Below are 55,856 nucleotides of genomic sequence, written 5' to 3'. Positions count from 1 at the left end.
GCTGGAAAACCTGTTCGGCTCGCTTTTCCGTTGGGCTACAAACCTGAAATTAAAACTGTAACCCAACACAACCTGCCCGGGGCAAGGCCCCAAAGCTGGTAGCCCTTGGGTCTGCAGAGACTAAGTGCGCATCAGCAGAGCACGGACGCGCTTGGGGAGGCCCTCCCTCCCGTCTCCGCAGCAGCGCCTAGACCCCACCCCTCGGCCTAAGGCTCTCGGGACCCAGTTGGTTCTCGGCTTCCTTCCCAGCTTTTCCTCAAAACCTAGCCAACCCCTCAGCCCACCTCAGCGCACTCGGCCTCTATGAGGCCCGCCATCGCCGCCTTTTCCCGCCCCTCCCTTTCGGCCGCGCCCTTCACAGCGCTCAAGTCCCGTCCTCCCCTGAGATGCCGCCACCACGACCCCCCACCACCTTCCACTCCCCTCCACGTCTGATTCTCCCAAAATCCGCTTGCGGAGGCTCTGCTGGAACGTCCCTGCCTGTCGTGGCTTCAAAGTGGCCGTCCCAACTCGCTCTAGGAACCCTCTCCCCCACCGCCACCGGGAGGACCTTACGTTCCACGCATTTCTGGTCCGCGGAGGGGGTGGGGTGACTCTTTGGAGCCCGTTTTACGACAATGTGCGGCTGCGCGGCGTGGCTGACGGCAACGCCGCGCTGCTCTCGGAGAGGTCACTCCGGAGACGGCGTTGGTTCTTGGGGTGTGGGGTCCGCGGCGCTATGTGGCGCGTCTGTGCGCGACGGGCCCGGAATGCGGCCCCAAGGGCAGGATTCGGAACTCCGTGGACGGCCTTGCGGGAGGAGCCCGGAGCTCCGTGCGTGACCCCGCGGGCTGGCTTGGCTCCGGCTCGTTGCAACAGCGCGACCACCAGGTATGGCAGGGTCCGGGCACTCTGCGGTTGGAGCCCCGGCTCGTGGGCCACATCGCGGAATCGCGTCCTGCTGCAGTTTTGGGGATCGCCTGGCCGCCGCTGGTATAGTCTCCCCCCCCATCAGAAGGTGAGCCCCAGACCTGTCCTTCGCGGGACCCCGTTGTCCTTCAGGCCGACTTGTTGGCTTGGGATCCTTTTTGAGGCCGGAGTGATCCCCCACCCTCTTCCCCATATACTGTATGTCCTTTTCCCTTCTCCAGTACCCAGCTTTTCTATATGTAGCTCTTGAGCTTTCCTCCCCTGGTCTATTCCATTGAAAGAAGAGCTTCAAGCTTCCCCTTCCTGATCTGTTCCATTGAAAGAAGAGCTCCAACTCTGAGGTTTTATGTGGAATGCCTGCTGAGTACGTGCTCTGTTAGACCCATAGGACTGTGGAGCAGGAAGCCTGTCACTGAAGAGCTGGTGACAGGAATTCCCTTAACATCCCCAGTGCCCAGTGTGTGTTGGGACTCATAAACTCTATGTTAAATTAAATTGAATTGGACGAAACATTAAACCAGACTGAGAATTAGGTAGCTCTTTTTAAATTTAAGTGTTTCTCCTTTTTCTCCCCCAGGTTCCATTGCCCTCTCTTTCCCCCACAATGCAGGCAGGCACCATAGCCCGCTGGGAAAAAAAGGAAGGGGAAAAAATCAATGAGGGTGAACTAATTGCAGAGGTGAGTTGTTTTAAAATATGAAAATGAAGTAGAAGGAACTGGTTTAGCTAACTGACTGAGCGTTAACTTTCTGAGTGAGTAGTTACTCCTTTTGCTTAAGAAACTTAGATGTTTCTTACAACTTGATATTAGAGAATATTGGTCAGCTAAGTTGTCAGCAGTTAGCCAAACTGATTTTAAGCTGAGATTTTTTTTAGTAATTCCTGTTTTCAAACCTGTGATAGAATTCTTGTTTTCACATGACTGTTGAACCGTATGATTTTAGACTCATGCTTATAAACTTCATGCTGGCAGCACAGCCCTAAGCTCCTGCTTTTGTGTTAAAAGGTTGAAACTGATAAAGCTACTGTTGGATTTGAGAGCCTGGAGGAGTGTTACATGGCAAAGATACTGGTTGCTGAAGGTACTAGAGATGTTCCAGTTGGAGCAATCATCTGTATCACAGTTGAGAAGTGAGTAGTAGCATGGTAATTTGTGGAATTTAGGTGCTTAGTGTGGAATATTTTAACCCAGAATCGAGAAATTAGTTAAAGTTTCTAAGACTATTAAATCTGCTCTATTAACCCCCTTATACTTACACATTCGTTCTTGTCCTTAGGCCTGAAGATATTGAGGCCTTTAAAAATTATACATTGGATGCTTCGGCAGTGCCTACCCCACAAGCAGCCCCAGCACCAACCCCTGCTGCCGCTCCTCCACCACCTACACCTTCTGCTCAGGCTCCTGGTAGCTCATATCCCCCTCACATGCAGGTGAGGCTCAGCCCCTGGGTGTTTGCTGTAGAAAACTTGTTACGTATTTATTATTTTTCATAGATGGCTTTCACATCCTGGAAACCGGCATTAATGATGGCTAGTTTTTGTCATTTGAAAGAAAATAGAGATTTAAACATGAAAATTGACAACTTTTATTCTTAGCTGTTATTTCCAGGTGTGTGAACTTGGACAGTTCTTTTAACCTTTCTCAGCCTCAGTGTAGCAGACAGGATAATGCTTGGCATTTCTTGTTCAAGAACGTTATGTTAAGTTTTGAGGATGATTTGTACTTAATATCTACTCCCTGTGTAAATAGAGTTTTTAGTTGGCTTCAGGTGCTGTCTACCAAATGAAAGTCCCCAGTTGGTGTTTTCCCTTGACCTTTAGTATTCTGTCTTCTAAGAGTAAGTGAAGTAGTCTAGTAGTATTAAAAAATGACTAAACTAACAATGAAGAATAAGTGTAGAGAATACATGTATAATAGCATTGCAACAAAGCTGAAGGCAGTAAATATAGTCATTATTGACTCTAGTAACAAAATCATTTTCTACAAAACTAAATTAGTTTATTAGATATAAGGATTATCCTGTGTATATTTGTGTGTTTCAGACATTGGAAATGGATTAAAAACCAGCTGTCCTTTTTCTAAAGGATTAAGACTAGAACTTTTCCTTCACTTAGTTTATTTGTACACATTTTTGTACAGGGATCTTTTTCTTTTTTGGATATCATGTTCTACTCTGTGGTCTGTTATTAACAATCACTCATGATGAAAGTTTTGCCTGGTGGTCAGTTCACACATTTATTTCATCCTGTTAGCAAATACTATCTCACTAATAAGGCTTAGTTCATTTCTCTGTATTATATGTCTATGGCTTTGTTTCCAAGTGTTAGGATTCTGTCTTAATTATCCTTTAAGATACTGTATAGAGGTTATTGGATCCACTAATTTTTTTTTATAGTTTTTTTTTAAGTTTTTAAAACTTTTTATTTTTGTGGGGTAATTAGGTTTGTTTATTTATTTATTTAATGGAGGTACTGGGGATTGAACCCAGGACCTCATGCCTACTAAGCACCCACTTTGCCACTGAGCTATACCTTCCCCACGTGGATCCACTAATTTTTAAGTAGATGAAGATGACACATTCGGACCAAGGAAAACATTTAAAAATTTTTCTAGTTAGAGTTTAAGTTTTGTTTTACTGTTTTTTTCACTTTCCTTAGACATCACCAGTTGAAGTGATTTTTGTCAGCATAATTCTGTTGTTAGATACAAAACACTAAGAAGATAGCAGACAAAACCCATAACTGAGTACGGATAGAAATTCAGTGGAAATACAAGCCATGTAAATGGGAAGGCAGCTTTTAATTTAGATCAGCCAATCTGATGTTTAGATTTTGCTAGGGTGGAAGTGACTATTGTAAGAACAGTTCTTAGTATTTTTTTATCTTGGAAAGGTATCTGGGAAGTCTGGGAGAAATGCAGTTTCTTCTAAGTGAAAAGATAGTTGCTAATACAGAGCACAGCAAAATTTTAATGGAAAAGTCTGGACTAAGGTCATTCTGTGAAAATGAAAAATTCTAGCTTATCCTAAGTTAAAAAGATGAAAAGATGCTCCGAGTTTAAATACTTATTGAGGAATTAATTTTAACTGTCTAGAAAGAAATCTTTTACATCTGCCCATCATTTTTAACTTTGGAGGGTGGAAAAGTATTTAGAGGGTGGGTCAGAGTATTGCTGATACCATAAATCTTGAGATTTGAAAGATTTACCTGTCGGGACACTATTGAGGTACTGAGCTTTTGCTGTTGTGGGGGCATCAGGGAAATGGGAATTTGGATTGTCATAGTCACTGTTATTCCATAAAACTGTTTGCCTGATTGTGTTCAAGGCTTCCTAGTATTAAGCAAAAATATGTGTTTCTTTTTACAGGTGCTTCTTCCTGCCCTCTCTCCCACTATGACCATGGGTACAGTTCAGAGATGGGAAAAAAAAGTGGGAGAGAAGCTAAATGAAGGAGACTTATTGGCAGAGATAGAGACTGACAAGGCCACTATAGGTGAGATTTCTTCAGCTCTTAATGGTTGAGGCACTGAGTTTTCCAATGAGGGAAGAGGATTGCCGTCCTATCCTATCAAGAGTGAGTGATAACATGAAAAATTAATTCTTGGTATTCACTTCCCAGAACAGGGTATTTCATAGCAAAAATGTGACTTGTCGGACTTGTCAGTTCTATACTGCACTCTCACTGAGTCAAGGATGTGTCAGCTTAGAGATTATTTTTAGGCCAGAGTTGGCTTCTTAGCTGTATCATATTACTGAGAAGCTGTATCAGAACTGACATTGGCAAATTGGGCAAGGGAGGAAAAGAAGAAATAGGAGAAAACAATGTCTCAGGCAGGGAAATACCAAAGAATTAAAGATGATTTTGAGGGAAAACTGAAAGCAAGGTTTAGATTCTTTTCATAGTTTGAGAATGAGTGATGGAACATCTATGTACCTGTCCAGATACATCACATTTCCTAGTCTGTCTCTGTTTTTATGCTCAGAAGAAAACCTACACAGACAGTCATGTTTGATACTATGTGTAGATATTTGTAGATGCGTATATTTCTTTCCTGTTCAGCCCTCAGAGATGCACTGGGAGATTATGGGCGTCCTCTGCAGTGATTGTTTTCGGGTTGTGTTCTTCAAACCCTGTGATTCCTTGGGCATGTTTGGGCAAAGGAAAGCTTAAGGAGCAGGACTCTGCTGTGCCTTGCCCCTTTCTCTGCTTCCACCAGGGCAGCTCCTTTTGATCTTTTTGCATATGGTGCTTCCTCCCATGAGATTTTATTAGAAGAAAGGGTTCTGTTTGTTAAAAAGAGAGAAATAAACAAACACTCCTGGCAAGAATAGATCTGCTTTGCATTTTAACATGAAAACCAGTGAGAGTGGTATCCTGGAGACTGCAGTCACTAGAGAAGTGTCGCCTTGGTCAAACTCTTTAAACTCTATGGCGGCCTTGGAGTCTTTTCTTTTTATACATGTCTTTCATTGGATATTAATTCTCGGCTAGGAAATGGAAGGGTCACCAAGGATGTTTTCAGTAGGAAGAAGCACAGCACCAGAGAGCCAGGGTCTGGAAGGCAAGGGGCGTCTTCTGTGATGGCTTCTTTTAGCTTTGCTGTTGCAGCCCTTGAGGTCTGTAAGAAAAGTGGCAGCTGAATAAAGCTGTCAACACCATAGCAACTCTAGTAATGCTGTGTTTCTCCACATTGAAATATTTGGTGTAACACCAAGTGTAAGCTCTTTGGAAAGCTCCGAAGATGCTTTTGGGGTATAATCCCACGTTGCTGGCAAGCTTTAGTAGCTCCTCTAATTTAACAACCACATGGCCCTGATCTTTAGCAGTACAGATGATGGCATCTTGGACTCTTGGGTCTGCATAGGGGCTGCCCTTGGAGATTTGTTTTAAGAGAATGTTCAGAACTAACTGCTGTCTGTAATCTCTTGTAGTTTTGTGTAACAGATACTTAGTATTTACTTTGTACCAGGTACTGTTTCTAAGTACTTGAAAAGTAGGTACTATTATTCCCATTTTGTAGGGAAGGAAGCTGAGACACAGGTTAAATGGCTTGCGAAAGGTTATACAGGGAGTTTGAAGGAGAAGAACCTCTTACTTAAAACTATGCTTGAGTTTGATAGGATAATAGAGTCCTTTAAGTTCCGTAAGGTTTTTTCTTTATGTTTAAGGTTTTGAGGTACAGGAAGAAGGTTACCTGGCAAAAATCCTGGTCCCTGAAGGCACGAGAGATGTCCCTCTAGGAGCCCCGCTCTGCATCATTGTAGAAAAAGAGGCAGATATACCAGCATTTGCTGACTATCGGCCAACTGAAGTCACTGATTTAAAGCCACCAGCACCGCCACCTACCCCGCCCCCGGTACGTATGCATCTGAAATTGAGGAAACAGTTATCTTACCTCTAAGTTAAGGGATTAAACCAGATGATACTCCAGGTTTCTTCCAGCTCGAAGATTCTGTGAAGAAGGAAGGAGATGGGTACCATTTGTGGAGACCTGCAGGGTCTGTGGCACTGCACCACCCACCTGCTGGTCAATAGCTGGACTCTTGTAGCTTTTTTTTTCTCCTGCTGTCTTGAGTCCTGCCAGGAACAAAGCGCAGGCGACATGTTCTTTTCCTGCTTTAGGTGTAGACGTGCATGTGGAAGGTGATGCTTCGTCACCCGTTTTCTGTAGAATTTATGTCATCAGTCCCCTTAGAATTCACGTATTATAGTAGGTCAAGCTTATATATGTAATACATTTGGGAACCATGGCTTTTTTGCATAGTTTAGTCTGTCATTATACGCTGTGTACCATATACCTGTAACGTGAACTTGTATGAATTCCAAGTATTGATAACACTGTAATGATACTTCCGCAGGTGTAATATCATGTGAATTTAATTAGACTAGGGACACGTTTCTGTCAGCGAAAACTTGATTTCTGGCTGCCATACATTTACGGGGAGCTGGCAAGTGGTAGCGTTGGTGTATTTTTTTAATGTATTTTCAACATGGAACCTTCCAGCATAATTTATTATTTGGAAAATTAGGTTAAGTAAAAACAAAAACCATGTTGGTGACATAAGAGAATGAGAATAAAGAAGCAAGAGATTAAGGTAAAAAAAGGCTATACTGGTCACCAGAATTAAATTCCATGCCTCTCCACGTTATCATGGAGTAAGATAACTTTGACTTTGTTCTATCTTTGACATAAAATAATGCTACTATTCGTATTGCTGTACTTGTTAGGCAGGAAAAAGTGTGCATCATGACCCTTGGAGAAGACATGAAAGTTATTTAATTAAAGTAGGTTTGACATCTTAATTAAAGATAACTCTTAGTTTTTCACATCAACCCTTGCAGTGGTGAATTAACAATTGGTAACTTTTTTCAAAAGGCAGCCCCTGTTCCTCCAGCTCTCCAGCCTGCAGCCCCTACACCCGCAGCCCCCCGCCCAGCTGCTCCTGCTGGACCCAAGGGACGGTTGTTCGTCAGTCCTCTTGCAAAGAAGTTGGCAGCAGAGAAAGGAATTGACCTTACACAAGTAAAGGGTAAGCCTGTCTCTGTGGAATGGGGTTGTAAAGCTAAAACTTAGTTGAGCTTCCTCCTTAAGACCAGCAAGTACAACTGTGTTATGGTCGTCTTATCTGGAATAGTGGGGGTAAGGATGAGGGAGGGAAGTACCTCCTTTGGTGTCACCACAGAGTAGGAGGACTTACTGTGCTTTCTGTAGTCTGTCTAGGATCTACCTATATAGTTGAGATAGCTTTTGTCATTTTCTGTTAACGGGAACTGCTTAATTGTTGATGAAAGTACGGTGTGTTTGTACAGCAGAGTTGGGTTATAGGACCTGGTTATGTAATAAGAAACCTGTTGGTGCTGGGCTGACTGAATGTAGCAATACGCAAAACACAACATGACGTTGAGATGATTTGAAATGACCTAAAATAATAACTTCCATATAAAACTGAGCTAACTCTCCTTGTGGGCAAAGGAGAATGTCTTACTCATCTTTTTCTTCCCCAAAACAAAGTGTAGCTTAGTGATAAGAGCATGGGATCTTGAATTAGACCATCCACAGTTTAACCCTGTTTGTATCGTTTTCTGTGTAATGTCTTTAGATGAATTACTTAATCCATTTGTTTTTCCATTCTTAAAACTGAGATAATAGTTTACATTAAAATAAGTGACGTACTTAGAACAGTATCTAGAATATAGTAAGTACTCAGTTCCTGTTAATTTTGTCCATATTATTATTATTGACTGGCATTTAAATGTTTTAAACTAAAATTAAAGCTAAAATTTAATGTAAGGTATGTTTGTATGATTAGAATGAGGGATAGCAGATTAAGTTGGAATATACTCCCAAGGGGAGAAGGGACTGGATTAATAACTGTATCTGAAGAATTTGGACTGGTAAAGAAGGACCATTTATTAGATATTTGGCAATACTGGCCACCTTACGACAGATTTAAGTGGAAAAATCCCAATATTCTTATCATGCAGAGTTAGGTGATTCATTTATTTAAGCAAATATTCATTGAGCATTGTCTGTGTATCTAACACTTGTTCATAAGCCAGACAAGATTCCAGTTTCAGATGTTTATAATACCAACAATAAAGAATTAAATGGCTGGAGAGTATAGCATGGTAGTTAAGAGTATGTGCTCTGGAGCTGGAATGCTTGGGTTCAGACCCAGCTCTGCTGTCACTAGGTGTGTCTCGGTTTCTTCATTTGTATACAAAAATAACACTATAAGCTTGTGAGGATTAAATAAGTTAATAAACATTGCCTGGTGGGGAGGGTATAGCTCAAGTGATAGAGCACTGTGCTTTTAGCATGCATGAGGGCCTGGATTCAATTCCCAGTACCACCACTAAAAATAAACAAACCTAATTACCCCCACCACCACCAAAATAAAATAATTAAATAATAAATAAATATTTAAAAAAATAAACAAACAGTGCCTGCATATAGAAAGCATATATAGGTATTGGCTGTGATGATAATAATAACTCACTGAATAAGGTGATTTGAGTGCTAAGAAGAAAGTAAACCAAGTGATACACTAGTGAGTGACAGGGGAAGTATATGAGCAGCCATGACTGCTTTTGGACGGGGTGGTTGGGAAAGATCTTTCTGATGAAGTGACATTTGATCTGACCTGAAAGATGAGGAGTCAGCTCTTGTGAAGAACCGGAGGAAAAGCATTTGAGGCAAAGACCAGTCTGAAGTGGGAAAGAGCTTGGTGTGTTTGAGGGACCTAGAGGAGGCCAGTGTTACTGGAGCATAGTGAGCAGAGGGTCCAGTGATAGGAGATGAGGTTAGAAGGAAACTCAGCACTGAGAACATAACAGACTTGACAGGTTATGATAGAATTTGAATTTGTAGGAAGCCATTGAAGGTTAAAACAAAGAAGTGACATAAGATGATTTCTATTTTTAAAAGATCATTTTGGCAGCTCTTTGCAAATGGATTAAATGAGAGCCAAGGCACCTGTTGAGATGCTGTTGCTGGAGCTGATGATGGTGGCTTAGACTCGGGTGGTGAGAGTAGAAATGGGAAGAAATGGGCAGCTTCAGTATGCATTTCTGATACATAATCAACAGAACGTAGTCAGGAATTGGATATGGAAACTTGACAGCAGTAATCTCAGAAGAAATGTACAGTGGAGGCCAGTCTGGAAGGGTTGCAAAGTGAAAAGTGGATGAGTAGCTGGAGATAGCATTGTGGGCAGCTTATTCAAGGAGCTCCGCTGTGAAGGAAGGCATAGAAATAGAAATATATAGCTTTTAGGGGAGGATACGGGCTCAAGGGAGGGCTTTTGGAAATGAGTGATAGTAGAGTGGGTTTGGTGTGGAATTTCTCAGCTGTGGCACTGTTGGCATTTTTGACCAGATGATTCTTTGTTGGTGGCGGTGGTGGGTGGGGGTCGTCCTGTGCACTGTAGCATGTTTAACGACATCCTTGGCTTCCACCTGCTACCTGGTAGTAGCATTTGTGACACTATTTTTAAACATTGTCAAATGCCCCCTTGGGGGCAAAATTGCCCTAGTTGAGAACCAGTGGCCTAATAGAAAGGGATAAATTGATGATGAAGAAAGGGAGAGAGGGCAGCATAATTTGGCAAGGAACAAAGCTTTTGAGAATGTAAGAGGGGATGGGATTGGTTTGGGGAAGGAATTAGGACATTCTGTCAATTTTTATAGGAGGGAGGAGAATATGGGGTGGGTTTTCAGGTTTGGTGGTGGAAGAAGAGAGCACTTCTCTGGTTCTGCTATTTGATCGGTGAAGTGGAAAGTGAGGGGTCCGCCGGGGAAGGAGTGTGGGAGGAGCTTGGTTAGAGAGTGCGAAATAGTGTTCTCAGAGATTGGGAAAGTGAAGTCAAGGGAAACATAATTGAAGTTCTGGGTAGTTTTGTGTGTCTGTTTTAGGTTTGTGCCTTTGAATTTATAGTACAGTCAGTCAGCCAGGTGTGTACTTTTCCCTCCAGCAGTAATAAGCTACTCTGGTGCTGGCATTGAGAAGGCAAATGTTGTAGAGTGTGACTAGGAAGTGATTCCAACAGTGACCCATCGAGTGGAAGCTGAGCAAGGAGGAAGTGAAGACCAGAGGCTGACGGCGGATGATGAGAGCAGAGGAGTCAATGGAGGTCTTGATGAAGTCAAAGAAATGTTGCAGTAGCGGGAGGGGTGGTCTAAAATAAGTGAGCTGAGAGGACCAGTGATTGATGTTTTCTGACATCACTTCTGACACTAAACGTAGGTTCTTTTCCCATACCAACGGTCAATTCTCTGATACCACCTGGATATCCAACAATTCAGTCCTATTCCAACACTGACTGTCCACAGTTAGCATCAGACCCACAGGTCTGAGGGCTCAGTCCCACAAGTCTGCCCCTTTGGATGCCAGTTCCAAGTCCTTGGGGCCACCCATCTTCTGACCCACTGGCTGTAGACCAGGAGTTCCCATAACCTCTTCCTTGGATTCAGCAGGTGACTAGAATGAGTCAGACACACAGAACTCAGGAAAGCACTCTGCTTACTATTGCCAGTTTATTATAAAGGATACAACTCAGGAACGGTCACGTAGAAGAGATGCATAGGACCAGGTAGGGGGTTGTGGTGGCGTGGTGGAGGGCTTCCATGCTCTCTGTGGGAGCACTGCCCCCTCAAGTGCATTAATGTGTCCACCAGCCCAGAAGCTCTCCAGATCTTGTTCAAGATTTGTTTTTATAGGGGTTGATTATTATTTTTATAGGCATGGTTGATTGTATCATTGGCTATTGGTTGTTGGACTCAGTCTCCAGTCCCCACTCCTGCCTTCCCCCAGGGACAGGCTGCTTAGCAAATTTGACTAAAATGTATTCATTTGGGAAGAAACTGCTTTGAAAGCCTAAAGCCTGGTGTCCAGAGTTTGATTTGTCTCTGTGCTACCCATATTATGGTTTATATTTCTTTGATGCCAAGCACTTTCCTATCACTATTCCATTTTATCCTCACAACATTCCTGTGAGCAGTGGCTGATAATCTCTATCCTTCAGATGAGATTGGAGACCAGATAGGATTAAGTGCCTGTAGTCATCTGTCTAGTTTATGTTTGACGACAACCCTGTATTTTTCTCTCCCAGTCTAATGTTCTTCCCTCCATACTGTATTGCTTTTTGATGGCCTGTTGTGCCTTCTTCAGGAGATAGGCAAAAGAATTGAAAAGATTTCAACTACTAATAGTCAGCAAGTTCTTATGGGTGGCTGAAGCTTAGTAGAAGGCGGGTGGTACTGCAATTTCCTCCCCTTCAGGGGCCGCAGAGTCCGGATCAGCCTTGGCTGTATGGGGAGGTTATGGTTTCTGTCTTTTATAAAGGAGCGGAATCTAACAGGGGTACTGCTGCTTCTGTTCTAGATAAACAGTCCTAGCCAACTCAGTTTCCATAATGAAGGAAAGGAGTTGGGATGAACCGCACACAACGAGAATCCTTTTAGGAGTCTGCCTTGGGGCAAGAGGAATCAATTTGACCCTTTTTTTTTTTCCCTAGAAGTGGTCCAATGTAAGAGTTATTTTAAAAACTAAATTCTAAATCTCCTTAGAATTAGGGTTCAGGAAGTTAAACGTGAAAGGTTGTGGATGGAAGGAAGAAGGAAATTGAATGAAACAAAATTAAACCTGTTGAGGGATCTTTGAAGGTCTTTTCTTGTGGGTAACATGGCACCTATTTCCTTCACAGTCTCTTAACACAGGCCAGTTGAGAGCCTTGGCTACTATGAAAAGCTGCAAATGATGGAGACCACAGAAGGAATGAATGGATCTAAAGAAGAGATCATTGCATCTGAGAGTTATTTATGCTATTTCAGGGTGAAAAAATTGACTTGCCTGATTTGTCCGAAACAGTTGTTACTGTATCTGTGGACTCTGTAACAAAGGGAATTCTTTATGATCAAATGAATCTAGGACCCTAAATGAGATCTATTTCAGGGTTCAGAAAGGGTTTTTTGGAGCTAACCAGAAGGAGGCAGCTAGTCTTCCTTTTGGAGCTAAAAATTGTACTCAGAATTATTCTGATGCTGGTATTTCCCAATTTAAAGAAGATGAAAAAATAAAGTACAGCTTAATTAGATAAAACTCTTAAAGAGACATGCTTAAAATAAAATAAGAATTGTTGTAGTTAAGAACCACTAACAGATCAAGCAAGAGCACTTGGTGTGAATTAAAATTAGTAATTGACAAAAGGTAGTATTTTTAGGGAAAACTTGAAGGGACAGGGTTAAGGCAGTGGCCCCTTCGGAGGTCTTTGTTATAGAGCCTTCAAGAACTTGCACTTGAGGATCACAGTGCTGACCTCCTTGGGAGCCAGCAGTACACCTCACACGTGGTGTTTATGTGTCTCTTCCAGGGACAGGACCAGAAGGCAGAATCATCAAAAAGGACATCGACTCCTTTGTGCCTGCGAAAGCTGCTCCTGTGAGTTATATTTGGCTTTTCTCTCTCTCTCTTTTTTTTTGGTTGGAATTTGTCCCTTCAAGTGCTTTGTCCAGCCTGTTAGACCTTTGCATACTTTATATATGAATGAAATAGCTTAATCAGAACTGTGTTTTCTTTGGTCTAATTCACTGGCTAGCAATATACAGATATGAATGTGCTGTCATTCATACACAAAAACATTCCAATGCATTCCAAATTGGGGTTTTTTTGTTTTTTTTTTGAATATGATACTAAATTTTTCTTAACACATTATCTCCTCATTCAAGCCCTATTTTTAAAAGCATGCCTGCAAGTTGGTTGACTGCGATTTGAGTTTTATGTGGTTAATTGGTCCACAGAGGGATCAAATCCACATAGCCAACTCTGTTTTGATCAATAAAGGTGCTAAGATAACCAGTTATATAAGTAAGGAAAATGATTTATTTAGATGTTTGCTTTAAAATGAAAGATTTGTCAGTGTTTTTTCTTAACACTGTTCAGGAAAATGAATTACCTTGTTCATATTTCTGTCTTAATCCTTTCAACTTAAGAATGCTTTGATTGCTTTTCTTGAAGATATTTTTGCAAAAACAAAATTATTTTAACATAAATAGTCATTGAATTATACTCTGGCTCAAAGAAAAATGACACTTAAAAAATGATTACAGAATTCTAAGTGTGGAAATTAAAAATAAAGTTCTTAAACAAGCACGGCCCAAATCTGAGTCCCTTTTGCTCCCTTGGGATACAAATAGCAATTTTTATATAAGCCTTTTGATTTCTACTTTGCCATCTGTAAAAGAGTCACAAGCATTTGTTCCCAGTTGCTTCTGCTAAGACTAAGCCACAGTTACTAAGAGCTTTTTTACCTCCTTCTAGGCTCCAGCAGCTGCCGTGCCTCCCCCGGGGCCGGGAGTGGCACCAGTTCCTGCAGGTGTCTTCACGGATGTCCCAATCAGCAACATTCGCCGAGTAAGAGTCTTAGCTCCGCTCTAGAACCAAAGCTGCTGGGGCATCTTTACTCAATTGTTCAGTTGCATCTGTAGTTTGAAACACTAACAAGAAACTAAAAAATTGGGAATCTTAAATCTTTAGTTTAAGAGGTGTTTGGTTTGGCCAGCTGAATTCTTGGGGTACACAAACAGTGTGTTCTGATCAAATACTGCGGAAGGGGCTAGGTTGGTGCAGCCCTCCATCTTCCACTTCTAATGCTGCTTGAGGCGAGCATTACCGGCTAGCAGGGTAGAAGGCAAACAGAGCCCTGAATTAGATGAGGTCTCAACTCAACTCAAGATAACTGATTTTTGACTCTCTGATTTCAGGTTATTGCACAGCGGTTAATGCAGTCTAAGCAAACCATACCTCATTATTACCTTTCTATCGATGTAAATATGGGAGAAGTTTTGTTGCTACGGAAAGAACTTAATAAGGTAAAAGGTTTGGAAATTCCAACTCTATAAATTCTAAAAAGTTTGTTTTCCCCCACTAAATACTTAACATTTTTGCCTGTATTTTTTTGTTACAAAATGCCAGTTGATGATGGAAAATGAGTGTCATCTTAATTTTAACTTGCAGAGAGTATCCTGGAGAAGTTTTGTTTTCTAACTCTTGATTAACGCTTATCCTTAAAGTTGACTTTACCACGGACCCATTTTAGCCTAGCAGAATCTCTATGATTCTGGGGGACTTCTTGAGTCTCTTGGTAGGTAAGAAACAGTTTGTTTACTTTGTGTTTATAGTTAAGTACCAAACACCTACTTAGTGTTTAGCATAAAGCACTTTTGAGAACACAGCCTAAGGCATAGTCCTTCTCCATGAATTTACAACCTAATTGAGGAGATAAATGCATGTGAAAAAGAGGAGGCAATTTTATGAAAGTAAAAATACTCATGTGTAGGTCAGCTTCTTTATGGTAATGCCCCTTGTCTGCTGCATTACATTGTATAGGTTAAGTGTTAACAGGAGTTCAGAGAAGGGGAAGCCTAGGGCAAGTAGTTGGAGAATTCACAATGGTGTAGGGGAAACTTGGTTGGGCTGTGGAGAATAGGAAGGGTTTAAATTGGCAAAGAAGTTGAAGAAAGTTCATTCTGATGACGTAAAGGTGAAGTGCTTTAAGAAAAGGAAGTAAGTATATGTGGGAGATAGGTTACCTTTTCTAGAAGGAATACACAGTTAGTTGTTGGCTTAGGAAAGACCTTGATTTACAAGCACAAGAAGTTGGACTTGAATTAGACATTAGGAAACCAGTGACATGATAGCAGTATTTTAAGAAAGATACAGATACAGTAGATACCAGCACACTTCATGTCAGAGACTAGTCATGCTTGTCATGTAAGCGTGAAGTGATGGTGCCAGAGGCCTGGACGAGAGGGCTGCCCTCTGAATGGGGCAGGAGAGGGGGCTATGAAAGATAATTGCAAGGAAGTGAGTAAGTAAAAGCCAGGCTCCTTCGGGTGGCACAGAGGGCCTCACACAGGTTACCTGTAACCTCTAGTCTCCTGTCTGACTTCCCCACTTGCTCACTCTGCTCGGACACGCGGTTGCCTTGCTCCTCTTCTGCACTCCAGCTGTGTACTCCTGCTTTAGGCCCTTTGCACCTGCTGTTCCCTCCACATGGCACACTCTTCCTCTAGTATCCACTTGGCTTCCTCCTTCACCTCCTTAAGGATTTGACTCAATATCACCTCCCCTGATTTTCCCCCTTATTCTGAAATTAAGGGAAGAGGCGTGGGGTGAGTGATCAGTTCTCCCTTTGGTTCATTTTCCCTGTTTTATTTTTCTCCTCAGCACTTAACACCACCTAGCATACTGCGCTTCACTCTTTTATAATCTACTCATCCTCTTTAGAATATACGCTCCCCGAGAATAGAATTTTTACCCTTTTTTTAAACTGCTTAATATCCAGGACTTTAGAGTTATATGTCTAGATATAATAGATATAACATATATATGCCTAGATAGAATAGACCCTCAAATGTTAGATGCATGAAGGAAGCAAGCAAGCCGTGAAACAACATCAAAACTTTGCAACTGGCTACAGGGGTTAAAGATGATAGCATACTGTTACTGTCAAAATAGTAAAGCTGTTTTCAGTAAATTTATTTGGAAATTAGGCGTAGAAAATGTATGTTCAATGTATTATTTTATTCAGTTCTTTTAAACAGCTTTATTCAGATGTAATTCACATTCCATACCATTCAGCCATTTAAAGTTTACAATTTAGTGGTTTTTAGTGTATTCAGAGTTGTGCAACCATCATCACAAATTTTAGAACATTTTCATTATCCCAGTTTACTTCTTGTAGATTTCATTTCCAGATTGTTCATTGCTGTTGCATAGAAACTGTTGATTTTGTGTAGTGATCATTTGTCCTGCAACCTTTTTTAGTGTGTTCCTTAGGATTTGGATTTTCCTTATACACTTCATGTCATCTGCAAAGGGAGAGAGTTTTGCTTTTGCCTTCCAGTCTGGATGCTTTTTATTTCCTTTTCTTGCCTAGTTTCTCTGGGTAGCACATCTCGTACAATGTTGAGTAGAAGTGGCAGGCGTGGACATCCTTGTCTTGTTCTTGATCTCAGGGGAAAGTAAGTCTTTCACTACTGAAGTATGACGATGATTGTGGAGTTGTCATAGATCGATTTTATCATCAGGTTGAGGAAGTTCCCTTCTGTTCCCAGTTTGTTCAGTGTTTTTATCATGAAAGTGTGTTTAATTTTGTCAGAAGATTTTTCTCTGTGTTTTGAGGTGGTCCATGTGTTTTTGTTCTACGTTCTATTAGGACATTATTACATTAATTGATTTTCATGTGTGAAACCAGCTTTGCATTCCTGGGCCTAATAATATTGGGTCATGGTGAATACCCCTTTTCATGTATAGCTAGGTTTGGTTTGCTAGAATTTTTTTTTTGAGGATTTTCATATCATGTATTCATAAGAGATATTGGTCCATAGTATTTTCTTCCCTTTTTTATTGTGGTATTTTCATCTGATTTTGGTTATTAGGCTAATACCAGCCTCATAGAATGAATGGGAAAGTGTTCCCTCCTCTTCTGTTTTTTGGGAAGAGTTTGTGAAGAATTACTATTCTTCTTTAAATTTGCTAGAATTCACCAGTGAAGCCATCTGGGTCTAGGTTTTTCTATGTGGGGAGTTTTAAATTACCAGTTCAGTCTTCTTACTAGTTATAGATCTTTTCAGAAGTTCTATTTCCTTTTTATTCAGTTTCGGTAGTTTGTGTCTTTCCATGAGTTTGTCCATTTCATCTGGGTTACCTAGTTTGTTGGTGTTTGATTGTTGATGGTGTTACCTATAATCCTTTTTATTTCTGTAAGGTAGATAGTAATGCCCCCTACTTGATACTTGATTTTTTTTTCTTCATTTCTGATTTTAGAAATTTGAGTCTTCTTTTTCTTTGTCTAGCTAAACATTTGTCATTTTGTTCATGTTTTCCCAGGACCAACTTTTGGTTTGGTTGAAATAAATGAAAATGAAGACATACCATAACTTACGAGATGCAACTAAAACAGTTCTTAGCCAGAAACTCACAGCTATAATGGGCTACATTAAAAAAGAAGGAAAAACCAACTTTTGGGTTCTTTTCATCCTTTCCACCTCGGGACATTTGTATATCCACCCCCTCCCATCTTCTCAAGATTATATATATAGTTTTAGTCTTTGAGAAGAGAATTTAAGAAACTCCAATGGTTTCTTGTCTTTGCAGATGTTAGAAGGGAGAAGCAAAATTTCTGTCAATGACTTCATTATAAAAGCTTCGGCTCTGGCATGTTTAAAAGTTCCTGAGGCAAATTCTTCATGGCTGGACACCGTTATAAGACAGTAAGTATAACACTGCTGGGAAAGTGTATACATATCCATCAGCAGGTTTCTTGTGTTATCTAATGTATCATCAGGAGTGTGGGGAGTAAGGAGAAACAGTATAGAGAGGGAGATGACTTCCACAGCAAAACAGTTTGAAACCAACATAAAACTATTTATGAGATAATGCTAAATTTATTCAGTAAAGACAACAGATTCTTTGTATACGTTTAGGAAAGGGAGATAAGTGTACAGATATGTATCATTAAGTTGATAATGACTAAATTCACAAAGCAGGATTGAAATGGTTTTGTTCACCAATCAGTTTTGCTGAACTTTAGGGGGGCAAAATTGAAGACAGAACCAAAAAACAGTATTTGTTGATATTATAAAGGTGTGTGACTGCCGTGGTGCTCTTAGTGTCTTTCACGTGTTATCTCATTTAATCCTTATGAGTTGGGTGCTTTTACTCCCATTTTCTAGATGAAGAAATTGAGGTTCAGTAAATTGAGTAACTCCCTGAGTTAATATGTTAGTAAGTAGCAGAACTGTGATGGGAACCAGGATTCTGACTCCTAAGCCTGGCCTTTTTCTACTGTGCAGACTCTTTTATATTAATTTAATTTTTATTAGAATAATAGTATATACATTAGAATATTGCTCCCTGACTTACAGTGACCTCCTCAACCTTTGAGCTGAGGTCCACTCCCAGAGGCAAACACAACTTCTAAACTATTATTTCTTCTAGTATTTACCTTCATATTTCTAAATAACATTTTCCTGTTGCCTTTTATAAATTTTTACTTTATCAACTGACTTCCTATTAAAGGAGGTTAAGATTTAGCTTTCTTGTACTCTCTGTAAACACATACACACACACACACACACACACAGCTCATTATCTTACCAAGTTGATTATAGCAGTTTGGACAAATTGGACAAATCAGTATTCAGTGTTAATATTTTTATCACTATGAAACATTATTTATAACTAAGAAAGCAGTATACCGTGAATACTAACCTTATGTTAATGATTGCCTAAGAAGGGGCCAATTTTGTAAGCACTCATCATGAATTCTTCCTGAAATCCCCAAGAGAACTCTAAGCCATTTTCAGTCTTGTCAAACACATCAGTAATCTGCTGATTCTGATTTTCCCTTGGTCCCCCCACGCTTGGAGAACATCTGAGGGTCTTACTAGTCCTTAGAAACTGTATTATCCTAGGGCTGCCATTATAAGTTAGCATAGAATTGGTGGCGTAAAACAAAAGTTCATTCTCTCATAGTTCTGAAGGTCAGAAGTGTGAAATTCAGGTGTCAGCAGGGCTGCGCTCCCCCCCCCCCCCCCGGCTCTAAGATAGACTCTTCACTGGCTTTCTCCAGTTCTGGGGGCTCCAGGCGTTCTGGGCTTGTGGCTGCATCAGTCCAACTTCACATGACCTTCTGTGTGTCCAAGTCTTCTCTTCTGTCTCTTACAGGACACTGGATTTAGGGCGTACCTGGATAATCCAGGATGACCTCATCTCAAGATCCTAATTACACCTTTTTACTAAATAAGGTCACATGGATGGATTCTGGGATTAAGACATAGACATATCTTACAGAGCACTGTTAATGAACATTTGTGTACATTCTCTGTGTTGACATGTTCTCATTTCTTGTGGATTTCTTGGAGTGGAATTGCTGGGTCATAGGGCAAATTTATGTTTAACCTTTTAAGAATATCTGAAGGGGACACTACTTAGATGAAGGGATGGAGGTTGAAGGGCAAGTTCTATGAATTATTTATTAATCTTTACCAAATGCCCTTTCATTCATTTGTTCATTCAGCTATTCAACAAATATTTATTGAACATATGCTGTTTTCTGGATTTAGTGGTGAACAAGATAGGAAATATCATCTTTACTCTCTTAGGAGGAAGATTATAGGCTAATATTGTGATAACAGGATAATTGTAATTAAGAAAGCAGTATTTTCTGTGTCCTTGGCCCAGAGCCCAGCTGTAGTAGCTGATAAGTGTCACACACTGTATTATTACGGTAGGTCCCTGTGTTTGCAAGTGACAGAAGCCTGCTGCCTTTTGCCAGCTTAGGCACATTGAGGGATTTGGTACCCATAAGTTTCTAAAGTTTGCCTGGAAAGAGCTGGATTTCTTCCTTCATGTGAAATTTTTACTTTTTCTTTTCTTTTTTAATTGAAGTATAGTTGATTTTTACAATATTATGTTAGTTTCAGCATAATGATCAGTATTTTTGCAGATTATACTCATTATAAGTTATTATCAAATAATGGTTATAATTCACTGTGCTATACAATATATCTTTGTTGCTTATCCGTTTTATACATGGTAGTTTGAATCTTTTAATCCCACACCCGTCACTGCTCCCTTCCCTCTACCCTTTGGTAACCGCTAGTTTGTTTTCTTTATCTGTGAATCTGCTTCTGTTTGCATGTACATCTATTTGTGTCATATCTTAGATTCCACATATAAATGATAATCATACAGTATTTGTCCTTGTCTTGACTTACTTCACTAAGTGTTGTATTCTCAAGGTCTGTTCACGTTGCTGCAGATGGCAGAATTTCATTCTTTTTATGGCTGAGTAATATTCCTGTGTGTGTGTGTGTCTGTGTGTGTCTGCACACACAGACACACACACACACACACACACTACATCTTTATCCAGTTGTATGTTGATGGGTACTTGGATTGCTTCCATGCCTTGGCTGTTGTAAATAGTGCTGCTGTGAACTTTGGGGTGCATGTATCTCTTCGAGTTAGTGTGTTTGGTTTTTCCTGACATACACCCACAAGTGGAATTGTTGGATCATGTGGTAGTTCTATTTTTAGTTTTTTGAGGAACCTCCCTACTGTCTTCCATAGTAGCTGTAGCAGTTTACATTTCCACCAGCAGTGTGCAAGGGTGCCCTTTCTCCACATCCTTGCCAACATTTGTTAACTTTCCTTGATTGCAGAACACATTAGTAGGGGCCCTTACACAGACCTCAAGGAGACTGTGATACAATTCAGGAGGTTGGGAACTTGGAAAAAATTCTTTTCTACTAACTTCTAACTAAGATTTAGCGTTTCCTCCTGTGATAAATGTAGAGAGCAAATCAAGGAGGTATTAACAGTACTTGTGCTGGTAACAAAAATCGAGTTATTTTCATATCATACCGTCGTTGTTGCAGATGTCTTAATAAAATGCTGTTTGCTTATCATCACTTCAAAAGTAGGGCCTTTATTAGACCTGCTGCAAGATCTTAGTATTGAGTTAATACAGAAGTGCATGTATCACAGTTTTGTTTTTTAACTAGTTTGATAACTGAATTTCAATATAGCTTTGGGGGATTTCTTTTGTTTGTTTCTGGGGAGTTTGTTTGTTTGTTTTTGCAATTTGAATATTTTACTTCCTGTGTTAAAAAAATACATTCTGAGAAGGGACCCAAATATAAAGGTGCCCGTGTGTAGAAAAGATTAGGAATCCTACCTTTATGTTTTGAGACACCACCACCCTGTACCCTAAACAGGTTTCTCCCACAGTGTGGCCCTTTCCCTCCACTCTTCCTTTCACCTGCTCAAGCTCTGCTTACAGACTCAGCTCCAGCCAGTCCACTTCATTCTCACTGAATGCTGGGCCTTTTTGTCCCCACCTACACCCATCCATGTAGTAGTCAGAGCAGATGTGGGGTGGTAGAGAGTACATGTGAAACCAACCTACTGACGCATTTCTCATTCATTTTTAAAAAGTGCAAGTCAAGGAGAGGGCAGAGAAAATGTAAAAACCAGGAAGGATCTCTCTCTGGCTGAAAAGTAGCACAGACTGAAGTAAATATCAGTAATCTTGCTTATTAATATGACTCATAAACTCTTAATAAACATGGCTGATGAGTATTGAGAGTTTTCTTTTTTTCTTTCTAAATAGAAACCATGTTGTTGATATCAGCGTTGCAGTCAGTACTCCTGCGGGACTCATCACACCCATTGTATTTAACGCACATATAAAAGGACTGGAAACTATTGCTAACGATGTTGTTTCTTTAGCAACCAAAGCCCGAGACGGTAAACTACAGCCACATGAGTTCCAGGTAAGGTACTACTTATATACCTTCTGAATATTATTGTGTTATTTTAATGAATTATGTTTTTGTAAGGTCAGCATTATGCTTTAATTGTATTTTCCACCCTTTGATTCTGCCTCGAGTTCTCACTGACACAAGGTCCTGAAAATAAAAATCGAGTATCCTGTCAAAAGCTGAAAGTATGATGCCTTCCAAGTAGTGTGCAAAAGCCACACGGGTGACTTTGTTCGTGTTGTTCTGGTTGTGTGTTTTCAGTAAAGTGTGTTCCATTCAGGCCTTTCTTTTTTTCTTTTCAGCTTTATTGATGTATAATCAGGAAATAGGAATTGTTTGTGTTTCAGGTGTACAACTTGCTGCTTTCATATATGTATACACTGACGAGATGACGATAGTCAGGCTGATTAACGTCACCTCGTATACTTACCATTTTCCTTTTCTTTCTTTCTTTCTTTTTTTTAATGGTAGTTGAGAGGCCTTTCTTAAAGTAAAAGATTATCTTAAAGTCTTTTCACAAAACATTTGTTGTTAGTTCTGATTTATGTTGACAAGCAGTTACCATGATGTGTTTTTAATCTTTTTTTCCTCTAGGGTGGCACTTTTACAATCTCAAATTTAGGAATGTTTGGAATTAAGAACTTCTCTGCTATTATTAACCCACCTCAAGCATGTATTTTGGCAATTGGTGCTTCAGAGGACCGACTGGTTCCAGCAGATAATGAAAAAGGGTAAGTGCCAAGATGGAGACGGAGTTGCAAATTTACTTTCATTACAATATACTCAGTTTTATAACTATTGGCATATTGGAGCTTCAGGTAGGCTCAGTTGTCAGCACAGAAGTTGTTCAGCAACTCTTCTTATTGTACTGAATGTAGTGGGTCCTATTTGAAGTGGTAAACTTTATTTATTCTAGGTCAGGGGTCAGCACACTTTTTCTTTAAGAGCCAGTTAGTAAATATTTTAGGCCTTCTGTGTCATATGGTTTCTATCGCAAATACTCTGCATTGTAGTATAAAAGGAGGCAATATGTAAGTGTATTCCAGTAAACCTGCTTTTGGCTGGATTTGGCCTCTGGGCTCTTGTTTGCTGACCTATGTGCTCCAGATAGCTATTTGTTCTGTTTCTTCAAACTATTAATTTGAGCTAGAGTGTATAGCCGATGAAGAGTAGGTGGAAAACAATGTTACCTGGTTGGGATTATAAGGTAGGAGCCAGCATTTGGGCTGGTTACTAGCTAAAATCTAGTGATGGTTTTCAGAATTCCTAATATTGTTTTTCTTTTCCTAGATTTGATGTGGCCAGCATGATGTCTGTTACACTCAGTTGTGATCATCGGGTTGTGGATGGAGCAGTTGGAGCCCAGTGGCTTGCTGAGTTTAGAAAGTACCTTGAAAAACCTATCACCATGTTGTTATAAGTAACTCAAGAATTTCTAGACTCTCCCAGGTTACACTGGTTCATTCTTATCAAGCTATAAATACATTATTAAACAGGTGGTCCTTTTTATTTTAAAGTTAACTAGTTATTTTTGAGTCTGTCCAGATAAGTTATTTGTAATGGGCATTACTGAATTTTTTAAAATGCCGATTACACCCGAATATTGTGCACATTTAATAAATACAAGATTTTAAGCTCCTAGTCAGGAGACATGTGGCCTAACCGTCTGGTGATAAGTACTTCCACTGGAAAATGCTGAGGTAGAATTGAGGTTCCCAAGTGAGAAAGGTACATAAAAGTAACCTTGATCAAACCTTGGTTTTGAAATTTAATTATCTCAGATGTTTTGCTTAGATTTGAGAGAAGGAGAAGAAATCAGGAAAATCAGTTCTCTTGGAGAAAGGGTTTAAATTAAAACTTGGTTTTGGAATTTAAACCTAATTTAAATGTTTCTGTTACATAATCTTGATTTATCATGGATGGGAAGCATAGAGAACTTCATGGAAAATAAGTGAAATTTTAAAAGTCAACATTTTCTTCAACTGTTATGTTTATTTTTCTGTGAATTCAAAACTGGTTGCTTTCTTCCCTTGAGACAAAGGTATAAAAATGAACCAGCTACTTGGTATAAATGAGAATTTATGTGGTTATCTATTTAAACAATTTAAATGTGTAATTCTGAGAGCAGAATTCTATAATTACCTCCAAATAAAAGAATATGCTTATAGAATTTAACAGTGAAGTTATGAAAGTAGAATTTTTCCTCCAAAATTAACTGGTGGTTACTTGCAAATGAACTTAATTATTAGGATTTATTATTCAGATAACTTCGAAATACTTTATCAAATAACTGGAATAAGTGTACATACGCAAAATACGATTCCTAGTGAGATATGTGCCAAAGTCCATTTATCACCAAGTTCTGTCCGAAAAGAAGAGGGAGAGAGACACTGGTGAGCAGTTTGGAGTGCTGGCGTGCTAAAAGATGATGACCAAAACAAGCGGTCATTTCTACTTGGATAAAGTAAAAAATGTTAAATGTGTACAAAAAAGTGTTCTGTGTTTTCCACCCCAGTGTTGTCTTATGTAAAATAAGAAAGCCCTAAGATCCTGTTGGAGAGGAGAAAATTTAGGTTGTTTGCTGCCTTATCATCCTAAATGTTTTTTTCCATTTTGTTACAATTTGCCTTTTTTCAGTGGGGGGATGGGGGAAGGTGATATTCAGGATAATAAAAATGAATTAGGAACATTATTACAATTCCAGGCTTTCTATTGAATTGATATGTTTTAATAAATATTTGGAATTGTTTATGACTATTTAAAATAAATCTGACCCAGCTTCCTTGTAATATGTCATATATGGAGCTAGTCCCTGAAATTTAGGTATTTCAATGTTGACTCTTTCTAAATGTTCATTATTACATGGTGCACAACTGACACTCCATATATTCCACAAATATTTTCCTTGCTGTATTATTATGAAAACAATTCAATACATTAATATGACTTTTCAATAATTAGTAATTTTAGCTTGAACTGAAAATTATGCAGAAGGACTGAGCTTGTCACAAGGGACCATCATCAGTATGAGCCACATCTGGTTCAAATACATGAAACTTCAAAGATAATTCATTCTTTGCTAATGCTATGGCTCTGTTGTTCCCTTGAAAGGAAAATAAAAAGTTGCATTCTAATAAAAATTGTTCTGAGTTTAAAATCAATCTGTGCTATAATCTAAATCTGGATTCAGTCTATTTCTCTTACCAGAACTGAAAGAATGAAAGTTAGAAATAGTATTTTGGTTCAAATTAGATTGTTTAAAAATTAAACTGTATTTTTCAATCTGTCTGGTCTAATATTTTTGATCTATTGCTAATTATTTTTCACATTAGATGATGTAAGACCAGGAACAGCTCTGTACACGTAAGCTCTTACAAGATACGTTTTGAGTTTATAGAACTGATAAAAATGTAAGGACTGAGTTTAGGAGGATATAATCTAACGCTTTAGGCTCCAGAAGTTACAAGAAGCACCTCTTGTTGAGGTGTGGCTCTATTATTTTACTCCATTCTGAGGTTTGGGGGTGAAGTTCAGGTATCCCAAGGCATGGTGGATACGAGGAGCTGACCAGCACAACAGGACAGGAATGTGTTGCAAGGAACACTCATCACCCAGCAATGCACAAGTTCTAGGATACATAGGAAGATAAACACTACTGATTACTGACCTCTAAAACCTACGTTTGTAGAAAAATCTGGTATCTAAAGCAAGGATAATTAATGTCCACCTCAAATAATTTTTAGTTTTGAAGAAGAAAAATCTTGGTAAGATTCAAATTTGATCTACTCCACAGTTCATTTTTAGTTAATGCTCTTCCTGGACAAAGTTTTGCTTTTGTAGGGAAGGGGAAGTGGAGATGTTATAATAAAGTAAAAGTATTATGGAAAATAACTAGGATATAAGTTTAACATGTTAACATTAAGCACGTTAGATCTTATCATCATTGTATTAATGAGCGCACAATTGCACGGCTGCTTACATAAGTAACACCTAAGTGCCAAGAGTTTAAGAGTAGCGATTCACCCAGTTCTACACAGTTAGGTGTGGAAATTTCTAGGAAATACGTTTTGACTGATTTCATAGAAGAAAAGGTGAAAGCATTCCAAGTTTTTTGAGGGATAAAAAGAATATAACAGGTTTGTTAATTTTAGGAACTCATACAGTTCTAGAAAATTTTCAGATGATAAATTATCCTATTGCTAGAAAAATTCAAATCCAGGTTAGATTTAAGAAAATTATGTTTGTCTTTAATTGTCTATCAATTTATTTCTATTACACATACATTGGTTCCTCAAATTAAAAAGTTTTAAAGTTAGTAAGAACTTTATTTAAGTACCTTATGTTGAGTTAAAAACTAATACAAAGAAGGTGTTTTGTATCTAGAAAAGACTAAGGGATGTTTAAGGTTTGATATGAATGTTGCTTACTTGGGGTATAAATTGGAAAGTTGATGCTTTTGTATTGAACAACCATCTGACAACTTAGATGAATGGGAGTTATAAAGTACATCACTTCGGTATTTAAAAAAAAATCATTTTCTTAGGCGAAAGGCACTTGTCCCAAAGTCACCTCCTTTTTCTTAAATTAGAATTGGATGTATTTTGTGTTTTACATGTAATAACATCCAATTACTGTTACTGCATCATTGTATCCAATCCTTAGACAAGTCCATATCTGTTATTAAACGGTAGGCCTGGGTAGCTTGGACTCCTGCTAGAGCACAGAGGTACACAAAAGCAAAAGTTTGCATATTGTCACATTGGCCCTGTATCTTTATTGCTGGAGGAAACTTTCACTGCTATGGCCCATCTTGGTAATAAAAAATTTCTTGTGCACTCTGGGATTTATTTATTCCTGATAACAAAAATTGACTAGAGACAAAATTTTTCTTTCAACTAGTAAACCAAGAATTCTCACATGTTATTGGAAACAAATAGACTTTTCCCAAATGATATTTAAGTTACTTAAGACCATTACAAATATCTTTAAGACAAATGTATCCTAGCAATACTGTTTTTTTAGCTTTTTTTTTTAACGTTTCTATTTTTATGGAAGGGAGGCAGTTAGGTTTATTTTTATTTATTTATTTAATGGCACTGGGGATTGAACCTGAGACCTCATGCATGTTAAGCATGCACTGTACCACTGAGATATACCCTTCCAACCCCGTAGTTTCTTCTAGATGCCAAGTTTGAGAAGGAGAAAGAGTTTAAAAAAACAAAACAAAACCCAACAACAGTAACAGCTAATGTCATCAAAAGGAACTCAGAAAAATATGAAAGTAGTGTTTAAGCTAAATTTCTTTACCCATAATGAAGGTCCTATAATTCACATGACTTTAACACTAAAAATCTAAAATCCATGACGCTCTTGACTTATACCAATGGCATTGTGACGATTAATGTAGCTTTTTCTTTGATAAATTTTGCTGTCGTCATTTCAGTATCCACAGGTTCTGGAAGATTCAGGTGTAATCTGTACTTCTCAGAGACCTCGATCAATAAATCATCCTACAAATAGTAAGACGAGAGATTTTACAAGACTAAAATAGAAATATATTTCCTGGTTTAAGGTGTTATTGGATTATTGTTCCCAGTTACTCACTTTTCTCATAACAAAAGGATCCCATTTATTATCATGTGACTTGTACTGAGCAATAAAGTGCTGTTGTCAATCACTGAGATTTGAGGTTGTATATTGCTGCTCAATACATCAAAAGTTAACTGACATGGTACCAGAAGATGGGTATTGCCATCCTAAGTTATGTGGCATTGACTTTGGGGCTAACCCGCAAACAGCAGGTAAACATTGGAGACTGGAAAGATGTTGATCCATGTATTATGCTGACAAAGCCCTTTATAAAACTGTAACAATAATCTGGAAGACAATGTTTAGGTAAAGAAGTGGGGAAACAGGAATGTTAGCATGCACTGGTTCTGTTGGTCACATTTATCAAGGTACTACAAAAAGATGAGCTGAGAAAAGAAGTTCCCAGTTTGCAAGTAGAATTGAAAGGGAATATACAGAAATTCTAAAACTTGAGGAATGAAAAATCCAACTAATTTTTCTTTTCAACTAGTAAAGGATAAAATTGAGAAATGAATTTTTTTTTTATCAACAAAGGCTGATTAAGACTGCCTAGAAGCAAAGATTAAATCACACATCTTTCTACCCTTTGTTGAAACTTGATTAAGGTGGACCTTATTAAATCCTTACATTTGGCCACATGACAGCAATCAAATCAAAAGAGACAGGCTGTTGAAAAATGGACATGTTTAAAAAAGAATTGTGAGCTGCAGCACCGACTGGAATCAAAGGAATAAAGTGCAACCAGCCTGGACTAAAACTCGTTTAAAATGAACTTTGACCCCAACATTCCACGGGCAGGACACCGCTGAGTAAGCGGCTCGGCACCTAATGAAGGCACATTTTCCAATGCTCTTGTCAGATGTGGCTAAGGTAGACTATGTGCTTCCAGTGACCACCTGTGAGAAGAATGTTCCCCAGCCCTGTCAGCATAGGACTTGGCCTGGTGACTTATTTGATCAATACAACGTGAGTAAAAGTCATATACGCCTTATCTGAGAGGAAGCTTTAGGGTCCACTGCGTGGTCTGGACATTTCTATTTTCCTTCTTCCATGAGAATGGCGTATCTCAGATGGGAACTGTGCCTTCACCTGAGTATTGAAATGTGCAGCACTCATGGAACAGAGCAGGCCTAGCTGCCATGTAACATGAGCAAAGTATTTTAAGCCACTGCGATTTTGGACTTTGTTATTACAGCATAATATAACAAATGCTGACTGATACAAATTTACAGTATTATCTATTCAACTTACCTCAGAAACACTAAGGTCACAGAGAGAGACTGAATTAACACCTGGTAATTCAACTTTTAATTCAATTTTCAGAGGTTTCTCATTCTGATCTGCCACAATTTTTAATTCATAGGCTGGTCTCTTCATCTCCACTTGGATCTCCGTACTGGAAATCTCTTCTATCAGACGTTCTGTTTTACCTGAAGCTTGGCTTTGGGGCAGTAAAAGTTGAGGAAACTGATCTGCATTGCTCACAGTACTGCTTCTTATCTGTTCAAGGGTTAGTTCTTTATGAAAAGAAGAGGAGGAGATGAAATCACAAAATTAACAACATGAAATACTATCAGGTGGTAAGCTGTAAAGATGTAGTGTTAGCCAAGATAGCAGATAAAGCTACAGCTAAATTAGCTTGAGAATCTTAAATCAAAAGACTCTTAAACCAAAGAAACTAGTTAAAAAATTTGTAGGATTTAAACATCTTTAAGGGCATGCTAATATTTCTAGTATCTAAACTTTATTTTTTTATCTTGTTTCTCATCTTTTAAAATCAAGACTTCTGATAAACAACAAGGTCCTACTGGAGCTATATTCAATATCTTGTATAACCTATAATGCAAAAGAATCTGAAAAAGAATATATGTATAACTTAATCACTGTGCTGTACACCAGAAACTAACACAACATTGTAAATTGACTATCCTATAATTAAAAACAAAAAATAAATTTAAAAAATCAAGACTTACAGTTTGCAAAACGTACACAGGATGCAAAAAAATGTTTTAAATAAGTCTATTTTTCCATTTATTATTAACTTACCCTTTCTCATTTGCTCTCTTAAATCTGTGGGACCAGTTTGGATTCTCATCAGATTTTGTTTCATTCTGTGAATGCTTCCTTTTATTCTAAATTTGGCAATGTGGTAAGAGTTTGAGAGAGTGAATTGAAGTTGTTGCTCAATGCATTTCATGGCCATCCGTATTAATTGATCTCTTTTGACTTGGTCCTTTTCTGCTGCCTGGAGAACATCAGGATTGTAGGCCACATCGATGACTGTGTAAACATCTGTGTGTGTAATTCAGAGGGTGTGAAATGAAGATGAATTCCTTCACTAACGATATCATCAGGTAATATACGAAGCCATATCCTAATAAAGCTGCAAAATGTGTAAATTCTATTCCTATATTTTTCAGAGGTAATCATGATGGTGCTATATACACAAAATTTCCAATTAGGGAATTTCTTGGCATTTTATATGGGTTAGGGTTAGCTCATATTATTAGAGAGTTAAACAGTATTCAGTTTTCATAAAGGAACACTTATTAGTCATTAACTACATTATGACCAAATAAAATAAGGAATGCCTTTTGCCAAATAAAATCTGGTCCATGCTTATTTCTAATAAAATGTTTAAAATGTGCCTTGTCTCCCATAACTCTACATACCTGATGCTTCAGACATATCTTCTGGTCTGCCAACACTTAGAGGTACTGGGTGAGTGGTTGACTGGGGAGCTGGGATCCTTTTCCACTGACATAGGTTGATAAAAAGTGTTTTTTCTTTTGGTTTCTAGAAAGCAAACAATTTTGCATATCTCAAAACCTAGTTTTTAAAAATTTTAAATAATATTCTAAAGGTAACTCATCCCAGAATTTGAAGAGTGAGAATTTTAGGCTCTAAGTAAGTCATTCCATGTATTAAACTGCGTTTGAAAAACTGTAAGAAATTATAGTGCTACCTGATTTTCCCAAAGATGCTGGTTCTTCAATCAAAAATCCAGTTGCTACTCCTCTAAGAACTGGGAGGGGGGGGAATTGATTTAAGCAGCTATTCCAGGTGAATTTTTAAATTTCATTTCACCAATTCCTTACCTCCCCAACCAAATAAATTCTCTCTACTTGAAAAATCTCCTCTATTATTCTCTATTAAAACAATACATTACTTTTAATTTTCATCCTAGCAGAAAAATGATTCAATTTGAGAGCCCAAAATATGTCAAATATGAATGTCCCATTCTTACTCCTTCAACAGAATCTTCCATACTATGTTTGGATTTCCATTTAGATTGGCAGTTTCCCTCAAGTTTTCTTGTGCTAAAGTAGCAGTAGCTAACGGTAAGCCATTCTCTGATTATTCCAGGATCATTTCATTCAGGACTTCCCTTTCCCTTGGCACCAACTTTACATACCAGGATCTTGGTTTGTAGACAGAGCTGTGGTTCTGGGGCAACACAGAGCTGTTTCCCCTCTTTCAGCTGCTGCTGAATGAACTTCTCATAGCTCTCAGGGTTATTTTCAGCCAGATCATCTAGGAGGTTCCAGAATTGAGTAACTTGGGTGAGCAGACCCTTTGATGATGACTCCATGATTGAGATGAATAGGCCTCTTTTTTTTTTATCAACAGAGAAGAAAGTATTTATGGTTGTTTACTTTGCTAAATAAAAAACACACAAAACAAATAATGATGCTTTGTATAATTGTGATATTCATATTTTTTAAATTAAAGAGATAATAGGTTTGCTCAATAATATTAAAGTAGAATCTGGTATTATCCTTGATTTTGCTCCAAACTTTAATTTTTAAACTCTAAAATCCCTGGATATATATTTGAACCAGTAACATGACATCAATATAGATATATTTTTCACCTCCCCAAAATATCTAAAGCCAGAGATGAATAGGCCTCTTAAGTCTGTGGAAAGACATAACTTAAAGGGAAAAAATTTCTATTGATTCATTTATTCTCTGGGGAGAGGAGGAACAGGTCAGTAACTGTTTTGCTGACGTTAGCAGCTATCCTTAACAGCTGTGTCTGTAAGAGTGGAGCTCACCACCACTATATCTTTCCCTTATTCTCCAATTATCTGGTACTCTCTCCTACATTCTCAAGATGTCCTCTCAGATAATAAGGCCTTACCTCTGCCTAGACCCTCACAAGCCCTGAGGGGCCAGAGTAGTTATTCAAGCCTGGATTTCCTGGGATTTTCCTGTTCCAGCACCTGGGTATTGGCTGACTAGGCCTATCGAGTTCCTGAATTTTCTAGGAATGTGCTGTGAATTGAGGGCCAAATGGGACTACCTCAATCCTCAGCATAGTTTAGTAGTTAAAAGCATGAACTCTTGAGTCAGAATGCCTAGACTCCAGTCTTGGTTCTATCTCTTACTAGCTGTGTGACCTTAAGCAATTAATTATATATGTGCCTCAGTTTACTCTCTTCAGAACAAAGACGACAATACCTCTTATAGGGTTATCGTGAAGATTAATACAGAGAGGCTGCAACATTTGATAAGCTTTACATGTGAATAATAATATTCTACGTTTTGAGATAACCTCCCTCCCACTCCCCTCCCCCAATTGAGAGGTGTACCAGAACATCTACAGGATGAGGAAAAGAAGAGGTCTGGGTCCTTCGAATACTGTATTAGGGTTAGACTGAATCCTTCCAGAAGCCTGCGAATCCACCTCTTCTCTTGGTTCCTAGATAAACCGCGACGCCTGTCACCAGGGTAACCACACTGGTACAACATCTAATTGGGTCCGGGAAGCTCCAGGAAGAAAGACTTTTTACACTCAGTTCCGGATATTCTCCTTCTGGTACTGAGCTTGCTTTTCAGCCAAGTCCGACCCACTTCTTTTCCAGGAAGGCGCCCGCCTTCCTTTCTGCACCTGTCGACCTCTAGAGTGCCCTGGAAATCCTCCCTGTGGCAGTCTCTGGGATTCCTGTCGGTGGGAAGAATTTCTCAGCAGCACGACTTCCGGCCCGAAACGGAAGTCGGCTCCCGCTTCTCCCAGACCGCTTCCTCCCCACACCCCCGCCACGCGAGGCTGCGGCGCACGGTATGGGTGTGTTTGTGTGTATTTGTGTGGGGAGGGCGTTTGGAGGGAAGGTTACCGGGAGCTCCGTGGCCGCTGAGGGGCAGGGATCCCGGTGACGAAGATGGGGGTGTTTTCTCTGTCTTCCACTCGGAAGCCCCAACCCCCCCTTCAGCCACTCTAGTTACTTTTTGCGGCCCAGTCGAGTATCTTACCGGTCCAAAGCGTCCCCATCCTTTTGGGGAGCGAAACCCAATCCCCGGGTCCGTCCCAGAGGAGCGGGAGCGGGGAATGCCCCAGCCAACCCGGCCGCCCGGATTCCACGCCGGAGCAGCCTCCGGCCTCAGTCCGGAGAGAAATCTGCCGGTCGGTCTGGGCTGGGGGAAAGGCGGCCGTGGCCTGGACCACGGGTGAGGGCGGAATAACCGGTGGGAAGGCTGCGTTTTCACAAAGGACTTGGGTGAAGCTGCAGAGCTGCTTTTGAGCCCTGACTCCTTGGTTTCCCCGGTCGGAGGAGATCTTGTAATGGAGTGGTTCTTCGTCTCACACTAACAAGATGCCTGATTTCCTCAGGATGGAGGGGTGAGTGAGCGGTGGGGTGGTTGCACAAAGCCCCTGCTAGCTACACGGGTGAATATCCCCGTCATCTGTTTTCTTGGAGGCTTAAATACAGAATAGAACATGAAATTCCTTTGAGTGGAGACATTTAGGGTATCTCTGCATTTGATGTTTTTATGTGTCAGTTTTTGTTACTGTTGACATTTGTGGTACTTGACACTCTCAAATCTAGGTATTTACTTAATTGAAAACTAATTTTGGGATTCGAGAGTTGATTTCTAATCTGGACTTTGTTTGCCTTGGACTGTGTGGCCTGGGGCAAGTTATAGCTTTAAGGATATTTCATTTACAAAATAGGAATGAAGATACTTGCCTCTCATAAAACATAGACTTATTTTGAGGATTAAATAAAATGATGCTCTTGAAAGCACTTAATTTTGTGCTGTTTCAAAGAACTCCAGTGTACATTATCTCCCTTCATTCTCATGTTAGTTTGAGTGTGGTCAGGTGTTTTCTCCTCTTAATGGTGAAGGAAAAACTGTTTCTCAGGACCTGTGACTTCAGTGATCTTTCCTTTATCTCATGCTTCATTATAACATAGTAACAACAGATGAGGTAATAAAGTAAATTATCATTAAATGCTGTTTATTGATTCATTTCAGATTGAAGAATGTCGCGAGTTCCTTTGGGGAAGGTCCTTCTGAGGAATGTCATCCGACACACAGATGCTCACAATAAGGTGAGAAGTACAGCTTAGTTATTCCTCACACTTAATGAGGGCATACAGTGTGCCACAAATTATTTTGGTACAGTTGGGAGATACAAAGGTAAATAAAACAGATAATTAGAATACAGTTTGGTAGGTATTTATAATAGAGACACATACAAAATGCTTTCATGCACTGAGAAAGGAATAATGAAATCTGCCTTGGGAAATTAGGAAAGCCTTCAACAGAATGGGTGGGTTTTGAGCTGCTGATATTTGAAGTAGTTCTGGATGAAACAGGCTCAAGTTTACCAGGTGTAAAGACCATTCAGGACAGAGAGAACATCAAGTACTAACATATGGCAAGAAGGAGCGTGGAGTATGGAGGACTTGGGGCGTGGCAAGAGATTGTGTGCATCCAGAAAATTGAGAATGGCGGAGGGGAATAGTGGCAGAAAATGAGCCCTAAGTGGCAAATTAGAGTTGGACTGTGATACTTGGAAATTAGACTTTTTCCTCTACGCAATAAAGAAATCATTAAGTTTTTTAAGTGGGTTGTGACATGATCATACTTGTATTTTAGAAAGATGATTTGCTAGCTGAGAGATGATGGAGGATTCGCATGAAAGCAGTGACAGCAGGGATGAAGATGAGGAATTTAGGCAATAGAGTCTGAAGAACTTGATGACTGGGTTGGATGATAGTGATAATTATAGAATCAAATACATCCACCTTGTGTGACTGTGTGAATGATGATGATGCCATTAATTGAGAGAGGGAACAAAAGGAAATAGCCAAGTATGATGGGAAAGGCAACTATTTGGTTTTGAACATGTTGATAGTGAGATGCCTTATAGGATGTCCAAACAGTTGGAAATTCAGACTTAGAAGAAAGGAGAAAAGTTGAGACTGGATATGAAGGTTTGTGGATTACGGATATATAGGAAATGATAGAGGTCATGAGAATAGGTGAGGTCACCTAGGAGAGCATGTACAATGAAAAGAGGGCCAAGGACCCTTGTTTGGTTTTCTTTGGTGAACTGTATAACCCCAAGTTTGATCATAAATGTTATTACTGTCATATCACCTGATACTTTGAGAGTCTAACTGTTACATAAGCAGCCCCTACAATTGCCTTAAACCACCGCTAGTTGAATGGTGAGCTTAGATTTGAAAGGGGTGGCTAAAGAAAGATAAATCTAGCACAAATCTAACAAAATATTTTAGGAGGACTTAGAAATAAAACATATCATTGTTCTTTGTGAGGCTGTACTCTGCTATTCAGGAAATTCTCCAACAGTTCTCATACTGTTTGTTTTGTTTTGCTTTGTTTTTAACAAAAATTATTATGTTGTGGAAAGAGACTTTGCCTAGAAAGTTTAAGGACCTGTCCTTACTAGCTTTTTGACTTTGGTAAAATCTCTGAGCTTTTGTTTCTTAGTGAAATACAGTAATGTACCTGCTTTGCTTTCCTCATAAAATTGCTTAAGTTTCAATAGAGATGATACAATTAAAGTCATAAAGCATTTTAGAAACGTAAGAGGTGATCATTGGCTAATTGCAGCAAAATTGCTTAATTAATAAGGTGATAAGTGTGTCTTTACCGGGGTTAAAAGCTCTTTTGTTGCTGCAGAATTTTACATGATTGAGACTTACTGGGTCAACTTGTTTGACCACTGTAGAGAAACCAGGTCAGGTTCCAATCGTAACCCAGCCTATAATCCAAAAATTAGTGCAGACTATATTTTCGGTTACTTTCCTGTGGTGTAAAGTGTTGTTTTTAGTAACTTATTTTTATTTCTTTTTTAAAAAAAAAATCTAGATTCAGGAGGAATCAGATATGTGGAAAATAAGAGAACTGGAGAAACAAATGGAAGATGCTTACCGGGGGACCAAAAGGAAAATGTTACCTAGCAGTTCAAGGTGAAGTTGCTGTCCTGAGAACGAAAATAATTCTCATCTTGTTCAGAATCCTCAACTTTTGTGTAAAAACACAGTGGTATACTAAAGATAGATGAATTCAGTTTTGTGAGTCCTTAAGCCTTTTCTCTTTCATAAATCTAGACCCAAGCATAAAGGTAATGGCTATGATGCATGTGGCCCCACTCTTTATATGTATTTGCAGTGGAGAACTTGAACACTTGTAAATATTAAGGATCCCGCAGATTCTGACCTTACTTGATGGCTTTTAACTGAAGATTTTTCTATAGATATCTTATGGTCACTTAGCTGATCGTACACATATTTCCCCTAGTTAGTCTTCCAGTCTCTCTCAGCCTTTTCTTTGCCTCATCTACTCACTGTTGTCGCCAGGTCACACAACCTTTCGCAGTACCTTAATAATCTGAGTGTGAATCAGACGGACTATGCAGGCTTAGTCGTCTTTTCTGTGGCGGGATAGGGATGTCTGAGTATTGGGAGTATCTCCTGGGCCTCAGATGCCTGTGAATGTGGAGCTGTGTTTATGAAAAATGATTATAAAGTAATAATGCTGATTTCTAAAGCCACCCAGGGAAATAGTTAATAGTGAGATACTTAGAGTGAGTGTGCCTGTGGAGTGTGTGGACTTTGGAGTGTTACTGGCTGTGTGTGAATAGCTTTGGACAAGAAAGTATTCAGGGTATCCATGGTAAAGCAAGCAGAGTCTTAGCATAAATACCTTTTTAGTCTATTTTCTCTCTGAAGACAGTCCTGTTAGAATTTAGAAGTACTTAGTGCAGAGGATGATTTGTTTTATATTGGTTAATCAGTTCCAAGTAGCATTTCCAGGAACAAAATAGTGTTCTTTTAGAGTGGACTAGTAATGCCTATCATGAGTAAGTCTTTACAACATAATCTATTTAGGGGCAGGTTTCTGATTGTCTCAATTGCCATTTATATTCCCAGCAGCTAAAACAGTACCTGCCACAAAGGAGGTCCTTAAACACTGTTGATAACTAATTAGCTGGCTTAATGAGTGGTTAGTGGATATCGTAAGCACAGGCACTTACTATAGACACGTTGCTGGTTCTCAGGGAAGGAGGTGTATTTCAGGAAGTCTCGGGCAGTTTGCAGTGCCCCTAGCTGTGGTTATGCTCTGCTTCCTTCTTTGAGAATCAGTGAGGTGCAGCACGCCAGGGCCCAGAAGTCATTTTGTCTATACTCTCCAATAGAATGGGTAGTGATGATCGTATTTTCATTGAACAACTATACAAATTAATAGAGAGGAACAGATCATGTTTAAAAAGTTTTTTTTAAACATTAAGGATCAGGTAGCTTTGGTCTCTCCTTAGCTTGTTCAGTGAGTTCTGTGCATGATGTTCCGTAAAGTAACCTCACAGATTGCATCTAAATCTAAAATTTCTTTTGTTTTCTGATTTAGCCGGATGCGTAGTGATGGTTTTGATGAAGAAGCTCAAAGCGACTATTGGAGGCCAAAGAATGAAATTTCTGGTGCACTGGATGATGATTTTCTTAAGGCTAAATCCTGGAACAAGAAGTTACATGATTATGAAGCTAACATGCCGGACAGGTTTGTGGCTCAATTCTTGTGACCATTAATGATATCTGGCTTGAGAATGTGTACTTCTAAAAATTAATTATCCCTACAAAAACTTATACAGATGTTCATAGCATAATTATTCATAATGGCCAAAAAAGTGGAAACCCAGATGTCAGCTGATGAGTGGATAAACAAAATGTGATGTACGGGATGGTAATGGAACATTGTTTGGCAGTAAAAGGAATAAAGCACTAATACATACTACAGCATGGATGAATCTTGAAAACATTATGCTAAGTGAAATAAGCCAGACACAAAACACCACTTATTATATGATTCTTTAGGGATAGAAAGTACACTAGCGGTTGCCATGGGCTATAGGAGAGAGAGGGATGGAGAGACTGGAGAAACGGTTTCTTTTTGGGGTGATAAAAATGCTTTGAAATTAGATAGTGGTGATGGTTGCACAACTCTGAATATACTACAAACCACTGAATTATACACTTTAAGAAGATAAATTTTATGGTATATTAATTATGTATCAATAAAGTTGTTATTTTAAAAAAGTTGTCCCAAAGTAAACAGCATTATGGCATTATTATTATTATTTTTTTGAAATTTATTTTGGATAATAATTAGTTAAAGATAGACTACAATGGTGCATTGTACAAAAAGACTATAAAACAATCTTGTGCTGGTGTTCTGACACATCTGTAAGCTTTCACTAGCTCCAGTGTCTGCAGGGCAGGCTGGCTGCCTTCTGCCCACATCCACAAATGGAGATGTTTTCTTTGCAAAAAAGGATTATTCACACACAGTGAACCTAAGCTTCCTTTTGCACAAGGGAATAATACTTTCCTCCATCAAAAACAACACAGTCACATCATTAATTTTTCCAGTCCTGCAAGTCCGAAGCAACCAAAACTCCATAAATGAGAAATCACCACTTAGTCAAAATATAGACAGCATTATGTTATTAAGTGTTTTTGAAGAAGTACTTCACAGCTAAAGAGCAGAGAATAAGAGTTCCTCACTGTTTCTTAAGGAAACGAGTGGCAAGTTCTCTTCCAGGTGGATGAAGAAATCCTTTGTATCTGAAATGACAGTATGCAGTACAGAAAATGTAGCCAACTAATTACTGAGCTATAAACATGGGGCTGGCTCTTCCGTATCTCTGTTCTCTTTGTTCTGTGTGTGTCTGTATGTGTATGCATCCCTAAGCCTAATTTGTCTTAGTTTTTAAAATACATATGATTGCTTTAACAATACGTGTAATAAAATATTATCTTACAGATGGGGTCACAGTGGATATAAAGAGTTATACCCTGAAGAATTTGAAACAGACAGGTAAGGCAAATAGGTTCACTGAAAAAAAGTTAGAAACTCAGATCAGTAGAGTCTGAAATATAAATTGAGTTCCTAATTTTTGCAAAGAATATGACATTTGCCATTAAAAATGTTGTAACGAGAGAAATAACAGGCCGCACAGGTGGGAGGCGGTCGGCAGTTTCCTTTTCCCTGATTCATGTTCCGCATATCTATGGCACGCAGGTTTTTACATGTAGTATTCCATACAGTCACTCAGTATGGCAGATTAGAATTTTTATCCTCATTTTAAAGATAAGGAAACAAAAATTTAGAGTGATTGTTTCATAGTAACCATATGTCGAAACTTTGATTTAAAATTCAGATATTCCCAACTTCCAATCTGGAAGGCAGAATACACTTTTTTATTTTCCATAATAAAGCAGTTTTTCTTTCTTACTAGTAGCGATCAGCAGGATATTACCAATGGGAAGAAAACATCTCCCCAGGAAAAATCATCTACTCACGAATCTCACAAACACAAGAAGTCAAAGAAATCCCACAAAAAAAAGCAGAAAAAAAAGTCACACAAGAAACAGAAGAAAAGCAAAAAGGAAGCCACAGATGTAATAGCAGATTCCTCAAGCGAGCTCTCAGAAGAAACTGGGGCTTCTAGTACCAGGAAAAGGAAACAACCACATAAGCGCAAGAAAAAATCCAGAAAAAAGTCTCTCAAAAAATCTGCTTTATTCTTAGAGGCAGAAAATGACACTTCCCAGTCAGATGATTCCGCATCCAGCAGTTCTGAGGAAAGTGAAGAAAGAGACACTAAGAAAACCAAAAGGAAAAAGAGAGAGAAAAAAGTCCACATCCCTGTGGTTAACAATGAAATACAGGAGAGGACAAACAAACGCACAAATTGGAAAGTGGCTACAGATGAAAGGTCTGCTGAGAGCTCAGAGGACGATTAAAGGAGAAAGAAACATTCTTCAGTTTCCCGAGTGACCGGAGATTCACAGCTCTTACACCTTGGGGTTTTGCCGGTGACTCGACCTCTCAGCACAGGGGGCCTGAGATCAGAGCTGTCCTGTGCCACCTGTGTATGTTCTGACAGACTTCTTGTCTTCTATTTTGGCCTGTTAAACTTGATCCTCTAATTGTTAATGGAGAATCTGGTATTTTGTTACGAAGGTTTCTTAGATTATTTTTTCGCAGTTAATCACATTTAGCATAGAGTGCACCTGCAGGAGACTAAAGGCCCCAGAAAGCTGAATCCAGTAGTGACCTGGCTATACCAGTTGGAAGGTTGAATTTGAGGAAAGCAAGGGCTGGGGTCAAGACGTGGACTGGAGCTAGTGCTGTGTAGTGGTATGACCAGGGAACTTCGTGTTGCTGTTTGTACAGCAGGTGCCGCAACTTGATTTTTTTTTGGCTTCATCCTTGGTGCTTTGATCTTTCTGTATTTCGGTCCCACAGGTGTGTTCTAGTTTACTTACTGAGGAAATGAGCATATGAACAAGCATTTTCTCTTCAGATAATATCCACAGACAGCTGTTGTTGGTAGAGACGAGGGTTTTCTGTCCAGTTTCCCTGTTGGACAGGGTCTGTGGCTACACTCAGTATACCACTGAGCATGGTGATTGGATAGTAAAGTTTTCTAGTTCCATTGTTGTTTATTGACTAAGTGGACTTGTGTTCAAAATTAGTTCCTCAGTTTTCTTAGTTAAGTTCTCAGCCAAATGGGGAAGAATTAGGCATTAGTCATGCTGTCTAATGGTGCTCTGGACAGGATTCAGGGCAGGAACTGCCATTTAAATGTTGTCTTCCTTGTTCATTTGTAAATCTGTTAATGAACTTTAGATTTTCCCTGAAACTACTTTGAATCAGTTCCAAAATGAAATTGGCTTCTCAGGGACATAGCTGTTTCTTCCTAGTCTGCCTTTGGATTAAAGCACCAAGCAGAGACCTTTGTTACTTCCCCTTTGCTATATTTGGACCCCTAATATGTTCATTCTTAAGAAACCAAAATACCACTGAAAAAAGGCTGGCAGAACACAAAGGAATTTTTTCATTACGGCAGATCAAGTGATGTAACATTGTTTTTTCCTTGTTGTCACTTCATGGGCTGAGTAAAAGGCTTGAAAACTCAGACTTTTGGTCTTGGTTCTGCCACTCATAGGCTATGAGGTCTGGGGTAGGTAAGTCAGCCTCCTTGGCCTTTCCCCATGTGTAATACAGAAACACTTCATGGTAGCCTGACAGCGTAAGACACCAGCAATAGAATACGGCTATGACAACATTCCACTGACGTGGTAGTATTTTGTAGTTATAAACTGTTAAATTTGTTCTCTATACAGAACAGATTTCTAATAAAATGTTTAATCATAAAATACGTGGTTGGCCAGAGGTTCCCTATCCCTTGATTATAAGCAGGTGCTACCTTTTGCAATATTTATTTAAAATATTAATACTTTGGTACTCAGTTGTTGATGATCCATGGTGTATATTTTTATCTTTGGGATTAGCAGGGGCCCAAGGATGGAAGAACAGTCTGTAATTACTACCTCTTAACCTAAAGTTATTGTTCTTGGAGCAAGTGAAATCTTTGTTGGAAAGAGTTTTCAGCATTTTTTTTTTTAGCATTGTTTCTGTGCTATGAAAGTGTTAATTCTAAGCAGACTCAGGAAGATGGGCCAGTGGAATGAGGCATCTCCAGAAGTTGGTTCTGTTTGGGTCTTGACCTTCCCTTCTCATACTAGCAGGCCTCTTTCCAGCGAATACACATCTTGCCTGTTTTGTTTTTTTGCTGTTTACCTTGGTCATGTATAAGCAATAAAGCTGTTTTCTGTTCTTTACCTTTCTCAACCCCCAATTCTCTTCTATGCCTTAGGCTATGGCTTTGATGGTTCTTCTAGCCCACTTATATATGGCTTAGGGTGGCTCTTCAAAACTTAAGGGCTTCCATTTGCACTACTGGCCTTGGAACATACTTATCTGTGGTGTTCCTGCCATTCAGAGATCTATATATTAACTCCTAAAATGGATTAAAAAAAAGAGTTGGAGAATTCACATTTATTGAATAACTGTTGTGATACAAGGTAGAATTTCTGAATTCCAAATAAATAAATTTCACTTTTTGAACATTTGATCTGTTACTTTTTAGCACCCACAGGCTTGATGACAGCCTGAAGTTGGCCTGACAGTGGGCTGACAACCTTCCCCCACTGGCCCTTCAGTCAGCTTAATAACCAGTCCTTTGCTGCTTCTGTCATTCTCCCAGGGGATGGCCTACTGCCCTCCTTTCTGTACAATCTGGGCAAACCGACTGGTGATGGCAAGAGTAGTGTCAATGAAGCGGTCCACACAGCTAGAGAGACAGTTTTCAGTGCGAGAGTCTAGGCGATTCCCTGGTTTCTCCACGCATTTATCCCAACATAGCTCCATGAAGTGATGCACCTAAGAGGAAAGAAAAATAGTAACCACTGGGGTCTGCAGATAGGCCTAACTCTGCCAGTTTTCTAATTTCCTTCCCATTTTTCTCCTTTTCTGTCCCCCGACTAAACCATTCTTTCAATTTCTTGATTTTCCTAATTCGCCACCAGTATGGCCCAGGTCCTCATCCCTACACTGCAACAATCCTTATCTTTTCTATTTTTCTCCTTTGTAATGGAAAAAAAAGGGTATTTTCCATCAAGCAACCCCAGTGTCAGCTTAATGCATCAATTTCAATTTCTCTGTTAGTCACTCAGGGCACTCTTATACCCAATCCATACTGTTTCAATACACACTACTCAGCTTGACTCTTAATACTCCTGGAATGCCCTCCCTAAAGATTTTTCCAGAGTTCAAAGTATTACCTCCTGGAAAACAACTGTCAATTTCCTAAATCTGTCAAGTCCTTAATCAGATCCTAAAATTTCCGGCAGGATTAATACCTTCTTTTATATTTCCAGACTAGAACCAGTGTAAGCTGAGAAGCTGTACCAATGAACTCCCCCCAAACCACTGCACCCATTTCGTTCCAAACCTATTCCTTAGTACTTAAATTCTTAACCTTTTCTGGGTGTCATGGAAATATCTGAAAATCTGGGACGGTTGGTTATGGACCCAATCTCCAGAAAAATGTACACGCAGGTACACACACAAAAATACGTGTGCACTCCCGTAACGTTCCGCAATAATTTCTAACCAGAATTCATGCTACTTATCCTCCGCGACCCCTCCCCTTCCCACCATACCCACTCACCCTCTAAAGAGGGGAATCACCTTTTACCGAGGACGTAAGTGTTTTCGGAGGCTGGGTATTAAATAGTCAATCCTTTTTGCGGTACTAAAAGGTGACTGTCACCTCCGTTTAAGAGGCGGTTAAATAATTAGCCCAAGGTCATGCAGCTAGTAAAGGACCACGCCGGGTTTCGAAACATCTCTAAAAGGCTCCAACACGCTTGTTCTAAGCTAACAGTCTAGACTGACTACTTCAGAGCCCACCTTTATCCAATAACGTTCTACTGCTCTACCGTTTCAAGTGCATTATCGCATATGATCCTCAACATCCAGGGAGGCAGCGGGTATTTCGTCTAGAGGCACGTGGCCTGTAAGGTGCAGAGACAGAATGAGAACCCGGATCTTCCAAACGCCAGCCCAGAGAGCTCGCCGCCGAACTAGGCTCCAGTGCTCTGGCGCCGCCCAAATCTTTCTTCTCTGCTTTACACCTTCTCTTTTCCCCACGCCGGGCTTGCTTAGCGGGTATCTGAGCTCTACGGGTCACCAGCGGCAGGAGTGACTCGTTTCTTTTGAGGGGCACCGGGCACAGCAGGGCTGGAGCATCCGGCGGCCGCACCGCCCCACCAGCGTTCGGAGCTCCGCGGGCGCCTGGGACCTGTACTTCCCCTCCTTCCTCTTCACACCGGCCCCTGTCCCCGCACCTGTGCAGTGAACTGCGCCTTCTGCTGTTCGGCCGCCACGAGACGCTGCAACTCCGCTTCGTCCGCCTCCCCTAGCTCCGCCATCATCCGCGTCGGGCTCGGGACCTTCCAACCGGCGTGTGTGCGCATGCGCGGCGGGCACGCGCCGACCCCTGACTTCCGGTTCATCCTTTTCGTTGTTTTTTTTCGTCGTCGTGTTGTCGGATGACTGCTTCCGGGTGGCTGGATGACCTTGAGCCTTCAGGAGCGAGATGGCGGCTCTCTGGAGGCTGAGTGTCCTCTGCGGTTCCCGAGGAGGCGCAGGTGAGGGGTCCTGGCAGCCGGAGGTTCTTAGCACAGCCTCCAGCCGGGGAAAGGGACGCGGTGAGGACTCGTCTGCTGGGTGGATCCCTTCTCCTTCCCTTTGACTGCTCTGGCTCCTAAACTACAATAGTGACCAGCGTTGCCTGCGCGCCAGGTGTCCACCCCAGCGCATGTGTCCCCTGCGCCGGGCTGACGTGGTGATGGGGTAATCTGAGAGCTCCTTCTGGAAGGTATAATCCTGCTGAAGCTATTCATTTGAGTTCTCTTTTTCACCGCGTTCTCTGTCTTTAGAATGCTCTCACCTGGAATCGGAGAAGTGTTAGGATCTAAGTCCCAGTGCCTGGTCTTGCCCATTTTCCCTGGAGTTCAGTTCGATAATTGTTGAACTGGGCATTTGTGTTCTACAGGTACTGTAGTATGCTTGGAATATAAATATGACTAAAACGTAGTTCTAGCCCTCAAAGAGTTCTCCCTTTTGTAGGGAGAAACACATATAAGCATAATTTAACATAAAGTAAAAACTCTTGTGCTGTACGTATGTGTGTATGCCAGTCCAGAGGAAGAATATATTAGCCCTTTGTTTTGGAAGGATTACCGTGTCTCGGTTCCTGAAGGAGGTGTGCCTGATTTATTTAAGTCTTGAGGGTTAGGAAGGCCCCAGGAAGAAGGGCATTACAGTTAGGGCTACCGGGTTGCGCAAAAGCAATGATGAAGGTGTAGAAACTGCTTGGTATGAGAGAAAACAAATTAGTTATTATTAGAGCGTGAAGCTTAATTAAGGTGAGGCATGAGAGATGATTCTGGAAAGTTGAACTGAAATTACATCACAGAAGAGCTTCACCTGGTAAGAAGTACGCATTTTACCTGGTGTGAAGGGGAGCCGTTGAAAGATTTGACATAGATTTGCAGTTTAGATTGACCACTTTAGTAACATTTTGGATGTTGGCCACATGGAAAATGGAGCAGGCTAAGACGTATTTCAGGGAGACCAGATAAGACACTGTTGTAGTAGTCCAGGCAAGGATGGTGAGGTCCTGAACTTGGAAAGTAGCACAGAAGAGAAGATTATCTCAAGAAATGTTAAGGAGATACATCAGTATGATTTGGCAGTTGACTGAATACAGAGGGAAAGTCCTACATGACGTCCATTTTTCTGTGTTAGGTTGCAGAGTGGCTGGGATGTCATTAAATAAAGTGGGGAGCATGCAAATGGGAGACAAGTTTGAATGAGAAAGTGAGTTGAAGGGAGATTTTCGTTTTTGGCGTGGTAGGTAAGTTTGAGAACCATGTTCGGTATCTTAGGGGAGAGGCCTTGCAGGCACTTACACTTCTGAAACTCTGGAGCAGTATCACGGCTGAAGATACATAATTGGATGTCATCAGTTTAAAGGCAGTAGAAGCTGAGTAGACAAAATCTCTAGGGATGGGCATAAGAAGCCAGGAGAACAATGGGCAGATGATAGAATCCGGGACAAACATTTAAGCGTGGATGTAGGAGGAGACTAATATATAATGGTCAGAGACTCAAGGGAGAAGTAGGAGAGAGTTGTGTCAGAGAAAAGAAGGGGGGAAAGGCCAGCAATGCCAGGTGATGCAGAAAGACCCAGTAAGATGAAGACTGAACAGTGCCTGTTGGATGTGGCCATGTGGAGACCATTGACGACTTACCAAAGCTGTTTTGGTGGGGATAAAACAAGTTGCAGAGTCGAAGAATGATAGGGAAGTGAGGAAATCGAGGTGATTTAGACAACTTTGAAGAAGCATGGTGTTGGAAAGAGAAGAAAGGGCAGGGGAAGAGTGCATGGACATTAGCTAGAGGACACAGGGTCAAGGGAATGTTAAGTATAGTACGTCAGATGAGGGCAAATGGTCCATAGGAAGGAAGGAGAGATTAAAGATACAGGAGAGAAATTACCTTTTATTGAGTGATTGTAACATTCTGGGAATTATGCTGAACATTTTACATGTGTTATTTAGTTTTCAAGAGACTATTATGAAGTAAGTAGTAGTGTTTGCATTTCACAAATGACAGTGAGGCTTGGAGAGCCTATTTAACTTAAATGCTTATCGTATCACAGCCAATATTGGTAGGGTTGGGTGAATTTAGGTCTGCCTGTTTTTTAACCAAGAGACAAGATCTATAGGAGGACTGAAAGGGGTGGGTTCAAGAATGCAAGCAGAGAAATTCATCATGGAAAGGAGGGTGGTATTTCCCAAACTGAATTACTTGAGATCAAAGACTTTGTCTTTTATCTCTCTTGCTCCAGTGCAGAGCACAATCTTGCAGGTAGTAAGTATTTGTTGGATGAATAGATGAATAAATGGGAGGCGAAAGGAGCTATAATTTATTTATTTTTTAATTAGTAAAAGTGAAGCCCTTTTATGGAAGTGTTCATTGATTTTTCAGTCTTTCAGTGGCAACTTAGTTGACTCACAGCAGCCCAGTGAAACAGGTGCTGTCCTCATTTTACAGATGAGATGATTATTCCCCATTTAGGGTTAAATAGCTTGCCTGTGGTCATTTAGAAAGTCTGTCATTCACGTTAAAGGAGAGGTGTTTATGATACCCCTAATGTCTCTTTCCTCAGCTCTGCTCCTCCGAACCCCAGTGGTCAGACCCGCTCACGTCTCAGCGTTTCTCCAGGACCGACCTAGCCCAGGATGGTGTGGAGTGCAGCACATCCACCTGTCACCCAGCCGTCACTGTATGTTTTCTCCATTGCTGCTGCCTTCTGGGCTCTGTCCATCTTCGTCTCGGCTGATTGTCATGCCATTGGCAGGACTTGCTGTCAGTGGGAGGAACTCTTGTGTCCCACTCTGTTAAAAGAGGACAGACCTAGCCTACACCTTTGCCAGCATAGGTTGAGTGATGTCATTTACACTCATACAGAACCTTCTGGTCTAAGTCTTTTTAAAATTTTTAACTTTTTAAAAAAGAAAATAGCTCTGTAGGAAGACTGTTCAATATAGTTTAATTACCCTTATTTATTTAGTGGTTGGAGAAGAGCCAGGTAGAGTAATTTAGAATAGCAGACAGTTTACAAAGTCACGCATAGTTCTAGCTGTAATTGACATTTATTTTTATTTAGGTTGATAGTAAAATCATAAGCCATTTCTTGGATGAATAATGTTTAGATATTATTAAAATTAGTCTTAGAAAATCTGTAAGTGAATAATGAGTTAGCTATTTCTAAAGTCTAAAAAGGTCAATATTTTACAGAGATAAAGACTTCTCTTGATTCTTATGTCAGACACTTGTAGTTGCATCTGAGTTATGAGAAGTTAGGCAAGTAAATTTTTTCTGCTTTTTAGAATTATTTTATCTTTGAAAAGTTTTTGTTTCTGAACTTCGCTTTGTTCAGTTAGATTTAGCAGAGTGGTTTTAATTTGGAATGCATGGGACTGAAGGAAAGCCCCCAAAATTGTAAGCAGAGTTTTTAATGCATACATATCCATGTTTCCTAGGAAGTAGCTCCATCCTTTCATTAGATACCCACAGCAGTAAGTAACCAAAAAAAGAGTCTCTCGAAGAGATATTTAAAGACCATTTTATTTTTCCCTAGTTTAAAAGAAGTTTTTATGTTCCATATCTTTTGGGGGCTGTTTATAAGTAACAGGACCAAAGAAGAACCATGATCCTAAAAGCTGACATTAGAACTTTGCTTCTCTTTGAATTGACTGGTTTTATTTTGTTTTGGGAAGGTTTTAAATATTACTTAACTTACAAATAATTAGATGTATATAAAAGAGTAATGTTTTAAAGGAATTCCTCAGGTGTCACCAACTTATATTCATAAGGTCCATTATACCGAAGTCCAAGATTGGTAATTCTGCAGAGATATTTTGTCCATTTCTTGCCTGTAAGCAAAGTGGACCTGTCTTCTACGCAGTATATGTAGGTGTTGAGACACCCTGTGCTGAAAGACTTCAAAGAAAGGAGATAGCATCTCTCTCACTTTCTTTAGCTTACCCTCTTTATGTTCAGAGTTAAGTCTTAAATGCATTCCGTTTGCCACTCTATCTGTTTGGTTTATTTTGTGGCAAATATTGAGCTGTGTGTTTCCCCCTGCAACTCATAAATCTGGTCCTTCCTCTCCACAGCTGGTTCCAAGGCTGCATCTCTCCACTGGACTAGTGAGAGGGTGGTCAGCGTGTTGCTCCTGGGCCTGCTTCCAGCTGCTTATTTGAATCCTTGCTCTGCGATGGACTACTCCCTGGCTGCAGCCCTCAGTCTCCACAGTCACTGGCAAGTACAGCGGTCCTTTCAGTATTACAGTGTCTGCTTAGGTGGTTTATTGTGAGCCTGTCTCACTATTGCATACGAGGGAGAAGTTGATGAGATTCTCAAGACTTGAAGAGAACATTAAAACATATAAACTATTAAAACATATTAAAACTATTAAAACATTAAAGCATATAAACCATTAGTATGCCCAGATTTATGTATCCATGTGCCTATTCGAAGTCTTCACTTCCATACTGACTCGGCATTTTGAAGATCGCATGTTATAACCCTGAGTTCCTGAGCTCCCCCACATCTCTCCCTCCAGTATCCTTGCCCATCTGAATTAATGGCATTTCTGTTCTTCTGTTTGTTCAAGCCCCATATTTGGTCATCATCCTTGATTCCAGAAGCAGTCTCCTAACTGGTCCCCTTTCTGTCTGTTCTCAACACAGCAGCCCCTGTGATCCTGTTAAAATATTAAGTCAAGTCAAGACATTTCCCTGCTTGTAACCCTTCACTGTCTCCTCATCTTCCTCAGACTAAACGTCTGAGTTCTCACAGTGGGCTACAGGCTCTGCGTGGCCTGGCCGCCACATCGTCAGTGACTCTTTCCCTCGTTCACACTGGCCTCCTTGATAAATCTCAAACTCACCAGCGACACTCCAGGCCTCAGGGCTTTACTCTTACTCTTCCTTCCCCCTGAAGCTCTGTTTCTAGTGATGTACTTGGCTTGTTCTCTCATTTCCTTCACATCTTAAATGCTGCCTTCTCAATGGCGCTGCTTCTCATCACTTACTCAAAGTGACGGTGTCTTTCCCAACATTGCTTATCCCTCTCCCCCGTCTTAATTGTCTCAGTAGCACTTAGTTTCTCCTAATATACTTCATCATCTATTTATTGTTTTGTATATTCCTTGTCTCCCCTCATGAGGATGAAAGCACAGGTACAGAAAATCACAAGAATCAAATCTATGGCATAATGAATTATTATAACAGCAGTTCCACCCAGGTCAAGAAACTTTGCCACCCGCCCCAGAATCCTCTTCCTTGTGTCCTGTCCCGGGAACAACTTTATTCTGATTTTTATAACAATCATTTCCTTACATTTCATCATGGTTTTATTACCCAAATTGCATCCCTAGACACTGTCGTTCAGCTTTGCCTTTTTTAGAAAAAAAAAAAAAAATGAATTGGATTTTTGACTGTTTTTATTTATTGTTGTATCTTTAGTGCCTAGACACTGAGCTCTAAGTAAATGTTTATTGAATGAATGAATTTTCAATTTGTGTTTATTTTATCCTTTGTATGTTAGACTTTCTAAGTTAATGAAGCTTCTAGGAAGTTTGTTAATAACAGCTGGGTTCCTTGAGTTGTTCATTTTATGTTGTTTTGCAAGGACAGTATGCTGTCATGGTTGGGGGAGATGTTTTTGGATTGTCTGAACTGAAAGGACTTAAGTGAGTATTTTAACCAAACCTGTTACTTTACAATTGAGTAGCTAAACCCCAGGGAAGTTAAGTAACTCAGAATAGTTTTCTAGTATCAAAGGGGATTTTGCTTACCTAGTGTTCTTGGGTTGGTTAGGAGAATCACCCTTTAACCAGACAGACCTTTCAAAATAAAGGATTTCCAGTTCCATATGAAATACTAGATCACAAGCATAGTAATATTTCTCTAATGTGTGTTTCTTGGAAGGAGATCTAGCCAAATTGATGAGAAATCAGAGTAAGGATAATTCTAAAGTAGTACATTTAAAAAATTGCAGTTGACTTGTCCACTTACCTCATGGGTTCTCTCTTCCTTTTCACACACACACACACAAAACGACTTGAAAGAGTTGTCTGTAATTGTGCACTAGTTCCTTAGCATCCAATCTCTCTTAACCCACATTAATTGGGCTTTTATTCCAACTGTTTAACTGAAGTCACTGTTATCAAAATCACCAAAGACCTTCATTTTTCCAAGTTCAGTTTTTAATTCTTTGTCCTCCACTTACTTGAACTCTTACTTAGCATTCAACTTAATTGACCTTCCTTCCTTCCGTAAGTCATTTCCCTTTGGCTTCCTAGATGTCCTACTCACCTTGCTTTCTTCCACCTCACCAGCTCTACCTTCGGAGTCTCCTCTGCCAGCTCCTTCCCCTCTTGCTGATCTCTGACTGTAAAGGTCTGAACTCCGGACTCAGTCTTGGCTTTATTAAATCTCTTTGTCTATGTGCCTTCCCAAGGTGAACTCAGATCAGACCTCTTTTCCTGAGCCGCAGACTCGTATTTCCAGTTGTGTAACTGACACAACCACTTGAATGTTTAATAGTCATCCCATATTTAACATTGCCGGAAGTTGCTCTTTTTTGCCTCGTATCTCTCTTGATTTCCTTTCCTCTCAAAATCTCCCTCTCTCCTGTTCTTCCCTAACTCAATTAAATGTAGTTGCTCAAGCCAAAGTCCAGCAGTCATTCTAGATATTTCTTTTTGTCTTACATCACAACCAGTCCATCAGCTCTTTCTCTCCTTAAAACAAAGCCCGAATTGTCACTTCACACCATCTTTCCTGTCACCAGCCTAGGTCAAGCCAGCAGTCTTGCCTGGGCTACTTCAGTTGCCTCCTAACTAGCTTTGTTTCTCTTCTTGCCCACCTTCTGCCTGCTCTGTCCATTCACCATGTACAGCCAGAGCGATCTTTTTAAAAGGTAAAATTACATTTATCCAAAGAAGATAAGCAAATGGCAAATAGGCACATGAAAAAATGCTCAACGTTCTTTGTTATTAGAGAAATACAAATCAAAGCCACATTGAGAAAAAGAATATGAAAACGAATATATGTATGTCTGTGCATGACTGGGACACTGTGCTGTACACCAGAAATTGACACACTGTAACTCACTGTACTTCAATTAAAAAAAAAAAAACCACGGTGATCTCAGGTGCACCACTTCACGCCTACTAGCATGGCTGAATAAAAAAGATGGACAATAAGGAGTGTTTCAAGAGTGTGGAGAAGCTGGAGTCCTCATATATTTCTGCTGGGTATGTAAAATGTGGTGCAGCTACTTTGGAAAACAGTTTGGCAGGTCCAACAAAGAGTTGTTACAACAAAGAGCTATAATATGAGTTAGCATATTATAAAAGAGTTACTGTATGACTCAGCAGTACCTCCCAAAATTGAAAACATGTTCCCATCCACACACAGATTTGTACAGATCATAGTGGTGGTGTTTGTAATAGGCAAAAAGTGGAAACAATCCAGATGTCTCTCAGTTGATCAGTTGATGCATAGCTAAACAAAATGTGATGTATTTTTACAGAGGAATATTATTTGGACATAACAAAGGAACGAAGTGCTGATACCTGCCACAACGTGGATGAACCTTGAAAACGTTATGCTAGGGAAAGGAAACTTAACACAAAAGGCCACATAGTACATGACTCCATTTATGTACAATGCCCTGAATAGGCAAGTCCGTAGAGACAGAAAACAAATTAGTGATTGGGCAATAGACTCGAGGGTGCAGGGTTTATTCTGAGGGTGATGAAACTATTCTGGGGTTAAACAGTGATGGTGTTGCCCAATTCGAGAGTATACTAAAAACCACAGAGTTGTTCCTTTTGTGGTATGTGAATTATATCTCAATAAAACTGTTATTTAAAAAAAGCAAAATTAGGTCACTCCTTACTTGGGTCCCTCCCTACTTGAAGCACTTCTGTGGTTTCCCTTATAGTTCAAGTCAAAGTCAAAGTCCTTATCATGACCCTCAAGGCCTATGTGATCTGTCCCTGCCTTTTGCTCTCCCTGCTCTCCAGCCACATAACCTCGTTACTATTGCTCGAAGGAGCCAGGGTTTGCAGGGTTCTTCTCATTCAAGCCATCCTTTCTGAGGCTTCCTATTCTGTTTCTTCCTAGCATGTGTCTGCTTTTTCTTTCTTCACTAGAATGTGTGTTCCGTAAGCTCAGGAATGCTGTCTAATTTGCTGTACTCCCAACATATGTAACAGATTCTGGCACATAGTATCTGCTAAATAAATTCCTTTTTTTTTTTGCCTTTATTTATTTATTTATTTATTTGAGAACTCCTCTCAGCAGGTTTTTATTTTATTTTTTCTCAGCGGGTTTTTATTTTATTTTTTAACATTTTTTATTGAGTTATAGTCATTTTACAATGTTGTGTCAAATTCCAGTGTAGAGTACAATTTTCCCGTTATACATAAACATACATATATTCATTGTCACATTTATTTTCGCAATAAATTCCTTTTGAATTAATGAAAACCTCTGTAGACCATTTGTTTTGGTTTTGTAAAAAAAAACCAAGATTTTCTAAAGAGAGTAGCAGTTCGTTACTGTCTCTGATACAAATGACTTGGAAAATGAAGTCTGAAGAATAGAAGGAAGTCTGTGTTTATTATGTTATTAGAAAGTGCTTGATTCCTTCATTTTGGTTTATGATTCTTGTTACTAGGAGTTTGGCATTTTGACCGTGACTATTTTCTGCAGTCAGGTTAACCGTATAGCCTTCACTTGCGGTTTTTCATTTGTACCGTGATTTGTTTTGTTCTTCAGGGGCATCGGACAAGTTGTTACTGACTATGTTCGAGGAGACACATTGCAGAAAACCGCCAAGGCAGGCCTCCTGATGCTCTCAGCTCTCACCTTTGCTGGGCTTTGCTATTTCAACTACCATGACGTGGGTATCTGCAGAGCTGTCGCTATGCTGTGGAAGCTGTGACCTTTTAGACTTAACGCTTTGAGAATTGATTGTATACCTCCTTGCCTCTGCTCTGTCATGCCGTTCAGCTCACAATAAGAAGGAAATTACAGATAAGTCCACTGGGGAGACAGACCTCTTCTCCTGATCACCTGGTTATTTTTAGAATTTGATCTCTGAGGAAAGATTTGAGAGGAATTGCATCCCAGAGATGGGGAGGCTGAGTTCTGTATTCCGGGGAGTTAACGGGGCTGTCTCTCAGCTTCTCTCAAGACTCACCGTATAACTAAACATTACATATGAGCTTTTGCCTTTTAATTTTATCAGACTCTTAAAGGGAATTCAGCTTTATCACTCTCAATATCTGATCAAACGTCTGTATTTGTCCTAGGATGCTGGAGAAAGGGAAAGACTGTTAATTCATAAGTAAAGACTTTGCAGAAAATTAGACAGTGTTTAATTTTTGAAAACTTCCCCTGACCCTGTTCAGTCAATACCAGTTATTGATGGTTACATGTCCTAGGGAAATTTTAAAAGTAGGAAATACTAATATTTCAATTACTAATTTCTAAATCCTAGGGAGAAAAGCCTGGAGAGTTTCTGAATATAGAGAAGTTCCATGTAGGGAAGAGGTCCCTTTATAGATGTATCAGAATATTCCACATTCTAGACTGGGACTTAATCCTCAGATGTGTTTATTTTACTTGTCCTGAAATAATTTGTCCACAAATACAAATTATCAGTAATTGTTGTTTTCTCACAGTGGGAATCTCTAATGTGAAAAGGTATTCTATGAAGATAAAGTTTTTTTAAAAATAAAATGCTGTATAATAAAAATGTATTCTACTCTTTTATGTCTCAATTGTCCTTAGTCTTATTCAGTAGAACTGAGTGTCTGTTGCATCTACAGCACTGAAACAGGAATGAGTGTTTAAATTTCCTTCTGGAGCTTAGCAGTTCGGTAAATCAGACACAAAGTACTGTAATACAAAAATGACTTACCTGTAACAGGCAGAAATATACTGAGTCTAAGCCATTTGATAAGCATAGAGAAATAAGACTAAATCATAGGAATTAGAATGAGGTCCAGATTGTGGTGTTCTGTGAATGCCAGCCTTTGGAATTCCAATTATATTCTGTATGCAGTTAGTCTGATCTAAGGGATGAGTGTGAGGCATGCTGGTTTGTTTCTCCTGGCATCACAGAGAAGCTGGGACTTGGTGCATGTCACTCACTGAGGACCTCGCTGGACAGCTGAGGCAAAGTTGAAGGGGAGGTGGCTAGAAGGGTGTGTCCAGGAATGTCTATGCTAGAGGTTAAAGGTAAGATATCCCTAACGTATTTATGGCCTTGTAGGATATTCAGTTGTGTATTAAGTGTTTAGGAAGAGGTGATTAATTCTGTTTTGGGGCAGGTTAAAGGTCTCAAAAGGGAATGATGCCTGAATAGCAGTGGTTGACCAAGGAGTGGTGGTGGTGGGAGCCAGGAGGAGTATCTTATTACTGACATTGTTTAGAATTGGTGATACATGATGATGATAAAAAGTGGACCGACCTCTAGTCAATTTTATTATTGTTTTAAAATTCTCCCCTTTGGTGTCATTCCACCCCCAACCCCCAGTACCCCACTGTGGTAAAGGGGAGTGGTGAAATGGGAGGGCAGTAACTGGGTGACGTGGGCCTCCTGTATCACTAGTACCATCAGATCCTAGTCTGGATTTGGAAGGGTTTCTAATGCTAATTAGCTTCCTTAGATGGTGATTGAGATGTTGGAGTGGAGGCTGGCTGGGTACTGCCTGCCCCAGGTCCCTGTTAGTTTTGTAATTAGGTTTCAGCTGAGCTGTCACTTTGAAAGATCATTGGGTTGCTCTGAGCCGCTGCGACAGCAGGGAAAAATGAGGCAGGGGCTAACGGCAATAGGATGTTTCTGAGGTTAAGCAGGACATGATCACAATTGTGCTTCAGGAAGAATTTAAGCGACATTAAGAAGGTTGGTAAGCTGCAGGCAGAAGGCTGTGTAAAAAGAAATATGGAAGAAGGGACCTGAACTCTGATGGTGGCAGTGGACAGTAGGAGTCAATTTCACAAGGTTGTCAAAGAAGTCAGAAACATTCACTCCTTTGATAGGTACTAAGTACCTTATGTGATTGGCATTCTGCCAGTACTGTGGATAAAGTGATAAGAATTTCTCTCCCCTTAAAAGGAATTCATAGTCTAGTTGGGACAACAGATAAATGATTGCAGTGCAGCTTAGTAAGTGCAATAATAGTTAAGCACATCAAGCGGTATTACAACAAAGGGTACAGTAAGAATTTGCTTGCAAATTTCCTGGGAGATGAGTTTTGACCTACATTCTGAAAGACGAGCTGACATGTGGCCAGGGAAGCTGGCGTGAAGTGTGAGGACTACAAACAGCTGTGTAGAAAAGTGAGCAAGGGCTAGAGACAGACAAATGACTTTTAAATATATGAAAATAACACCTTTAGCTTAATAATTAAAACCGTAATTAGATACCATAGCACTTGTGTGATCACCAAAGATGAGAAAGCTTAATAACACAACTGGTGAAGTTATGTTGTAGCAGGCAGAAAAGCAGAAAAGATGGAGAAAACAAATCAGCTTGACCAGGGTCCTGTGAGAAAGAGGGGTTAGACTCATTCGATGTCCTGTTGGGTTTCTTTCAACATAAATGTTAATATTCATAGAAAAAAAAAAAAAAAAGAGTTTATCTACCCCAGGAGCACATGATCTGGTGGGGGACACAGATAGGTAAGTGGAAGTTTATGATACAGACAGTAAAGGGCTGTAATATAAATAAGTTTGCAAGGTAAGTCTGGGGAGAAAAAAAATGGGGGATGGGGTTCCCATAGCATTTAATTTTCCTGCACAACGTTTTAAAGTTATAATGGGGGAGAGGATTTGATTAAAGGCAAAGCTCCCAGGCCAGCCTATTGAAAGATGCCTCAAAGGCTGTCGTGAAAGTGGAGAGAAAAAATTGCTATAATGAATCAAACTTACAGAGAAGCATAAGAGGAAAACTGAGCAAGGGTGCCTGGTCACAGGTGTGTAAGCAGTCAGATGCTGAAGTCAAAACATTTTCAAAACATTTTTTGCATCTCTTCCCTCTGCCCAGAATGACTTTCCTCACCTTCTCTGCCAACTCTTCCCCATCTTTTTATTCATTGTCATCCTCCAGGATTGTGTGTGTGTACATGGGTGCCATCAGTGTCTTTTCATCTTTTTTTTTTTTTCCTTTTGCCTTTTCCCAACTTATTTATTTAATT

At 39.8% G+C, this 55,856-nt stretch overlaps 5 protein-coding genes across 11 annotated transcripts; 3 read left to right on the top strand and 2 right to left on the bottom strand.

Moving 5' to 3' along the window:
- The first annotated feature begins 644 nt into the window (after positions 1-644).
- DLAT (dihydrolipoamide S-acetyltransferase) lies at positions 645-26,575 on the top strand. Of its 2 annotated transcripts, none has more exons than XM_006173640.3 (14): positions 645-997; positions 1,487-1,588; positions 1,916-2,040; positions 2,187-2,340; positions 4,277-4,403; positions 6,080-6,267; positions 7,288-7,441; positions 12,782-12,849; positions 13,729-13,821; positions 14,172-14,279; positions 17,569-17,684; positions 21,590-21,752; positions 22,335-22,471; positions 23,031-24,897. In XM_006173640.3, exons 1-14 carry the CDS (start codon positions 719-721, stop codon positions 23,158-23,160), a joined length of 1,944 nt encoding a protein of 647 aa, XP_006173702.1. In that variant the 5' UTR covers positions 645-718; the 3' UTR covers positions 23,161-24,897. The 2 variants fall into 2 exon arrangements, with proteins under 2 accessions (XP_006173702.1, XP_014415065.1); XM_014559579.2 differs by having other exon boundaries at positions 648-870; positions 23,031-26,575.
- Positions 26,576-26,713: 138 nt separating this feature from the next.
- On the bottom strand, positions 26,714-32,283 carry PIH1D2 (PIH1 domain containing 2). Of its 3 annotated transcripts, none has more exons than XM_032472777.1 (6): positions 31,924-32,283; positions 30,745-30,989; positions 30,002-30,125; positions 29,376-29,621; positions 28,581-28,846; positions 26,714-27,250 (listed from the first exon to the last, which is right to left on the bottom strand). In XM_032472777.1, the coding sequence occupies exons 2-6, from the start codon at positions 30,919-30,921 to the stop codon at positions 27,116-27,118; spliced, it is 948 nt and encodes a 315-aa protein (XP_032328668.1). In that variant the 5' UTR covers positions 30,922-30,989; positions 31,924-32,283; the 3' UTR covers positions 26,714-27,115. The 3 variants fall into 3 exon arrangements, with proteins under 3 accessions (XP_032328668.1, XP_006173701.1, XP_032328669.1); XM_006173639.3 differs by having other exon boundaries at positions 30,745-30,940; XM_032472778.1 differs by having other exon boundaries at positions 31,936-32,283.
- A 20-nt stretch (positions 32,284-32,303) lies between these two features.
- Positions 32,304-41,560, top strand: NKAPD1 (NKAP domain containing 1). Of its 4 annotated transcripts, none has more exons than XM_032472776.1 (6): positions 32,304-32,393; positions 33,590-33,666; positions 35,456-35,556; positions 36,995-37,144; positions 38,408-38,461; positions 38,886-41,560. In XM_032472776.1, exons 2-6 carry the CDS (start codon positions 33,598-33,600, stop codon positions 39,388-39,390), a joined length of 879 nt encoding a protein of 292 aa, XP_032328667.1. In that variant the 5' UTR covers positions 32,304-32,393; positions 33,590-33,597; the 3' UTR covers positions 39,391-41,560. The 4 variants fall into 4 exon arrangements, with proteins under 4 accessions (XP_032328667.1, XP_032328666.1, XP_006173700.1 ...); XM_032472775.1 differs by having other exon boundaries at positions 38,883-41,560; XM_006173638.3 differs by having other exon boundaries at positions 32,324-32,951.
- On the bottom strand, positions 41,474-43,501 carry TIMM8B (translocase of inner mitochondrial membrane 8 homolog B). The gene is made up of 2 exons (XM_006173636.3): positions 43,345-43,501; positions 41,474-41,875 (listed from the first exon to the last, which is right to left on the bottom strand). Exons 1-2 carry the CDS (start codon positions 43,471-43,473, stop codon positions 41,708-41,710), a joined length of 297 nt encoding a protein of 98 aa, XP_006173698.3. The 5' UTR covers positions 43,474-43,501; the 3' UTR covers positions 41,474-41,707.
- A 4-nt stretch (positions 43,502-43,505) lies between these two features.
- On the top strand, positions 43,506-53,427 carry SDHD (succinate dehydrogenase complex subunit D). Its single transcript, XM_006173634.3, has 4 exons — positions 43,506-43,647; positions 46,236-46,352; positions 47,749-47,893; positions 52,429-53,427. Exons 1-4 carry the CDS (start codon positions 43,596-43,598, stop codon positions 52,592-52,594), a joined length of 480 nt encoding a protein of 159 aa, XP_006173696.1. The 5' UTR covers positions 43,506-43,595; the 3' UTR covers positions 52,595-53,427.
- The last annotated feature ends 2,429 nt before the right edge of the window (positions 53,428-55,856 follow it).

Source organism: Camelus ferus, chromosome 33 (genome assembly GCF_009834535.1).
Source record: "Camelus ferus isolate YT-003-E chromosome 33, BCGSAC_Cfer_1.0, whole genome shotgun sequence".
Taxonomy (NCBI): domain Eukaryota; kingdom Metazoa; phylum Chordata; class Mammalia; order Artiodactyla; family Camelidae; genus Camelus; species Camelus ferus.
This window is presented reverse-complemented; position numbering and strand designations above follow the sequence as displayed.

Coding starts and splice junctions, on each gene's coding strand:
- DLAT (XM_006173640.3), top strand. CDS start 719: ATGTGGCGCGTCTGTGCGCGACGGGCCCGGAATGCGGCCCCAAGGGCA. Junction 2,341..4,276: donor CATATCCCCCTCACATGCAG/GTGAGGCTCAGC, acceptor TTCTTTTTACAG/GTGCTTCTTCCTGCCCTCTC. Junction 4,404..6,079: donor GACTGACAAGGCCACTATAG/GTGAGATTTCTT, acceptor TTTATGTTTAAG/GTTTTGAGGTACAGGAAGAA.
- PIH1D2 (XM_032472777.1), bottom strand. CDS start 30,921: ATGGAGTCATCATCAAAGGGTCTGCTCACCCAAGTTACTCAATTCTGG. Junction 29,622..30,001: donor AGATATGTCTGAAGCATCAG/GTATGTAGAGTT, acceptor TTACACACACAG/ATGTTTACACAGTCATCGAT. Junction 28,847..29,375: donor AAGAGAGCAAATGAGAAAGG/GTAAGTTAATAA, acceptor CTTTTCATAAAG/AACTAACCCTTGAACAGATA.
- NKAPD1 (XM_032472775.1), top strand. CDS start 33,598: ATGTCGCGAGTTCCTTTGGGGAAGGTCCTTCTGAGGAATGTCATCCGA. Junction 35,557..36,994: donor ATGTTACCTAGCAGTTCAAG/GTGAAGTTGCTG, acceptor TTTCTGATTTAG/CCGGATGCGTAGTGATGGTT. Junction 38,462..38,882: donor GAAGAATTTGAAACAGACAG/GTAAGGCAAATA, acceptor CTTTCTTACTAG/TAGCGATCAGCAGGATATTA.
- TIMM8B (XM_006173636.3), bottom strand. CDS start 43,473: ATGCGCACACACGCCGGTTGGAAGGTCCCGAGCCCGACGCGGATGATG. Junction 41,876..43,344: donor AGGCGCAGTTCACTGCACAG/GTGCGGGGACAG, acceptor CTTTCCTCTTAG/GTGCATCACTTCATGGAGCT.
- SDHD (XM_006173634.3), top strand. CDS start 43,596: ATGGCGGCTCTCTGGAGGCTGAGTGTCCTCTGCGGTTCCCGAGGAGGC. Junction 46,353..47,748: donor CCTGTCACCCAGCCGTCACT/GTATGTTTTCTC, acceptor TCCTCTCCACAG/CTGGTTCCAAGGCTGCATCT. Junction 47,894..52,428: donor CTCAGTCTCCACAGTCACTG/GCAAGTACAGCG, acceptor TTTGTTCTTCAG/GGGCATCGGACAAGTTGTTA.